Source organism: Ostrea edulis, chromosome 1 (assembly GCF_947568905.1).
Source record: "Ostrea edulis chromosome 1, xbOstEdul1.1, whole genome shotgun sequence".
Classification (NCBI taxonomy): Eukaryota; Metazoa; Mollusca; class Bivalvia; order Ostreida; family Ostreidae; genus Ostrea; species Ostrea edulis.
In genome coordinates this window covers 77,934,535-78,006,623 of record NC_079164.1, presented here as the reverse complement: position 1 = coordinate 78,006,623, position 72,089 = coordinate 77,934,535, and the positions used below count along the sequence as shown (strand labels likewise).

The 72,089-nt window shown below is 36.7% G+C and overlaps 1 protein-coding gene and 1 long non-coding RNA gene across 5 annotated transcripts; one reads left to right on the top strand and one right to left on the bottom strand.

Moving 5' to 3' along the window:
• Positions 1 to 12,772: 12,772 nt before the first annotated feature.
• Positions 12,773 to 45,773, bottom strand: LOC125680379 (lysozyme D-like). Of its 2 annotated transcripts, XM_048919916.2 has the most exons (5): positions 45,541 to 45,773; positions 44,065 to 44,193; positions 42,939 to 43,064; positions 13,300 to 13,365; positions 12,773 to 13,176 (listed from the first exon to the last, which is right to left on the bottom strand). In XM_048919916.2, the coding sequence occupies exons 1-5, from the start codon at positions 45,686 to 45,688 to the stop codon at positions 12,992 to 12,994; spliced, it is 654 nt and encodes a 217-aa protein (XP_048775873.2). In that variant the 5' UTR covers positions 45,689 to 45,773; the 3' UTR covers positions 12,773 to 12,991. The 2 variants fall into 2 exon arrangements, with proteins under 2 accessions (XP_048775873.2, XP_048775884.2); XM_048919927.2 differs by lacking the exons at positions 12,773 to 13,176; positions 13,300 to 13,365 and adding an exon at positions 41,178 to 42,746.
• Positions 45,774 to 45,783: 10 nt separating this feature from the next.
• On the top strand, positions 45,784 to 57,496 carry LOC130053857 (uncharacterized). 3 transcript variants are annotated; one of them, XR_008802120.1, is made up of 5 exons: positions 45,784 to 45,926; positions 53,970 to 54,025; positions 56,742 to 56,803; positions 57,070 to 57,143; positions 57,338 to 57,496. It is a non-coding gene; the product is annotated as an uncharacterized LOC130053857 (long non-coding RNA). The 3 variants fall into 3 exon arrangements; XR_008802121.1 differs by lacking the exon at positions 45,784 to 45,926 and adding an exon at positions 52,283 to 52,766; XR_008802119.1 differs by lacking the exon at positions 45,784 to 45,926 and having other exon boundaries at positions 53,746 to 54,025.
• The last annotated feature ends 14,593 nt before the right edge of the window (positions 57,497 to 72,089 follow it).

The window sequence follows — 72,089 nt, the reverse complement described above, 5'->3', positions numbered from 1 at the left end:
AAATTACCCGGTCTATGGCAGAACAAAGAAGAACCTCAAAAAGTACTTTTAAACAACACGGCTACAATTTTGTCAAATCCATATGGAAATATACCCATGTAGAGCATATTCACTTTATTCGAAATAGTGGGACCGATAGGTAAGTTGGGGGCCACGGTTATCGATACTTCAAATCAAACACCAGGACAGGACCACATTAAGAAATTAATTAAATAATTTTTTACAGGAGTTATGAGATTGATCACTCTTCATTTATCTTTACCTTTTTACTTGGGAAGATACATATAAATTTGTAGATTTTCAAAAACGGAAAAAAAATCCTATACCTGACAACGGATCAGTATTAGTCCGTGGTACTGAACAAGACGTGAAGTTAGAACACGTCTGGTGCTCCAGGTACTGTGTGGTACTTAGATTGCAGTATCTCACACATCCATAAAAATCAAGACTGTTGTCTTCACAACACGATCCTCGCCATCTGAATTGTTTACCCGACCCGCAGGTTGCATTGCAGGTGGACCAGTCATGCCAAGATGTCCACTGGCAGAGATGACTTCTGTCACAGCTAGACTGCACCAAAACCAAGCACTGCTCTAATACACAGACGTAGAACAGGAAACGGATAAAGAAGCACCGCGACATGGCTATTATAGGTGATGTATAAGGCTATTATCCTGCCTGGCGTTTTGTAATATTTTCAATGAAGTCAAATATATTTTAAAAACTTTATTCTTAAGGATTCTTTTATCATAATCTTTATATTTGTACAGATTTCCAATAAATTCACGGAAAGATCGGACAGAAAATTTCCTATTGCTGTTAGATTACTTTTGATCCGTGAATTAAATTACACTTGCCTGTTATCGATAATATGAATTGACGTTTATGTAGTAAACTTCCGGGAATACAAACTGAGAAAGTTGCAAGATCTTCTTTTTTCAAATATGATTACATCGACACAACATTTAATTTTTAAAACCGCGGGAATACTTGAAGATGATGCAGGCAAAATAAAACGATTTCTTTGAATGTTGTTTTCCGTGCCATTTCAAAATTTGTCACTCGTTTTAGAGACCCAAAGTACAATAACATTTACTTACAAGGTCTGATGCACATATTCTGAATTCTGATCAGATTAGTTTGGACAGCAGATTATCTTGTAGTTATGGTAAACAATGACGTAGCAGAATACATGTGATCAAATTGTACATTAGTGATTCATTGTCTACAATGCATCGCTACGCTAATATGGAAGGCCAGGGTTCGAATCCCGGCTGCGACATACCTAAGTCGTTAAAACAGGTAGTGACAGTTCCATCGCCAAACGCTCGGCATCAGGTGTGAATGTTACGAGTTCTCGGAGATGACCATAAAAACGGATGTCCCGTGTCACAATAGGTGTGGCACACTAAAGAACCCTAACTGCTCAATGGCCGTGAGCGCCGAGCGAAGGCCTAAATTTGAAGCCCTTCACCGGTCTTGGTGACGTCTCCATATGAGTGAAAAATTCTCGAGCGAGACGTTCAGCAATATACAATCAATCAATCAATACAACAATGTTTCGAAATTGACTACATATTGAAAACATGTTTTCATTGGCAACTTGGTGTTGGAAATAACATTTTGATTTGGTTTTCCTTTTCCATCATTTCAACGGTAGGACGACTAGAACTCATTCAAAGAACGAACATAAAACATTAAACGACGATAGCTGCTAGAACGCCAGCTGATCATGAAACGGTAATTTTCCTTAATTTTACTAGACATAGCTTCCTTAAATTACCCGGTACATGTATATGTCAGAACAAGGAAGTGCAAGGGCCTTAAAGGTACTTTTAAAGAACACAGCTACAATTTTGTGACATCAGTTTGGAACTAAACTCCTGTACAGCGGATTCAGTTTTAATCGAAGCAATGAGACCGACAGGGACGATGTTGTCGCGGTTTAAAGGTTTACACAGGAATACACGGTGGTTACATGCAGGCTTACAGTAATATAAGTCATACACCAAAATAGAACCACACTATTTAAGACAATTTCACTCATAATTTTGTATTCTTTATAGGCGTTACGAGATTGATCACTCTTCGTTATCTTCACCATTTCATGTAGGAAGATGCATATAAATTTGTAGAATTTTAAAACATTGAAAAAAAGATCCTATACCTGTCAACGGATTGGTCTTCGTCCGTGGTACTGAACAAGACGTGAAGTTAGAACACGTCTGGTGCTCCAGGTACTGTGTGGTACTTAGATTGCAGTATTTCAGGCATCCAAAAAAATCAAGATTGTTGTTATCTTCACAACACGATCCTCGCCATCTGAATTGTTTACCCGACCCGCAGGTTGCATTGCAGGTGGACCAGTCATGCCAAGATGTCCACTGGCAGAGCTGACTTCTGTCACAGCTAGACTGCACCAAAACCAAGCACTGCTCTAATACACAGACGTAGAACAGGAAACGGATAAAGAAGCACCGCGACATGGCTATTATAGGTGATGGACATTTACAAAAATTATTTCATTAGTTGAAGAATGAAGAGTTTCCCTGGTTAAACCTCTTATATTTTTTGGAGGGCATCATAAAGAATGTGGTTCTATTTCCAGTAAAGTTAAGATATTAAAACATTTTTGTTTCGTAAGGTTTTCTTTTTATTGTCTTCAAAGTAAAAGATTAGTCCGGTTTTATCATCTTGAACTCACGACATTGGATTAATATGATTTCTATTGAACAGAAATAAAAATGTTTACTACTCTATGGAAGAAGTTATTTATAAAATAAGAAATGAAATCTGGCTTGGCGATGGCGGTTTTATTTTGGTTACTTTTTATTGATAAACAATCACTACCAGGCATGAAAGCGTTTCCCAAAGCGATTACTAATATTTGGTATCAAGATTTTATCAATATTCGACCTTTTTGAGGAAAAGTCCCAAGCCTGAAAGATATCTCAATTTGGAGACTTTAAATATCATTCATAATTGAATTAATGATTATAAGAAGATAACGAACAGAGATCAATCTCATTAACCCTATAAATAACAAATACAAAATTGAAAACAAGGCAAACACAGATCCCTGGAAACACTAGAGGTGGGATCAGGTGTTTAGGACGAGGAACCATTCTTTGTTGTTCGGTTATATACACCCTGTATCTTGGTTGTTCTGTTATATACACCCTGTATCTTGGTTGTTCTGTTATATACACCCTGTATCTTGGTTGTTCTGTTATATACACCCTGTATCTTGGTTGTTCTGTTATATACACCCTGTATCTTGGTTGGGTAAACGAGGTAAACCGTAATCAAATTCAGTATGTAAAGGACGGCCTAGCATTCCGTATGTAAAGGACGGCCTAGCATTCCGTATGTAAAGGACGGCCTAGCATTCCGTATGTAAAGGACGGCCTAGCATTCAGTATGTAAAGGACGGCCTAGCATTCCGTATGAAACACGTCAGGCAACATTCGACCTACCGACAGGGTGTATTTACAAACATCATCCTTATACATATAACGATCATAGAATTGGCGATTCACTGACTATATATTGATTGATTGAATATTGGTTAACGTCCCTCTCGAGAATATTTCACTCATATAGAGACGTCACCACTGCCGGTGAAGGGCTGCCAAATTTAGGCCTATGCTCGGCGCTTATGGCTATTTAACAGGGAGAGATCTTTATCGTGCCACACCTGCTGTGACACGGGACCTCGGTTATTGCGGTCTCATCCGAAGTACCGCCCCATTTAGTCGCCTTCTACGACAAGCAAGGGGACTGAGAATCTATTAAAACCCGGGTCCCCACGGTATATTGACTATATAAACGACTGTTGCAACCCCATCTTCACAAGTCAAGGGTTATTGATTCGTTACCTTGCACTAACCCCTGACATCAGTGACTATCAAAAGTTGGGTTCGTTCGGAGAGTGGGAACCAATGAGAATGTGGTTCTATTTATAACAACGATAAGCGAGAGAATCAAATAAAACACGCGTATTGATACATACAGTTATGGTTATTTCAATCGTTTAAGCAATATTACCTAAAGCAAAAAAGGTTTCCAACTTGATCTACTATCAACGTAATTAGTGGTGTAAATATTACAATTGCGCGTGTTTATCAATACAGCAGTATGAAATCCATGTACACCATAACAAGATGCAGTGATTTCATTGGATGTTTTATTTATAGTGGATTGCGTAATGGTCTAATGAGCCCAACTTTTATATACCGTAGCTATGTTAAATTAAGAGTTAGCGCGAAGTAACGAATCAATAACCTTTGACTTGTGAAGATACTGAAACCCTTGTAATGTCACCTTATTTGTCTGTAACCTGCCCCGGTTTAGTATAATATTGTAATTCTGATATGAAAAATACATAAATTTTAATTGATTTCAGAGCACAAGATTGAAGTTTTGCGTTGTAACGTTTACTCAGAATTGGGAAGGTTTTAAAAATTTTGATATATGTTCCTGAGACATATTGAGGGGGATACGATTTTCATTTGTTCCTGAGACAGTTTGAGGGTGATACGATTTTCATTTGTTCCTGAGACAGATTGAGGGTGATACGATTTTCATTTGTTCCTGAGACAGATTGAGGGTGATACGATTTTCATTTGTTCCTGAGACAGATTGAGGGTGATACAATTTTTATATAATGTTTAGAAATAGAATTCATTTCTTAATGATAACGAACAGTGATCAATCTCATAACTCCTGTAAGCAATACAAAATAGATACATATAGTTGGGTAAACACGGATCCCTGGACACACCAGAGGTGTCTAGGAGGAGTAAGCATCCCATGTCGACCGGTCACACCCGCCGCGACCCCTATTTCCTGATCAGGTAAACGGAGTTATCCTTAGTCAAAATCAGTGTGCCAAGAACGGCCTAACAATCGGTATGAAACACTTCAGACAGCATTTGACCCTATGATAGATTGTATTGACAACTAGATAGTTATAACGACCATAGAATTTGCGAAATGATGACTTCAATCGAGACTGTTGAAACGATACGAAATCAAACACTTTATATATTTGAAAAAGAAAATAATCTTTGTACAAATATTTTCTAGTAAAAGAGCTCCATCCATGTTATCGTTGCCCTATCCTTAATGTAAATACATAATAGGAGCGTAAAACCAGCCAGTCGTGTGCTACAGGTAAAACATGTACAGATGTACAATGTCATGTATATTCCTATGAAAACTATTTAGTCGATAAATTAAAATGTTTCCTACAAATTAATGACGATTTTCCACCTAAACACCAAAATTACTGATCATCTAAGTACATGTATTTCAATTATAGATAATATGTTTGAAAGTTGTCTGATTATTGTAATTTATATATGAAATAGTTTTGAAAATGGATATTACTTGTTTTAAATAATGACTTGTGAAAATGAAAGTATCGCGTAATTTTGATTTACTGTAAATGTGGGATATTTTGGCGGATAAGTAAAATTTACTAAAGAAAAAAAGCACCAAAATGAAAGGTGAAGATAACGAACAGTGATCAATCTCATAACTAATAACTAATGAATGAGCTAAATGAAATGGAAATCCACCAATAAAAGCCTCCCACTATTCAAAATAAGAAAAAGCAGCCATTTAATCCCAACACAAAAATTGCGCAATAGACTTTCATAAGTCATGGTAAAACACATGTACATTATACTAATAGTATATCTTACAGACATCTGACTTCCGGTATACACTTATGTATTTTCTCCCCCGTGTGGAACTCTTGAAATTAGGCCACGCCCCTTACCGGGGAAAAAAGTTGGACTTTTAACATGAAAGGTTATATACATGTAGAAAAAAATTGTGTGCTTAGGGGAAAACTCAGAAAATCGCGGAATTTTGGAGCATTCGATCACGAGGAAATCTTGGTATCACTGTATGAAATCAATAATCAACAATATACACATAGGAAAGTAATGAAAAAGTAAGAATAACAAAAGGGAATGTTCCTAGTTCAAATATCAATTCTAGTCAATCAATACGTCGAATCGTACAGCTGTACGAGATTTGCTTATCTAATCAAGTAAGCCCCCTAGCCTGTGTTTAATAATACAAATCATTTCATTTTCTGGACAGGAGGTCTCGTTATGCATTATATGCTACGATATATTCCACCTGATCTAGGTCTTCTGTAGACTTCACCATATCAAACATTTCGTAAAGATTGTATGAGATGTCAATATACCAAGTCTCGTAACTTTACATTACCTATATATGGTATAAGGGCAGTAAGATTAATATTAAGCAATATCAGGATTTCATTAACGCATTGTTCAGGAACTCATAAGTTATGTACCCTGATTAAAAATCGAAACAGTTGGTAAATATACAACAAGGTACGTGTATTTGATATGGATGAAAAGTGGAGGATCTGTGCCGCAATATTTTGATATTGAAAACTTTCAAATTTACTTCATTTAGCCAAAAAATGCAGTTTTAGCAGAAAGTAATATGAAAAAGAATTTAAAACCCCTTCTGGTTTCGAACGCTCAATCGGTGTCCTAACCTACTGAGCTACTCGGCTAGGCAATTTTATTGGAAACTGCTAATATTGATATTTTCATCCATGTTTTAAACGGAAGTCGGCCATTATGACGATGTAGAGCACCTCCTTGAATTAACATAACACGATAATCGTCGAGGATAGGGTATTAGACCGTTTGTGTAAGATTTTGTGTGCATCCTATTACAAAATTTATAAACAAATTCATTTAATTTTTTTTTTCATCTGTCAGTCCTGTCTTTCAATAAACAATTTTGAGCAAATTTGGTTTTATTAGCCCATAATACACATGGAACGAATGGTTATGAGTTACTGTACCTATACTGAATTCCTTAACTTTACAAAAAACCCTTAAACATAGATGCATTTGATCCAGTAAATGTTCCACCAAGCCCCTAGCTGTTTTACTCGCGAAAGTATTAACAGCTATGAAGGAGATACTTCAAAGTATTGTGCCACGACATATGTCATAAGTGGTGTAAATCAAATGCGGATTCTACAAAATCACAAAACTTGTCTCAAACAAGAGGTACTGTGAGCAATGCTCACTAAGAATACCCCCCGCTTACCCCAATCTCCCAAAGGGTGTTGGTAATAGGTATAAACTACCTCTTTTCTGAGTGTAAAAAACAAATGGCATGACAAACCGAACCATATTGCTACTTCGATGTCCAGTGCGCTTGACCTTTGACCTTTTGACCCCAAAATCAATAGGGAACATCTTCATCCCATGGGTAGTCCATATGTATGATATGGTGACTGTAGGTGGAAAGGATAATGCTTTAGAGCCCGGAAACCATATTGCTACTTCGATGTCCAGTGCACTTGACCTTTGACCTTTTGACCCCAAAATCGATAGGGAACATCTTCATCCCATGGGTAGTCCATATGTATGATATGGTGACTGCAGGTGGAAAGGATAAGGCTTTAGAGCCCGGAAACCATATTGCTACTTCGATGTCCAGTGCACTTGACCTTTGACCTTTTGACCCCAAAATCGATAGGGAACATCTTCATCCCATGGGTAGTCCATATGTATGATATGGTGACTGTAGGTGGAAAGGATAAGGCTTTAGAGCCCGGAAACCATATTGCTACTTCGATGTCCAGTGCGCTTGACCTTTGACCTTTTGACCCCAAAATCGATAGGGAACATCTTCATCCCATGGGTAGTCCATATGTATGATATGGTGACTGTAGGTGGAAAGGATAACGCTTTAGAGCCCGGAAACCATATTGCTTCTTCGATGTCCAGTGCACTTGACCTTTGACCTTTTGACCCCAAAATCGATAGGGAACATCTTCATCCCATGGGTAGTCCATATGTATGATATGGTGACGGTAGGTGGAAAGGATAATGCTTTAGAGTCCGGAAACCATTGCGTCTACAGACGGACGGACGGACAGACGGACAACCCGATTCCAGTATACCCCCCCACAACTTGTTGCGGGGGGTATAATTAACAATAGCAAAACGTACGACTTTTCAACATTTTACACGACCATTCCTCACGATGAATTAAAGACTAGACTTTTTTGCATCATAGAAAGTTGCTTCCTCAATAAAAAAAAGAAAAGAAAAAAGAAACGATCATTTATTTTAAAAAGTGTTAAAAGTCACTCTGATTCCACGCACTAGTAGTCAGAAGTTCATATTCTAAAGATGCCGGAGTTCCATATTGACATTATCTTCATAGTCTTTGATGATCAGGTCTTACAATAGTCTGATGGAATTCCCAAGGGCACAAATTGTATCAATTGCATTTCTTTATTAGTTGACCTGTTTGTATATTCTTAGGAGGTACAATTTATTCAAAAAGAAAAAAATCTCTTTGTGGTCTTCAGCTCGATATTTTGACATATCGACGACGCTTTATTTATTTACAATAATCATTTTCATTCATGAAAGGTGAAGATAACGAATAGTGATCAATCTGATAACTCCTATAAGCAATACAAAATAGATAGTTGGGCAAACACGGACCCCTGGACACACCAGAGATGGGATCAGATCCCTACAAGGAGTAAGCATCCTCTGTCGTATGTTGTCATATGTTGATTCGATATATCTCAGTAAACTCGAAATGAAAGACACCACGAAGTCTTCCACACCTGCTTCATGCTTAGATTTTTTTTATTGAACATAGATGTCGACGGCAAACTAATAACTCTAAGTTATGACAAACGGGATGACTTCAGTTTCTCCATCGTCAATTTCTCATATTTCTTTAGCAATATTCCATTATCTCCTGTACATGGTTTTTAAGTCCCTCAACTGATTTGATACACAAGACATTGCTCTGTGTATAATCAGTTTTTACATCGAAGCAGCTACTGACTAATACGTTGATGTTACAGGGGTTCCAACGGTCTCGTTTAAGGTCAGCATTTCGCAATTTTTTGCTCGTTATGACGATTTAATTTACATGTACCAATACTACCTGTCATTGGGTAAAATGCTGTCTAACATGTATCATACCATTTGAAGCCACTCTTTACACACTGAGTTTGACTACGTATTGCTCCATTGACCCGATCGAACTTTAGGGCTCACAGCGGGTTTGACCGGTCGACAGGGGATGTTTACTCCATCTAGGCATCTGATCCCACCATCCTACCTCCGGTACAAAACTGTATATTTTTTTATGGGGTTTTCGGATTTGATATTGAACGGAGTTCGCGAAAGGCGTTAACAGTTTAATAAACCTCACTGAAGTCTCAATATGAGTGAAAAATTCTCGAAAGGAAAACAAGCAATGAAATCAATTACCGATCAACGTAATCGACTGACGTAAAATCCATCACTCACGGACTGTAGAATTCAATGGACTTACCATATAGAAGAGTCAATTCATAAAACGACTTACATTGGTATGACTAAAACCAAATTATTGATGTACTGGTTCATTATTTCTGTCTGTTCCTAACATTTGTCGTCGTTTCAAAATGTAGTAGAAAAGAAAAGTCGATTAAAAATTGTACACAATCCATTTGGTACACGTTTCGAAGTCTACAATACTTTAAGAAATTATTCGTCGCATGTCCTTTTGTAAAATGGGCATATGGAATGTCCTTACCTGAAGGAGTGGTTACTGGAGGTAGTAGTGATATTGTTGAATGAGACGTAGAAGTTACGGTGGACATAGCCGTGGCGGATTTTACCGATGTTGTTAATATTTGTGGTGTGGTAGAGGTTAACTCCGATAATTCTGTGATCGTTGTTGACATAACCTGTGTGGATTTTACCGATGGCGAAGTTGATCGTTTCGTCGTCTCTAACTCTTTCGTACTAGTTGTGGTTTGTGGTGATGGACGCGAAGTTAAGTTATAACACAGCCGGTGTTGCATGTACTCCGATATACTAAGATTACAGTACTTAATACAGCCCCAAAAATCAACATTAATGTCACCATCGCAGCATGGTCCACGCCATCTCGACTGCGTACCCGACTCACTAGTAGCATTGCAGGTTGACCAGTCATGCCAAGATGCCCACTGACACATCTGATCGTTGAAACATTTCGATTGAACATGAATATTCAGTAAAATGCATTGAGCAAGCACACAAATACAGAAAATGTAATTGACGAAGTAATTGCTCATGTCTGTTGCATAAATAAACCATTCACAAATTCATATCAATTTCTAGAAGCCTTTCCTTTTATATCTGGAAAGTTTTCTATATCCTCTAAGATTACTTTCATCGGCAATTTTGGAAAATCTTTCTTAATTTTTGCTTATACTCACATAGCGACCAAAGCAGAGGATCATACTGAATTTACCGCGTTGATCCTTCGGCCCAAAGTGTCAAAGATTTAACATTTTGTTTCAATATTACAGGAAAATGCTTGTATCACTACAATTTGTATTGTGTTTGAGATAATGAACGACACTTGCTTTAACATAAGCATATTTTGGATTAACAGTTACTGAAATTATTCTATTCACCAGTCTAAAAATAGCATCCATGGCGTTGACAACTTGTATTTCATTTCCATGTGAAAATGTATTTAATACTTTTTTTTGCTACTGACCATCAATTTTTAAATACCCAATTTTAATAATCCCAAATTATGTCTCATATCACGTTCATCGATAGAGGGTATATTCGATGATATCTTCAACAAAACTTGTCCTTGCCATATATTTGAAAGATAGTTTTCGCTACAGGGAAAGGCAAAATTGTTTAGACCAATAGGACAGTACATGTTTAATTATTATATGAAAGGTGGAGATAACGAACAGTGATCAATCTCACAACTCCTATAAGCAATACAAAATAGGGAGTTGTGCAAACACAGACCCTGGATACACCAGAGGTGGGATCAGGTGTATATGAGTAATAAGCATCCGCTGTGGACCGGTCACACTCGCCATGAGCCCTATATCTCTATCAGGTAAACGAACTTATCCATAGTAAAAATCCTTGTGCCAGGAATGGTCTAACAATCGGCATGAAACAATTATAGATCGTATGGCAAACTAAATCGTTATAACGACCATATAATTTGCGAAATTCTGACTTTGAACGAGACTGTTGGAACCCCTGCACCATCAACTTGTTTGGCCGTAGCCTGCTTCGATTTAAAAACTGACCATACGCAGAACAAGCTCTTACGTTTCGAATCAGTTGAGAGATATAAACACCATATGAAGGTGATAATGGAATATTGCTACATAAATATGGAAAGTTGACGATGGAGAAGCTGAAATAATTCCGTTTGTCATAAAGTTGAGTTGTTAGTTTGCCGTTAATATCTACTTTCAAAAAAATATCTGAGTATGAAGCAGAAGTGGACGACTCTGTGGTGTCTTTTATTTCGAGTTCACTGGGATATATCGAATCGACATATGAATGAAAAACATTATTGTTAATAGATAATACATCGTCACCATATCTAAATGTCGAATTGAAGGCCACAACAAGAAATGTTTTCTTCTCACGTAGAAGTTTTTGAATAAATTCTGCTTTATAGGAATATAGAAATAGGTCAGCTAACAAAGGAGCACAATTCTTGTCCATGTATTTTTATTTCAACTTCAGGGTACTTGTGCGTGGAATCAGAGTGGCCTTTAACAAAGTAATTTTTTTGGATGACTGATCACTAGATAGGAATATTTGCGTTTTGCATTTTTGTTGAAGGAGCAGCTGTCTATGATGTCAAAGAGTCTAGTCTTTAATTTATCGTGAGGAATGGTCGTGTATAGTGTTGAAAAGTCATACGTTTTAATGTTGTTGATTTGAGAAAAGTTTTGCGATTTCAAGTTTAATGAAAGTTCTTTAGATTTTTTAGAATCCACATTTGATTTACACCACTTCTGGCATATGTAGTCGCACAGTGCGTTTGAAGTTTCTCCTTCACAGCTGTTGATATTTTCGTGAGGAGCAAAGATAGGGGCTTGGTAGAACATTAACTGGATCCAGCAATGTATCTTTGTAAGGGTTTTTATTAAGTTTAGGAATCCAGTATAGGTACGGTAACTAAGAGGAAAGGTGTAATTTCCGGGCAGTCTGTACGCTCCCTTTTTGGTAATACAGATTTCTGTTTTCTTTTCTGACAACTAACATCTATTTTGTTTGCCACGAGTGAATCGTTATGAAAACTTTGAGGTTAAAAACGTCAAACATTAAAGCGTTGACATAAGCAGTTTTATTCAAAGTTGAAGATTCACCTTTCATGCACCTACACGTTAGCAAAACTATGTAAAACATGTGTCAAAATATTTGTGCTGTATTGCAATTGTTAACGATACAATGTTTCTTGATCACAAAAATACTCCATTAAGCGTAACGGAAAATGATGCATAACCATAACTGCGACGTTTGTCCGTCAGAACCTGGTTTCCGAATGATGTCACAAATACTGTAAAAGCTTTAGCAATGACACTGCACGTGAAGAATCTCAATGTCATAGAATGACCACAGTTGTTTAAGGTTCCAGGCCAGCATACCAGGTTTCATGTGATGAAAGATATTTTCAATACCGCTTGACCTTTAGCAATGAAATTTGACATGATGAATTCCCATTGCTTCTGGATGATCAAAAGGTCCAAAGCCAAGATCTCATGACGGAAAAGTCGCATTTATATAAATTTTATGAATTATATCCTCTCTCTGTAAAAGCACAAATCGGTTAAATAAAACGTAAAGCGGCGACCCGTATTCATTAGAAATATACGAGAGGATACAGAATCTTAATTCAAAGATGTTATATATATACACATGTAGGATACAGATTTAATATCATTTTATTGAATGATACACGCACAATATTTTGATATGATTGAATGCACAGACCTTTGAAAGACGCCATAGTTATCACAGAGATTGTAGAAGAATGAAACCAAATCAATTACCAAAAATAATACAGTAAAATATCGTTACAAAAACACACCAGTACATTATAATACTCTAATTGGGGGGACTATTCCTCGACAACTATCGTTGGTCTAAGCGGGCTGTGGAACGCTTTTCTGTGTGTTAGGATTTGCTTCGACATTTTCACTTCCATTTTCGTCTGGTCTGACTTTGGACTCTTCCTTCTTTTTCCATCGCCGATAAAGGAAAAATGCCAGAAATCCCGAGAGACCGGCAAGGGCGAGTACCCCGATAACTGCACCAGCAATCACTCCAACTACAGAGACAGTGATATTTCAAAGTAAACAATGGCGATAAGACGTAAATGCAATATATTTTACACTATATAATAAATATATACCAGTATTTGAAAATTAGTTCACACAAAACCCCTACCTACCATTTGCACCCCCTTCTGCCTGTTCCACAGCCGTGTTGTTCCCAGACAAATGTGATGGTCCATTTGCTGTAAGTGGTAAAAACAATTCCATTTAAAATTTCTTATTTTAAGTAACATAGTCCCGAATGTGACAATGTGCTGATTTCCGTGATTCAATTAGGTGATGTTTTAAAGATGAACAGTCACACCAAGTTCTCGTGTGTAATAATATTCAAAGAGTCATACTAGAATAGCAGGGGTTTGCAATCTCAGTGTCCCGAAAATAAAATGTATGCTCCCAAGTATGAGCGGAAGTTCGATTTTATACAGCAGATGAATAAAACAAAAGACAATTTATGTTTGAAAATGTTATCATTTTTAAATAGTATATGACGAAAACTTGCATATTACACATGTAAATATGGGGGTCTATGATGACTAGAGGCAATGCTAACTTAGGCGAAACATCACACAAGAGTTATGCAACCTGATAACCCACCCATCCCCTTTCTCCAAACAACCCTGAAAGGTAAAAATGATGGGGGAATGGAAAATGTATACGATGCTTCAACTTTTATTTCAATTAGGAAACTTGTCAAATGGATAACCAAAATGAAAATGAAAAAAAAAAAAATTCTGGAAATCCGTCCACGCAGTTGTACATGTCAGTTTTACAGAAAATAAATAATGTATGTACCTATCTTCCAAACTGCATAATTTAATAGATGACATGTTTTGAAAACACGAGGTTCCAGACAATTTGAACCCACAAATACAAGTACTCGTATACAACCAAAATCAATCGTAAACTTATTAAGATATCGACCCATTCACTCCCTTAAATTTGAAGTTCATGTGGAAACAATGTTTTATTTTACTGCAGAGCTCTGTGAATGATAAATTTCTTATCTGAGGAGGTATTTCGTTATTGATATATGTATAGGCATAGATATGTGTAGAGGAATTCCAGGCTGCTCAATTCAATCCTCTTCTCAGATCGTGGTATTTAAAATTAAAATCGCAGTACCGGTTTATGTCCATACAGAAATCTTTGAGATTCATAAAGCATATTAATATCAATATTGATTATCAATACCGTAGATATTGAATACGTCAATTAATTTGATTAATTGATAATCAAGATTAGCTTAACCGTCAACAGAACGATATTTTAGCTAGTGATTGGCTGAAACAAACTACGGCACTGAAATTTTTTTTATATTAAAAATCAAATACTTTTCCTGTGTTACCTAAAGCAAATCATTATATGAATCTTTATAGTCCAATATCCTCATCGCTTTTAATCAAATGCAACTGAATACAGAATCTTAGAAAAGTCTTTTTTCCACTTAGTACCTGAGGAATGTTTTACTTCTAGCTACTATTTATAAAAACGTCTGCCTTCCTGCGCAGCTGAACACGCAAACAGACGACGTTTTTCATTGGACAGAAAATGATACGAACACATTCACGTACATCTGGAAATCCCGTATTCGCTATTTTTTAGTTTCATTGGAAAAATCAAATCGTTGATTGATTTTGCCTTCGAAATTTAGTAAATTTTGTATAACTGATAGGTATCGCCATATAAACAAGAATCCCACAGACCTTATCGCTCACCTGGGTAGTAGTTAAAAGCATCACTAGGCCCAAGAGCTACGAAATAATATAATAACATTAACCTTCTGCATATCTAAGCTAAATTCTAATATTCAGCAGCAATATAAAACAAGATTTGTTCTTTTAAAAACACAAATACCCCGAATGTGTTCTTACTGATGAAAGACTAAATACATAATATAATATACTATATGTTGGGACTGGTTCACGATTTTTGAAGAAAATATTTTTCATTTTTGATGTTAAACATTAAAATTATACATGTAAATCATTTAATGTTGACAGCAAAAATTTTGACCTTCGGAATGCAAGAATAAAAGTAATATTTAGCCTTAAATTTGTGTTATGTAAACAAAGACTCGAGTCTTTTAATGCATACAAACAAACTAGTAAAATATTAATTTTGTAATATAAAGCATCCTAATTTTGCATAGTCACAAATTTTAACATTTAGATGACACATTTCACCCAAAGAATGCTTGAAATGTGAAAGATATAATAAACTTAGATCAACATCCATTTCTTTTGAAAATTTTGTAAACAATAACATACCACAATCTTTGTTTACAAAAGAAATAATAAACTCACTGAAATAAGCTTCTGTTATAATGTATAACCTTAATTTTTATGTGAAATCTTTTAAACACATTAGACAGTAGATTTTAATCATTAGAAGTGAAAAACAAAATTTGGGGGAAAATCGTGAATTAGTCCCTTTAAGTACAAACAAAATATCAATAATGATTCCTGCTTGTCTCTGTCATTTAGTGTTTGCTTTACCTTAAAGGTAAGGAAGATCTGGGAGATACGCCTATGAAACTGAAGCAAAATAAAATGAGCGTGTCATACTGAGAAACAGCGCCCTCTACCCTCCAGCCCACTTTCGTATGCATGGAACATGACAGGATATTGATCTAGATAAATTGAATGTCATATTTAAATTGTACATCCTTATTTTTTTTTTAAACGGAAGTATAAAATATACTTGCCCGTCATATGTTCCTTTTCCTTTTAAACTCTAAAATAGCATACATGTATATCAACGTTTTATTGTCCCGGGGGGATCCGGGTTAGAATAGGTCCTCAGTACCCCTTGCTTGTCGTAAGAGGCGACTAGATGTGGCGGTCCTTCGGATGAGACCGCAAAAACCGAGGTCCCGTGGCACGATAAATATAACTTCTAATGTTAAGAGTTCCCGTGTAATGAGGCGGTCCTTCGGACGAGACCGGAAAAACCGAGGTCCCCTGTCACAGGAGGTGTGGCACGATAAAGACCTCTCCCTACTCAAACGCCGTAAGCGCCTAGCATAGGCCTAAATTCACCGGCAATGGTGATGCTTCCATGTGAGTGAAATATTCTCGCGAGAGATGTTAAACAATATACATACAATCTAATTTTAGAATTCATGTTGAGGAATAAAGCAACTATAGTATTTTCGAACCTTTCACCGTTACGTCGGCAGTGGTCATATTGCAGCGATTTTTACAATGGTTCAAGTTTTCATTAAGATCACAACAGATGCCCGCTTTCTTAATCCGCTCCCCTTGGACACAGTTATAGCCATCCTCACATGATGTCCATTCGGTCCATGATACTATTTGACAACCATCCACTGAGACATTACAAGCAAATCCAGAACTTAGAAGCGCAAAAACAACCATGCCTGGCAAATACATTGTTAGGGGATATTTGTCGTTTGCCTCTTTGTCGAGCAGAAAATTTTAATGTACATATGAAATCGAAAGTTTGAGATTATATTTACTTCTGGGGATGAATTATTGTTTTAAAGAAATTGATAAAATTTGATAAATTCTAAACTTTCAACTTTATGTAAAATTAATTACGGATATATTTCCCCGTTGCCGAGTAAGTTTGGAAGTTTAATAAGTATTTCGCAATATTTTATTGATTATTGTATGACGAACTGGACATGGAGAATCCAACTATTTTAAGCATTCATCATTGCAGCTCTAAAAATAATTACGCGCAATTATTATACGTTGTGCATTGATTTACACAAGCTAAATGTTCTTTAATAAATAGTAACTCAATGGACAGAATGTTAAGCATCGCTTTGCGGGAATTTGTTTTCTATGAGTGTTATAGACGGATCCTCAAAATAATTAAGAACCAAGGTGAAAGTTCTTGTTGCCGAGAATCCTATAAAATTACAAAGTTCGTGAAAAATAATTTCAAATAAATTCATATATTTACATTAATTATTCTGTTGTAGAGTTTAAAGTTCATAAATCAATGATGAGTAAGAAAGTTGGCTGTCACACCATGATCCGTGTAGGTCATATGTCGACTCATTAAAATGACAGATATCAGTTCTTCTTGATCTAAATTATTCGTCGATTTAAGCATAACAGTAACAAAAAGAAAAGCTAATTTATCATACGAACTCAAAAGAAACAAACTTTCAGGCTTTCCCGCTAATCACAATATCATGTGACCACTTGTCTTCGCTGACGCATTCAGTGTTCTCATATTACGTAACGTGGTTCTAAATCTATATATTACAGATATAAATACGCGTTCTACAGTGGGCTTAATTGGTATTATAATAAATATCAAAATTGTAGGAAATATTGCTATATACATGTATTATAATTTTTTTGCAATGTTGAAGAACATCACATTCTAATAATGACAAGAAAACCGCATTTCAGGATTTGACCTGTATGTTCTACAATTTCCTTTATATAACTCAGTATTCCCTAGTCTCTGATCCCGCGGGGATCCGGGTTAGAATAGGTCCTTAGTACCCCTTCCTTGTCGTAAGAGGCGACTTGGGGCGGTCTTTCGGATTAGACAAAAACCGAGGTCCCGTGTCACAGTAGGTTTGGCACGATAAAGATCCCTTCCTGCTCAAAGGCAATAAGCGCCGAGCATAGGCCTAAATTTTGCAGCCCTTCATCGGCAATAATGACGTCTCCATAAGAGTGAAAAATTCGAGAGAGGGATGTTAAACAATATAAAACCAATCAATCTTAATCTCTGTTCCATTGAAAAAGTGTGAACCTTGGTTTTTTTAAATTATAGTTTGTATTTTTCCACATATAATTACATTCGCTGAATCTTTTCTATTATATTTCTTTTGAAATCGACATTGCTTTCATCTGCGACAATGAATACGTTTGTTGCAAACTAGTTAGATCTGTTGCGTTTTTAGTACCACCTGTCTGCGTAATTTAATTAAAGTAACGAATGGGTCACGGTATGATATTTTAGTACTTCAATCTAGTTTACATAAATTTTCTTTAGCAATCATTGCAGAGAAAATTTGCATAAACCGCCAACGCAGTTTCTGATTTTTTCTGCAATGCTTGCTACCCTTGTCAACCAATAAAACAACGACAGAATAATACGCACTGGCGTTCCTTACTAAACTAAACCAAAACTATTACTAAAAGAAAATAGCATGCGCGTCAGATTCTGCCTCTAGAACGTGGAGAATGACAATTGATTATTTGTAGAAAAGTGGGGGAAATAGACATACAGACAGTTTTATCTCAGAACATGTCACCCTTCATTTATAGTTTACGACAACACAAAGTTCAGAAAAGAAAGCAAAGTGGATGGCTGAACTATGTTCATGTGTAAAGGTTTTAAATATGTTTCAGCTATTGGAATTCTGCAATTTGATTTACGCCTATGGGAAATTCCAAGGGAGATAACGTTTCAGTGAACTAGCATGGCTGCTGAGAGCACGTTTTGTTCAACGACTCTAATTCTGTGTTAACTTTACGCTTTAAAAGGAAATTGCATGCTTTCCAAAATTATGTTTATGCCTTTTAGTTTACTTGTAAAGGGGCCGATGGCAAAGTAGGTGAATACACAAAACTCCATTCATGATTGAAAATGTACTTCAAAAGGTAAATTACGAAAGATTATACACCAACATGAATGAGGTTCAGTAATGGCTCTATCACATATATGTGCAATTTAACCCCCTCCCCCCTCTCAAATAGCACTTCAATTTTTAACAATCCTATCTGCCATAAGATAAAATAGGCAAAAAAAAAAAAAAAAAAAAAAAAAAAAAAAAAAGCTAAACATAAATGAAAGATTCAAAATACAAAGAGGTACCCTGGATGACAGGAAGGTGAAAGAAACTTGCTACAACTAGCAATCGTGGCTTCGCTCCTCAATCTACATGTAAATATAAACAATGGCTATGTAGTGAAAAACAGTACGATGATCGGGTAAACACAGAGAATAGTAAGCACAGACTAAATGTAGAGACTCCTTCACTTCATAATCCGTATGCAAAACGACGATGGAAAGATGTATCACAATTAGTATTTAGAAGCGTAGTTTTCTTGCTTTCATGAAAGTTTGGTTTAGATACCTCCTTGAGTGAAAAGCTTTACCGCGTTTGTTATATACCACATGATGGTGGGTTTTTTTCAAAACATTTTTGAATTGCGAAATCGTTATATCATTTGATGAAAGTCTTGCAAAATGTAGTTGAACTTTTTGAGAAGTGAAGAAATAAATTTCATTTGTATATTCCAATTTTCGCTAACATCGTAAATGTGATATTGCAATAACTGAAATATCCTTCCCTTAATTCTGCGTTAAAATAGGATTTCGCGAATCTGCTACGCTACGAAACTATGATGATCAGAAAAAACCACTATCCCCGTTCTCTTTCAAACACTAAACCATTATATCACGAGGAACAAAGAGCAATGGAAAATAGAGAAGTGTATGGAACGCTAAATAACTCAATGTTACACATACCCGTCGGAGGTACATACGGAGAATGATCCTTGAAATCATTTTCAGTCAAATTGCACGAATTCATACACCTCTGCTTTATGACCTGCGTCGTTTCATTCTTAGACCTACGCTCACAGCAAATGCTTTTGAATCTTTGACGCTGGCCATTTGGACAATTCACTCCATTACAGACAGTCCACTGGGTCCAGAACATTAAGTCACACACAGAGTACGATACATTGTGCAGTATGCAATCCGGAGCACACTCTGTGTGTAAAACGAAACACAAAACTACGCACAATGTGAGCAGGGCTGGGAGAGCGGTTGTCATTCTTCATGGCCGAGGAAAACTATATATATTGAAAACTTTTCATTTGGAGAACCTTATATCTGGAGAATGTTTATTCTATATATGACCGACTCTCGAAGTATAAAACAAGTCAACCTGGTGTTTTTTCATGACAAATGATTTGCTTTATGAAGTCGAGAGTACTTCTTCTAATTCCAAACAAGGGAGGGTAAACCAAATTTTCTAATTCGTATTTGCTTAAGATTAGGGAAATAACTATTTATCTTCCACTGGTATTCCTGTCACTGTCTCAGATAGATGTCTGATTTGAGATTAATGTGCTACCAAAATCAAATAAGAAGTAAATCTAAAAATAATTCTGTGATTCGAGCATCACAAGTAATACATTGTCAAAACTGATTGCTTGGTCACGACCTCGGCTAAATTGGATTTTTGTAGAACTGTCACAAATTCTTCCACGCCGATTCCTTTACTTCAATCATGGTGTTCAATGGACTTTTTCTAATTTTCTGTGACGGATAATTACGTAAAGCTACATGGTGACTCACCATCCGTGTGGACTCATACGGACTGTAGAAATAAAATTAAACAGGTTGGGAACACTTCCCTTACAGCACAACGGAGAAAACACCCGTGGAGTTAATCTCTTCGTGTTTCACGTGAAAAGAAGAAAAAGTGCTAAAATGTCTGATACTTCTGCAAATATATAAATCAAAACAAAAACACTCATGCTGTGCATTGGATTTCAGCCTCCTTCTCTCTTAAGCAGCAACTTTGATATGAAATTTCTTGACTGTGTTATCAATTTTATAGAGACAATTCGCGTCATGTTGAGTGTATGTCGTACTTATTCACCACTGCACGGAGTTTGCCATTATTTTCATTAAGACGCCAAAACACCTGTTTATAGCCATGTTTACTTTCTCTCTAAAGAGAGATAATCGCATTTTAGCGAGAGGATCTCTCTCTAGGGGAAGTGTTCCCAAACTAGCTGTTAAATACGTTGCATTTTTATCATCACGTGATCATCTACTGTATATAACATCACTCGTTCTTGTTCGATTATCGAGTCTCGCTATAGCCTACGCGTATATTTAAGACATACATGGATAAACACACTATGAATGCTGAAAAAACTTAACAAACTTTGTTTTCTATCACATGTTGCAACTATTACGATATGCCATGATGCACATGTTTACATAGAATTATAAAGTTATAGTGAGCAACATTTCTAACAAACGAGTTTGTCATTTTTACGTAGAATATAATTTCGGACGAACGCAGTGAGGGAGAATATAAAATGGGTTACTCAAAATGTTAGTAGTGTACATTATTTTGCTACATGTAGCAATACTTGTAATTCATGCCACAGTAATTTCATTAAACTTCTGTCAAAAGGAACCATTGCAGTTTTGTTGCGAGGTTGAGATTAAACATGGAATAGTTCGTGGACAGCAAATTAATCTTTGGTATTTACATGTGGGTGCAATATTCATATAGAGAAACATGACTTTTATATTAATTGAAACCTTACTAGACATTTTTGACATCACGGTCTTTGACACGTTACAGTGTGAAAAGCACATTTCTTTGGTCACATTCATTATCGTTCCAATATTAGGTGGACAACAGACGATGATGTTTCGAATAAGGCCATCACTTCGACATGAGGATGAGCAAGCGGTCCACTCAGTCCATCCGACCTGGCAATAACTGTACATTGCTCCGTTGATTTTGCAATTTCCCTGACCATCAGCGACAGAACCCCAAAAAATAACAGTACTGACAAAGAGGGGAAAACGCAGTGCCATTTTTATGTTATACGAGCGTAATTTGAGTGAAATAAAGACGGTCGCATTAAAGAGAATGACAGGTTAGACGAAAAATACACAAAGATTACCAGCTCTTGACATTGCATATGGGTTAGTAGATGACAGTGGGTTATTTGCAATAACGTAATCCACTTGGAGTAAATATCGAAAATGAACCTTTTACAGAATTAGATTAAAATATGCATGCATGTCATTACATGCTGTGGTAATAAAAGGAAATGAAAACTAATGAATTTAGCGGAAACCACTACCAAATTAAAGAAACATCACTTCATTTTGCGCAAAATCATGAAATGACAATTTTCCTACAGCTTTCTCAAATTTTGTTGCATAGTTGGATGTATGAACTCTGCGAAAATAATTATCTAAAGAATTCTCATTTTAATGCAAGAATTAAAACTTTTTGATGGCCTATACAAAATAAATGAGTCTCCTCTCGGTATTCAGACGTATGCGCATAGACGGTAAATAGTGCGGTATGTCCAGTGAGAGAAAGTGTAGTGGGTAGAACCAGAATTTTGAGAGATTCTGCGAGAAAAGAGACAAAAATAGAATGAGATAAAACTCAAACAGGAACTTTTACGTTGTGATCAGTATGACCGTTGGAAAACCAAGAGCTAGGAGAAACACACACAGGACTCAGTGGCGGATCCAGGATTTCCGAAGGAGGCATGTGAAAGTCAAGTATTGTCAGCATCGATATGATGTTTATCATTTTATCAATGCATGTTTTAAAAACCGCTTTTCTAAAAGTAAATCAATTGCAAAAGGGGCATGGACACGATTTGATCTGATAATTTTCAAATTTTATTTTTCCATTTTGATTGTTTACAATGCTTACCTAAAGTATTTCTAATGGTCAACCAAAATATCAATATCAGTTGTTGAGTTACAAGTTAGATACAGTACTTATAGATACGGTTAGGTTCACGGGCTCCGTGAGAGCACCGCAGGCCAAACGTTTTAATGACTAACGATTCCGTGTGCTACAGGTCTAACTGTATTAGGAATAATTAATTAGGTTTTAGGAATGGCTGACTAACCTGGATGGGTGCATGCCTGAGAAGCCGGATTTTCGCGCGTTATAGAGCAGTTTTTGAGACACTGGTCAATATCAGTTATTCCCTGTGGACAGCAGTACGATTTCTCCCGAGATTTAGTTCCACTCAAAGAACAGTTCGACCATGGACCCCAGCCTGTCACGCTACAAGACGGGGAACAAGTTCCACAACATAGAGTTACAAGTTCCAAGAAGCAGAAGATAAATTGGATTAGGAGAAACATGTTTAGATCGTCTGATTCCGTGAAATGAAAGAGTCACCTAAACTACAAGTATGACACTTTTACATGAAGATAAATTATCATGATTCATATACTTGTATTATTTGACCAATTGGCTACAATTTAATTTATTAGCAGTTCCTTACGAATAGTTATGCTGCTTGCTTTTGTTATGCTTATTAAGAATAATATTTGTTTTTCAATTCCATCGATGTTTTCAACCCGGCAATAAATACTGGACGAGATAAATGATTTGACAAGACCATTGAGTGTGTTCGTGTCATATTGTCATTTTAAACGAGGTACATTGGTTTCTGAAGAGATCCTTATTTGTCACCACACTGTGGTTAAGCCGAGGTATTTCATAAATCAGTTATGGAGAAAGAAAGGTGTCCTGTAGGACAGGTTTTTATAGACCTCAATTAAGAGTCACTTCAACTCTTAAAAGGAATCAGTTTGTGAAAGCTGCAACTTCCAAATTACGTTTTTCAGAGCTTGAAGATTGATAACTCGAATGTGTGTAAAAATTACAATGTAATAGAGATATACCATGTATATTATGTTTTAACATCAAAATTAGACAATGAAAAATTATTCGTTACATTTAATTAAGAAAAATGAACACAAAATAACGATTCCTTTTCACTGAGATTAACAATTATCAAATAAGACCAACATGCTTTCAAAAGATTGCATACATTACTAGAATCATAGGTACCACTGGCTCTTAAGAATGTTGTTTTCATTGCTCACTTGGACAGTACACTTGTACTTAGATCGACTTGAGTCGATCTGTTAGGTTCCAGCTGAGGCCGTGGTACTGGTTCAATACGCTGTAGTGTTTTGTTCAGTAATGCAATTTCACTTAGATTTAACTAAAATCAACAGACATTTTGAACTAGTATTTTATATGCTTCAATCGATTCCGAGAACCAGACAAAACACTAAGTCTTGGAATGTTATGGTAGGTTAGAGAGAACCAGACAAAACACTAAGTCTTGGAATGTTATGGTAGGTTAGAGAGAACCAGACAAAACACTAAGTCTTGGAATGTTATGGTAGGTTAGAGAGAACCAGACAAAACACTAAGTCTTGGAATGTTATGGTAGGTTAGAGAGAACCAGACAAAACACTAAGTCTTGGAATGTTATGGTAGGTTAGAGAGAACCAGACAAAACACTAAGTCTTGGAATGTTATGGTAGGCTAGAGTCTCCATCATGACTTTATTGTAGTTTGATTCACAGGTCTAAGCACGTTTTAAACTAACAGAACAATGTAGGATAAACTAGTGAAAACTGTGGATTTTCGCTAATTTAATACATACAGAGAAGTGTCTTGCACGATTTTCATATACAATACTAGCTGCAGAACTGTAGCTCTCTGAAAAAATATTTTGACATAACAGAGAGCTACAGAGCCACCCCTTATAAAAACCTTCGATTTACGGCGCACAAAAAGCTGCGCACGGTTGAGACCTTATATTGTTGTATTCTTGAGTTACTGTCTCATAAATTTAATATCAAAAAATTCTTAACATATTTTCCTACTATACTTGTGTCTAAACATACCTTCAAATATTCATTAAAGCCCCTAACGACCTGAAAACTCCCAGCTTCAAATGATTTCGTTTGTTGACGTAGCCATGCTAGGTAGCCGGGTCAATTCGTACCCTGTTGTTGTTGGTATATATTCATAAAATTCGTTATATGTTATGTATTCGCTCTTCATTTATTATCAATACGAATAAATTATAGAAATTAAAAAAATAAAGTTTTTCTAAAGGTAAAATAAGCTCTTGATTCATGAAAATGCTACTAAAGTCCTGAACACTCGTGTGGCAGGGATGGAGACCGTACCAGAATAATAAAAGCCGCATTGCCGTGAGTTTAGCTATTTGAATAATTATTATTTAAAGGCACTGGGATGATATATTATTTAAAATATTTAGCTAAAATATTTGTGGGGATATTAGTTCACATCTAGACGTTATTGTGCAAGTATGGAAATTAACCAGGATTCGAATTGACTGGCTACCTAACATGGCTACGTCAACAAACGAAATCATTTGAAGCTGGGAGATTTCAGGTCGTGTGGGACTTTAATGAATATTTGAAGGTATGTTTAGACACAAGTATAGTAGGAAAATATGTTAAGAATTTTTTGATATTATATTTATGAGACAGCAACTCAAGAATACAACGATATAAGGTCTCAACCGTGCGCAGCTTTTTGTGCGCCGTAAATCGAAGGTTTTTATAAGGGGTGGCTCTGTAGCTCTCTGTCATGTCAAAATATTTTTTCAGAGAGCTACAGTTCTGCAGCTAATACAATACATGTATATAAAATTCGAATTTCGTGTGAATTTTTCGTTTGAGAACAAGAAGAAATGTACCTCCGTTTTAAGGTCAAATCCAGAAGACCCGTAATCATCACTTCTACCTGTAAATGCAAGGTGAAGATAACGAACAGTGATCAATCTCATAACTCCTATAAGCAATACAAAATAGATAGTTGGGCAAACACGGACCCCTGGACACACCAGAGGTGGGATCAGCAACTGTCGTTCGTGGTAGCGTAGTGGTTAAGGCGCATGTGTAACAACCGAGAGGTGCCGAGTTAGATTCTCAATCTTGGCGCCGCGTCGTTTAACATAGGTAGTGATCGTTTCTTCGACAAGCGCCCGGCGTTAGAAGTGAAAACCACGCATATAGTTTTAAAAACGTAGGTTTTGTGTCACGTTAGGCGTTGGCACGATAAAGAACCTTCACTGCTACAGCCAAAGTGATGATTGGATTTGTGGCAATTCGCGTACAGGTGGTGACGCCTCCGTATGTGTAATATTATTATGATGAGACGTAAAACAATATACAGCCACATGACAGGAACTAGGATTTTTTGAAAACATACTTAATATTTTTCTAATTTTCGGTAATTTTGAGTAATTAGACTCTCATTATCAAAATATTTATAGGTCATTTGACATGTTTATGTCTCCATTCACTGAACGTAATTGTCATAGAAGTTAAATGCCATTAATTTATCTTATTGCTGTTTTCCTTTACGAAATACGAAACATCCACTTTCTCGGAAGTTTCTTTTTCACGATACAAAACTGTAATCAATCTAAGTGATCTACCTTTAATGTCGGTTGTCAGAAAACGGAGCTTTGGTGTTGTTTTAATAGTTTCCGTTGAAGAAGTCGTAAATGTGTATGCATCAGAGCTGGACTTCGTAGTCAACGTTGTTAACGGAGGATTGTAAGTTGCGGTCTCAAGTAAGTCAGCATCTGTTAAATTGCAGTTCATTTTGCAATTATCTTTAATTTCTTCGTTTGTTTGATTTCCATCTTTTGGACAGCAAATGCCTATGCCACGTGTTTGTAGTCCAAGTTGACAATCCGTGCCATTGCAAGGTTTCCATTTTGTATATAACATGATCTCACAAGCTGTGTAATTTTTTTGATTATAAACGCATCCCACTGATGCATTCACATACATTTTTTCTACAGGTAGACAAGCATACACAAAAAACAACCATCGTGATATGTTTGAAATGTACATGCTACTTGTTTGAAATTATACTAAATGAAAAACTCCAGACAACATGTTCTATATATAATAGTTTTGATCACGTGTGTAAAACTAGAACTGGTTTGAAGTAAGGAGACAAAACTTAAAGGATATTTATCAAGATGGATTTGACATTTCTTCAACAGGGAAAATGAATTTGATATACTATACATGGATATGTAAAACTGGTGTGTGGCAATTGCATTGAATGAAATGAAGGTTTACAAACGCTTAACACTGAGTACAAAGTGCTTAATCTTAATCCATGAATATCTGATATTCCAATTTCATTTGAAATCGTGTTTGAAATGCGTGAAATAAAATCTTATCTTTATTTTCTGCACCTACTGAAATATGCATTATATGATCAGCTAAACAAAGTGTGCGTGCACATTTCCAGCCTTGGTATATATGATAACTTGTATGAGAGTGCGTTGAAAATAATGTTTCAATTTTATAGATATGAATGTTACTTGCGAGTAACATGTCATGAATTCATTACACACATAACGAATGTAGAGGGAAAATATACAATGCGACTTTCGTAGTAAGGTACATATATTACAGTTTTCCAGTCTACTGTCTTAAGTCGGTTGAGATACACTGCTAAAATTAATTTAACAAGTATTCTTGTTTATAACCGCTGCAGTTTTATTTCAATCCAGCAGATTCCGCTAGTATTTCTTGAATATCTTCAACCAATCGTATTGCATATCTACCAGCAGTTCCATCATCGAGGGTAACAGAACATACATAACTGAAGAATGTCACGTCTTACGACCACGCAAAAGTATCCTACAGGATCTTACGGTAATCGATAACCATTGTTTTTAAATGAATATAGTACAAATACCTTACTTTTGCTAACAGTTTGACGTATCTGACTTTGAACAAGCATTCTGAGAGTATTGCATGGCAATACATAGTCCCCTACCGGTTGCAAAAATCACTGTACCACAACAATATTCAAAGTTCATTATGCAGGTTATGGTAAAAGGAAAAATTGGGGAACCAGGATAGGAATGATTGGAAATCAACTACTATTCGAGTAGAGACTAGACCAAGAAAAAAGACAAATTTATAATTAGGTTTAGGTCTTTAGCCAAGTCAATAAACTGTGACATGTAGATAATCATGAATAATTTAGCTATATTGTAGTATTACTATGCTCGAAGTTTTAATGAGTGTAGTATTCTTATGTGTACAGAAATAAGAAACTTGGATATAAACTAACAATTCATGCTATTTTTCTACGGCCAAGGACCATAACTTAATGGAAAATCAACGGACCGAGACGAAATTCGAACTTGATCTGTAACTTGTTATGACAAAGCAATGTACCAAATATCAAATGAATATCTACAAGCACAACCAAAAAAGTCTGGAAAACTGATTATTCATGCTATTTTTCTAAATCCAAGGGCCATAACTAAGTGAAAAATCAACGGACCGAAACGAAATTCGAACTTGATCTGTAACTTGTTATGGAAAAGCCACATACTAAATATAAAATAAATATTTGCAAGAACAGAGAAAAAAAGTGCGAAAAACTGGAAAGACGGACAAACGAAGCGCAAACCTAAAGTCCCCTCGACTTCGTCGGTAGGGGACTAAAAATGAATTATATATTGGATGGGACTCAAACAAACTAATATTTTGTAAATTTCCTGAACATTTTGAAAACAGATAGCTACCTTTAGGACTACTCAAAGAAACTTTCATTTTGGCAGTTGTGCGGGATAAAAGGGTCGAAGTGGAGGAGGTGGCAGTACTGGATTCCCTTAATGGTGTAGTAGGAGGAATAGTAGTAGTAGTAGTAGTAGTAGTGGTGGTGGTAGGAGTAGTGGTGGTGGTGGTAGTACTTGGAGGAAAGTAGGGCGCCAGCTCATAGAAATCGGCGTCAGTCAGGTTACAGTTCTTTTTACATGCCTCTTTCACTGCTGCTGTTGTCTGGTTCCCAGCGCCCGGACAGCACACTCCTTTGTCGCGTTTTTTTTGGCCAAGAGAACAGAGTTTGCCATCACACGGCTTCCATTTTGTCCATAACATGAATTCACATTCCGTGAAGTTTTTGTGATTATATTCACAAGATCCGTTTCCGTCAACAGTATTTATCACTATGTACGAAATCGCACAAGTGACTAGTAATACATGGAATGAAACGATACTGTTCATAATTTCGAACTTGTGTTGTGAATCTGGGATATTTTCTTTTTAAAATATACTTTAATAGCTGTTCTGTGGTCACGTGCTTTCAGCTTATAGGCAAGATAAACTAATGCATGTATAAATTTCGATAATCCTTTAAAGATATGAGCAAATAAAATATGGACTTGGCTGAACAATAAATTGTTGTAGTGACCACGTGATTGGCATCATGTGACATTCGTTTTGAAAGTAATAACAGACATTGAATTTTAGGAGATGTGCTGTGTCACTCCTGTCTTATATAAAACATTTTGGGGGACAGGATGTGACGAACCAACACAATAGAAATATTCCTTATCTATTCCAACAATTTACTAATCCCGTACCTCAATTCTCTATTTCTCGTTATCTGTATCTTTGACTCACCGTAAATCTTCTATATAATTCAAAGTAGAGTCTTTTCGACAAACAATCGCTTTCACTTCATTTTTCATTCGAAACGTAACAATATCAAACGATAAGTATCATCATACGTTAGATGGCTATAACATTTTATTAGAACACACACATGAAGTTGTCTGTCGCCAGTAAAACAGAAACGCACGAGACGGAATTTTAAGAGAATTGCGTATTATGTATACAAGTTTTGTTTGGTGTAGATTTTAAGCCAAAGATGCAATATTTCAGCCCTATATCGGCTTTGTAGATAGATAAGTATCCGGTTTTGAAGTGTGTTTTTATTTAAGATCGTCGTTGCAGCTCAGAATCAGCTTACATATTGTAACGTGTTAATGGGTTCTTTACAAGAGATGGGGTCATATATTTATAATTTTCCTCTTACTCTACTTGAGCTATTGATTTATCATTAAAACAATTTTCTCTATTTCTCTGTCCGAGCTTTGATTGGTACCGAGTTACTTATCTCGGGTTTTTAATCATACACAGAGAGTAGTTTGCTGGCTGGGCTACTTGCACTGTGTTCCTGAGCCAAGTTCCTATTGCTTAGTGAAAGTACAGGGTGCCTCACCCTTATTCAGGATAATTGCACCCAGTACCCCACTGCAATTCCTTAAGCTCTTTTCACTTATACTTATTCCTTTTCTCCCTAGCCTATTTCTATTTTTAGCTTACATGTACCTACTATTGCTCCTTCTTGCTCTTGAGCTGTTCAAATCAGACTGACTGACTTCTCGACTGCAGGCTCTTTTATACTACTGGACCATGTCTATCCAAAAGGGGCGATCAGGTCCTTGGATTATTCCAAATTTTAAATCTCTTCTGCGTTTGGAAGACATGAACATAATACACTATAACTATTAATCATTACACTATTCTTTTATCGAGTACCATGACGACAGTCTTTCGCTTGCAGGAGGGGTTGTGATCCCAGACCCCTGGATACACCAGAGATGGGATCAGGTGCCTAGGAGTAATAAGCATCCGCTGTCGACCGGTTACACCCGCCGTGAGCCCCATATTTTGATCAGGCAAACGGAGCCATCCGTAGTCAAAACCAGCGTGCCAAGAACGACCCAACAATCGGAATGAAACACATCAGACAGCATTTGACTTAATGACAGGTTGTTTAATTGTTACTAGACAGTCACAGGATTTTCATTCTGGTTTAAGTTCGCGTTTTACCATTTGAATGTGTTACCTCAGAATGGCCAATGCGTGATACAATTATCTTATCGATTCAAAATCAGATTGTTTGTTTCACAAAAATCGCATTCAGCCTGTCGAAGAGAGAAATCATGCTATATGATCGTAGCTTCAATGTCCGCGTAGGGATTTCAAAGTTAGCAATATCGAATTGAGGTGGTGCTTTTGTACTACAGTCATTATTCAGTTTTAAAAGCACTATGAAAACATCGCCAACTTTTCTTTAAATCCGAATTTCCCCTATTTTTCTTTCATACATGTAGTAATTAAGTAGTATGTGTTATAATGAAAATTCTCCATTTAATCAACTTCAGCGTAATTAGGTAAGGATTATACATAATTTCATACAGACAAAATATATCTTGAGTGGAAATACATCTTTGAAAATCAAATAAAATCTAGTTTCCTATTATCATCATTATTGCGTCATGTATATTTAAAGAAGGATTAAATTTCATTTTATTTTGCAGAAGAAGTCTAATCTTTTTTAGTTACAGGATTTTTTACGTTACACTTTGCAGTTTGATCACATTTATTAATACAATGTCAATGCTGTGTTGTTGACTAAGTTAGAGTTCATGTTGTCACATTTGTTTAACCATTTATATAACGAACAGTGATCAATCTCAGAACTTCTATAACCAATACAAAATAGAGTTGGACAAACACGGACCCCTGGATATACCAGAGGTGGGATCAGGTGCCTAGGAGGAGTAAGCATCCCCTGTCGACCGGTCACACCTGCCGTGAACCTAATGTCCCGATCAAGTAAACGGAGGTATTCGTATTCAAAATCCGTGTGCCAAGAACGGCCTAACAATCGGCATGAAACATTTTTCAATTTTATTTTTCCCAATTCCATTAAATTGTCGATTAAGTTTTCCCAATTCCTAAAAAGTGTCGTTTTCCAAAATAGGCTGATACATCCCAGCATTTACTATTGCAGCAGCAGCCACCCTCACGCTATCTTCTGAACCATCGGCAAATATCAACAGTAAAGATTTGAGATTGTTTAATTTCAATGTTTCTGACTTCACATTGTTTAATTTCAATTAATGTTTCTGACTTTAGATTGTTTAATTTCAATGTTTCTGACTTCACATTGTTTAATTTCAATGTTTCTGACTTCAGATTGTTTAATTTCAATGTTTTTGACTTCCTGTGTCTCCCCTGCTGGTTTGTAGGATGTTTACGGCGGTTTAACGGAACGAGAAAGGGGTTTAGCAGAGTCGAAAGGTAAATTCGAATTCGTTAGATGTTTACAGACTCGGAGATTTACTGCATTTCAGATTGTCTTAAAGTCTGCATGTACAATGGAATATCAGGCTTTATACTGGTTATCAGTATTCTATTAAAGCGTCATTACGATTTAGTAAGTCGTTATTGTAAGATTAAATGGACATGTTACCATAAATAGGTCCGAGGAAAGAAAATAAAAATTGATATATTTAGGACATTCCAGATTTAAATAATACAACACTATGATCTTATTCACACGTAAGATTGCAATAACTACAGGTGGTAAAAACATAAAATGGAGAAAATATTTCAAACCAATTTTCATCCACATGTAAATTACCATATGGAAGATGAATGGGGGATGGAAAATGGAGGAATGAAAGAATTAGAGTGGGACATTGGGAGCCGTCTCCTGAAAATCTGTGTCCGTTATACTGCAATCCATTTTACAGTTTTCGTTGATTATGTATATTGAAACGCTCCCAACAGCACATACCCTTTAAGCTTTGCTGTTTCCGACAGGACAGTCAGAAACATCACACACACAGACCATTACATAAATTATGTCACACTCAAACAAAAGTACATTTAAAGTCTATGGAGGACACTGAAGAACAAATTGTATAAAAAGAGTTATGAGATTGATCGCTATCCTCAGCTATTCATATAAATGATTGTGTTCACCTGTGCTGATTCATTTGATGATTTGGTCAAAGTAAGATCTACATTTCTCGGTATATCGTATCAAAGACAAAATTGTCACAACACAAAGCAAAAATCCATCGAAATGCCCTTATATTTAGGCCTACTTTATATCTACTAGAAAGGTACGTCAATCCTGAGATAGCGCACGTGGTCACTTGATTTTATTTATAATTTGATTATGTCCTCAAAAGATTATTTTGTTTTCTATTAGTTTATCTGAACTATAAGTTGATTAAATAAAATCCCTAAAGAATTTGAAACAGACTTCACAGTAAATCCGAAGTGTGAGCAGTATCATTCCATCACGTCTGTTTTTGGTTACTTGTACAATATCGACTGTAGTGCTTAGCACTTTGAATATAAGAATAAAACAATCTGAATGCCAATGCATGTTCTAGACGTCATGAAAGCCATGTGATGACAAACTCTCATATTTCTTGGTTAACAAAAAACACGGTAAAGGAATGGACTGTCCAAGCACCTTACCTAACCAGGCAAAATCGTCAAAGAGACGTGTGAATAGAACTGTATTCTTCTATGAGATGACACCCCACATTCCTCCCCTACTGTACATTTACCAACAAGGCAAAACATCTTTGAACATTTCTTGTTTTCGACTCATTTGTATTGCACATTTGTCAAAAGGTACTTCTAATGATAAATGTGTCTAGTTTACAAATACCGATTTTGATATATTCATTGCCGAATCATAGCCAACTAATTACCAATTTTTGCAGCGAAAGTTCAACAGGAAATCCAGGGAACTGGGTTTTTTTTGTTTGGAAGAAATATATAAATGCATATTCTATCAAATTTGCTTTTATTATTTCTTGTTGACGAGATTATTATTATTTTCTAAATCTTGTTTACTAGCTATGTTTCATAGGTTTTTGCATTTATCGTATAAATTTTAGCGAGAACGCCGAGAAAACACCTTAAATTGTTTCCTATCGCTTCGAATTAATGTTGGATTGTATCAAATTTTTGTTTTGAAAATTCCTGGATCCGCCCTAAATTCACTACGCTAATTCATATGGATTTGATAAAAACTCACATTTTAAAACACCGCCAATAAGGACAATATATTGTAGATAGCAAAGTTAATGACAAAAATTAACTGACTATAATTTTCAGTGAAAAGTTGCATGTACATGTATATAACTGTGCCGAAACCGATTTTCCTTTAGTTTCAATTAGTACCTGTACTCAAATGAAATTCACTGTGATAAACCGACCAAAGGTTTTATGAAACTTAAACTTACCGCAAAATATAGATCAAATATTCATTGGTTATGCAATAAAATGAAATTTTTGCGTTTTTAAGCTGTTTTATCGCTAAGCCTGTATTCAGTTTTAGAAGTGGAAGTCGGGGGTCTTTCGGATATGGCCTTAAAACGGAGGTCCCGTGTTTCGGTAGCCGTTGACATGGTAAATAATCCTCACTGCCAGTTTCGTAAGCGCCATGTGTATACATGTGGTGTAAGTCAAATTTTGTAGCATTTTACCTAACGTTAGTGACGTATTTATACGAGTGAAAACTTTACGAATAGGACGTAAAATAATCAACAGAAAAAAGTTGTAAAAATTACGTTTGAATTTCGTTTTAGTTGAGTTATTTTCAGTATAATTATCACTAATAACCATTTTATGGGTTATGAGTGATATATGTAGCTATGCTGAAAATAACAACGTATGTTAAACGTCTTCGGTTTGGTTGATTGGTTGTATATGTACATGTATATTGTTTAATATCCCACTCGAGAATTTTCACTCATATGGCACCCACACTGCCGGTGAAGGGCCGCAGAATTTAAGTCTATGCTCTTAAAATTCTATTGTAATGTGGCTCTGGTCCTGGGGTCTTAGTTTAAACGAACTGAATCTATGCTATATGAAAGTGATTGTATATAAATATGCTCCCTTTTGGGCTTACAGAAGATTTTATAAAAAGTTCGGTGTATTAATTTGACAAAGTGTACATTGTATCATTGAGGATTATTCAAACCCTATTTGTGGCACTAGTCTGATCACAGGGTGGTGGTTTCTAGTCTTTTTACAAGCTTAAACGTTGAGTATGAGGAATATTTCTTGTAAGTGTCGAAATCTCTTGTGAAGAGGTTTAAGAAAAAACGTATTTCAAATACAAAACTTGTCAACTTTAAGGTGAAGATAACGAGCAGTGATCAATCTCATAACTCCTATCAGCAATACAAAATAGAGAGTTGGGCAAACACGGATCCCTGGTTATACTAGAGGTGGGATCAGGTGCCTAGGAGGATTGAGCATCCCCTGTCGACCGGTCACACCCGCCGTGAGCCCCATACCTTGATCAGATAAACGGAGTTGTCCGTAGTCAAATCATTGTGCCAAGAACGGCCTAAAAATCGGTATGAAACACTTCAGACAGCATTTGACGCAATGATAGGTTGTATTTGGCAAACTAAATCGTTATAATGACCATATGATTTGCGAAATTCTGACTTTAATCGAGACTGTTGGAACCCCTGCACCATCAACTTGTTTGTCAGTAGCCTGACCATACTTAGAACAAGCTCTTGCGTATCGAATCAGTTGAGAGATATAAACACCATATAAAATACTTCCCTCTAGAAAGAACTGTTAAGTTTGGTTAAATTGTTGTGAAAATTAACAGACAAATGGCATATTTTTAAAGCTCGTTTGGGCTTTTAGTTCAGAAGAGGTAAATCAAAAACTACATAAATTTCACTGAAAGGACATGAGTTACCTTTATCCCCTTCTTCACAGATTAGGACATAATTTTATGTTCAGATGTAGATATAATTGCATACCTGAAGGAGGTGCCGTGGATTGTGCAGATGTTGATTGAATAACTACGGAAGACGTAGAGGAAGGAATGGACGATGTGGAGGGAGGATGTGGAGGCGTCGAAGGAGAATCGGAGGATGTGAACTTAGGGATGGAAGGTGTGGACGAAGGGACAGACGACGTGGTTGGAAGAGTGGAGGAAGTAGAAGGAGGAACATAAGGAGCCGTCTCCTGGAAATCGGTGTCCGTCATATTGCAATCCTGTTTGCACATCTCTTTGATTACGTCTGTTGTGACATTCCCTGGGTCCGGACAACACACGGCTTTATGACGTTGTTGTTTCCCAATAGGACAGGCAGAATCGTCACAAACGGACCAAGATGTCCAAAACATTAAGTCACACTCCGTATAATTTACATTTTTATACGTGCAACCTTTCAAACAGAAAACTTGTGAATTTTCATTTTCCAGAAATATGAAAACACATGCCAACAGCTGCAACACAAGGTATCGGAACATTTTACCTTTGTACATTAAGAATGGAGGCAAAAACTACTGATGATATTTACCAATGGTCATGTGATCTGGTATTTAGGGGACAACTTATCAATTAAGAAATAAAGTTTGAGTGGCAAGAGCTTAGGGGTCAATTGTGAATGATTTGGCTGAACGTGTAGACCACAATGAGTTGAATTCATTTTGATCTTTTAATATCTATAGAGTCATATATCTTAGAGAAATAGTTTAATATCAAACGTGCTGGAGGTCCAAAATTAATAAGCGTTACAAATGTAAACTTACTAAATCATAACGGAAATGCTAGTTCTATTAAGAAATAGGTGTAAAATGTTTTGTTCATCGATTAGTTTTGATACAAAGAAGAGTTTCAATTTCATATTTTAAAACCTCAAGTTCTCTCTCCGTAGTACTGTTTATTAATGATTAATTTTATTAATGAACAATTACTATTTAAAACAATACAAAAGAAGTATCACTGTCTGCTACGATTACATCGATTTAAAAAAGTCTGAGCTCTGAAAATAATGGTTTGGAATCACTCTTAATTAAAAAAAATAATAATAATGAAACCGCTCTCTTTGGCGTGTGGATGAGGTCAGTTTTAAAAACGGAAGTGGTGGATGGAAAACACCAATTGGTGTTAGTATATACATTGGAGACTCTAATTAACTGTATATCAATTATTTGAGCGGTAAATCACAATTGCATCATCGCATATCAGATGTTTGATGTGCTCATAAAGCATGTTATCATATTGTGCATTATGTACCTTACTTCGTAAAAATACATGTTAGAGATTATCAATAGATGACACAGTACTGATCTAAAACATGCATGGTATTCCTTTATAAACTGACCTATTTTTATCTCAAACTATGAACTATTGAAGATAACGTACAATGATTGATCTCATAAATACCATATAGAATACCGAATCAAGAGCAGGACAAACATGGAAACACCAAAGGAGGGGTCAAGCACCTAGGAGGAGTGCAATGTAAGCATCGCTTGTTGACTGGTCACACCCGCCGTGAGACTTATACGGTGTATCTTGATCAGGTAAATGGAATAATCCGTAGTTAAAATCAGTATGTAAACAGTCTAACAATTGTTATGAAACACATCAGACAGAGATATTTTAAATATTTGCATTTTGATTGGCTGATACTGTAGAATGCGACAGCTCAATGAGCACCAAAAAAGTGCAAAACATTCAGCTGAAAGGCGACGATAACGAACAGTGATCAATCTCATAACTCCTATAAGCAATATAATATAGATAGTTGGGCAAACACGAACCCCTGGACACACCAAAGGTGGGATCAGCTGCCTAGGAGGAGTAAGCACCCCTTGTCGACCGGTCACATCCGCCGTGAGCACTATATCCTGATTAGGTAAACGGAGTTATCCGTAGTCAAAATCAGTGTGCCAAGAACGGCCTAACAATCGGTATGAAACACCTCAGACAGCATTTAACCCAATGATAAGTTGTATTGACGAACTAGATCGTTATAACAACCATAGAATTTGCGAAATGCTGACTTCAACCGAAACTGTTGAAATCACTGTATCATCAACTTGTTTGTCAGTAGCTTGCGTCCATTTAAGAACTGACTATACGCAGAACAAGCTATCAAGCTGCGATGTCATCAAATAAATTTCTTTTTAATGAAGCGCGTACAACTAGCGCTTCGTGAAAGGTATACTGACGTGAAACGTTGCTGTTCATAACTTCATGTTAGAAATGAAATTTCATTTTTATATTTACGTTTTACTTTCATTTCTGTCGGAATATTCTCAGCTGTAAAAAATAGTCGTACTGTATTTATCAAGATTCATACGCACATTGTTTACAAATTATGAGGAAATGGCTATCATTTCAAATGGTAAAGATATCGAAAGTAAGAATATTGAAAATATAAATATAATAGAATGATGCAATAACAGGTTTACCCAAATAATGAAATCAACAAAGTGAAAATAAATATTACTCTGATTCATATTTAAGGTTGTGTGAGTGAAGTTTATTTGGCGGCGAGACTGAAAAAGCTAAAAATCGTATAGTTATCCCTGGAATAAAACTCACATCCCTCAGTGATAAACCTCTATCGTATTTGCCTTCTCATTCGGTTTAATAAACAATTCATTACATTAATTTCAGAGCACATAAAGGAGCTCGGTTTATTCTCCTTTGAAAATTGCGTATTTATCATTCATCAATGTAAATAAAACTTTCATGCAATAGACTTCATGCATCAAATATGTAAACGACAAGCAGAACATTGAAAGGTGTATTAGAATGAAAATAACTATAATATGAATTTTTACAGTCGCGAATCGAGTTTATTTGTTACGTCATAGAAAGATGCACAAAACAAACGTCTAAATAGACAATTTTTGTGACATGTTTTATAAAATATAAACGAAATATATAACGGGGGGAAATGTCAAGCAAAATACTGATACACCTGTACACGTACACTAGAATGAGAATATCCACTTTTATATACCTGTCCTTGCTGCAGTAAATGTCAGTAGCGTCTGACCATTAAATTGGCATATTCAAGACCGAGACTAATATTTATTTTCTTTCTAAAATGGAATAGTATATTCTATAATTCAACAGCGATACTAAACAATTAGGAGGTAAAGAAGGTCTGTGGAATTTCCTTGTACTCAAAATCCGACATTTAAAAAAAAAATCACAATGACTGTGTTGTTTATGTTTAGTAAGTAGTTACCCCCCTTACAAAAGACTTATCTAAGATATGCTCAGACTTTCTAAATTCTATCAAATATAACCTATCTATTGTATATTTATACGTCTTACACGAAATATAATGAGGAAATTCATTTAATAGGATTGAAAAATGATAAATTGAAGGAACATTTAATTTCCGTTCAAAATTTTAAATACTCCGTCGTATGGCACAACAAATGTTAAGTTCCTCATATTTCCACAACTTAGCAACGGCAGAGTGTTTTTAGATAGCCAGCACCTGGTTGGGTGTATTTCTATGTCCGGATTATGAAGTTCAGATTATTCTTGATCTGTTATGAGAAATCCTCAGATTTACTCCGAATTATCGTTTCTTTAGTAGTATAACAGAGCAATTATTCACAAAATTCTGCAGTTTATCTTCAAAGAAGTGCATTTACTCTCTAGGGAGATAAAAAGACTTTTCGTTAAAAGAAGTATGTGTCTCTATGTCAATCAATTCTTGGTAATGCAGATGTAGAAAAACAAATACCGAGGTTTAAAAAAATAACGAATCGGGGTTTATTTACACGAATGGAATATGCCATATAAGTGATATTTAAAAGAGAAAGTGCTTTGATGGGATTAAACACTCATGAAAACTTAAAATTGGTTTATGAAGGGAAACTGGAGAATTTATGTAGCCATTTTTTACTGACCAACCCTCTATAAGCAAAGAACATACTTACATGTAACCTTCATGTAAGTTAAAGTTAATTCTTCATTTTCAAGAGCCCTACTCATGATTAAAATGTTTGATATATACATGTAAAATAATTCAAATTTCATATAGCTTGGATTGGATTAGGTTTCGTTTTTTTATATGAATTTTGAAATATATTCGAATTAACGTTCAAATGTTGATTCTAAATTCATCATATATTAGACGGATTACAATTCTGAGGTCATTCAGCTTTCTTCTTCTGGGTCACTTTCACTGTATGGTCTTTAATATACGCGTACCTCACGTTCTACGATGATATTGTAATTACCTTATCAGTACACTCGCTAAGGAGTCCAGGATTTGACAGACATTACACAGTGGTCATGACGTGTTTCAGTACAACAACATACCGTACAAATATGACAAGCACATGCAGTTTTATTAGCTCGCCAGAGCTGAAAGCTCAAGTCAGCTTTTCTGATCACCTGTTGTCCGTCCATCTGTCTGTCTGTTCGTTTGTCTGTAACTTTTTACATTTTCGACTTCTTATCCAGAACTACTGGGCCATTTTTAACCAATCTTGGCGAAATGCATCTTTGGGTAAAGGACTTTCCAATTTAATCAAATGAAGGGTCATGTCCGCTTCAAACGGGAAACAATCACAAAAATTGCAAAAATACGGTGGGGGTCATTTAGAAATCTTCTTCTGAAGAACCACTGAACCAGAAGAGCTGAAATTTCCATGAAAGCTTCCTAAAAAAGTGCAGATTCAAGTTTGTTAAAACCATAGGTTGGGGCCACAATAGGGGATCAAAGCTTTACATGCGAATATATAGGGAAAATCTTTTAAAATCTTCTCGAGAAATATTGGACCAGGAAAGTACAAATTTACATAAAAGCTTCCTGACATAGTGCAAATTCAAGGTTCTTAAAATCATTGCCCCGGGGGTAGGATGGGGCCACAATAGGGGATCAAAGTTTTACATACATATATATAGGGGAAATCTTTTAAAATGTCTAAGGTGAGCAATGTGGCCCATGGGCCTCTTGTTTTTTAAATTGATCACCAGAAGTATTGCTAAAAAATAAATCATTCTTCAATGTATTGTCATATATATTTCAGATTAGTCTCTTTTTTTAATTACGACATTTACATCGAAATGACAGTCTTTCCAGGCATCACATTCCACCCTTTTAAAACTAGAGGCCTAAATTTTCAACTGATATCAGATCACTTTGGTATATAAAATATTTCAGAATATGCATGCATTTTTCATCTTTATTAATAGTTTTTAGTATAATGACTTTCATGACATATAACAAACAACATTAACTTGAGTTAAGAAAAAACCACCAAAAAACAAAATAACAGTGCACTAAATAAGAATTAAAAGCAGATCCCTTAAATTCGACATGCTAACTCCTGGCAGCACACTGGCCTGCAGATTTTTGGTTGGTTTTTCTCACTTTATGTTACGTCCCTTTAACAATTGTCCACTCATACTGGACGTCACTACCTGTGGGTGAAGTGCTACATATCTAGAACTATGCAAGGTGCTCAGAGTCGTAGCAGTAATGGTTCTTTATTGTCTCAACGTCTGTCGTGACAGATCTCCGTTTTTAAGGTTTCATTAAAGGGACCGATTCACGATTTCTCCAAAAGTTTGTTTTTCACTTCGAATGATCAAAATCTACTGTCTACTGTGTTTAAAAGGTTTCATGAAAAATATGAAGGTTATACATTATCACAGAAGCTCATTTTAGAGAGTTTATTATTTGTTTTGTAAACAAAGATTGCGGTATGTTATTATTTACGACATTTTCATAAGAAATCGATATCGATCAAAGTTTATTATATCTATCACATTTCAAGTATTCATTTAGTAAAATGTGTCATCTAAAAGTTAAATTTATGACGGTGCAAAATTAAGATGCTTTATATTATAAAATTAACATTTCACTGGTTTGTTTGTTTTAACAAGACGCGAGTCTTTGTTTACATAACACATAGTTAAGGCTAAAATATTGCTTTTATCATTGCATTCAGAAGGTCAAACGTTTGGCTATCAGCATTTAATGAGTTGTACTTTTAATGTTTAACATCACAAATGAAAAACATCTTTTGCAAATATCGTGAACCAGTCCCTTATTAATTTCTCTCTCTACTAATCAGTAAATAAAACAACTCTTTTAAAAGGACATGGACACAATTTGGTTCAAAACATTATTTAGATATTTGATTAAAATTTCATAATATGATAGTATTTGATTCGTGTAATACATATCAACAAACCTCACTTTAAAAAAACTGACGCAGATATGCACGAGGCATGGGGCCTGTTTATGTTTACTTGCCACATGACTTAATTCTCAGTTGACGGCTTCGGTGAAAAACACTCTTTACAACAAAAACTTTCTGTTCTTTCATATTTGTGCTTACTCCCTAAATTGATTTATCGTTAACGTATGTCGACAGGTTGATATACTGTTTAGAAATATTGGTTTCTCATCTCCGCACGTGGTTTCCTGACTACGATAAGCATGTTGATTTTATAAAAATACAAAGCATATCCTGTGGGGAAAATATTTTTAATCCACTTATTTAAAAAAGTATTTAAATCTGTCAATTTCAATCGATAAAAAATCGTCCATATGCCCCTTCAAGGATGTTTATGTAAAAGGTGAAGATAACGACCAATAATCAATTTTATAAATCCTATAAACAATATAAAACCGCGATCAGGGATCACACTCCCTGCGAGTCCCTTTTCTTGATCAGATAAACAGAGAAATCCATTTAATCAGTATGAAAAGAATGGCGTAACAATATGTATGATAACACGTCAGGCATCATTCAACCCAACGATAGAATCTGACGTATATGTAAGCAAGATCATTTTAATGATCATAGGCATTTGCGAATTGCTGACTTTAAACGAAACTGTTGAAACCACAGTATCATCAACTTCTTAGTCTGTTGCCTCGGTTTATAAATTGATCGTACGCTGAACAAGCTCTTGCGTATCCAATCAGTTGGGAAACATAAACACCATGTGCAGGTGATAATGGAATATTGCTACATAAATATGGGAAGTTGACGATGGAGAGATTGAAATCATCCTGTTTGTCATAAAGTTGAGTTGTCAGTTTGCCGTTAATGTCTACTTTCAATAAAATATCTAGGTATGAAGCAGAAGTCGACGACTCTAGATTTTAGTTTGTCGTAAACGTCAACGTTCAAGGTGAAGATAACAAACAGTGATCAATTGCATAACTCCTATAAAGGTGATTGATTGATTGATTGTATCTTGCTTAACGTCTCGCTCGAGAATTTTTCACTCATATGGAGACATTCTATAAAGGTGAAGATAACGAACAGCGATCAATCTTATAACTCTTATAAAGGTGAAGATAACGAACAGTGATCAATCTCATAACTCCTATAAAGGTGAAGATAACGAACAGTGATCAATCTCATAACTCCTATAAAGGTGAAGATAACGAACAGTGATCAATCTCATAACTCCTGTCAGATACAAAACGAAGAGTTTGGCAAACACGGGCCCCTGGACATACCAGAGGTGGGATAAGGTACCCAGGAGTAAGCATCTCCTGTCGACCGGTCACACCCGCCGTGAGCCCTATATGAATATGAAAAGGGGGTGTAATTTGTGGTGTCTTTATTTTGAGTTCACAAGATACATCTAATAGACATATATTCATTTTTGTTATAAGAAGTTGTCGATGTGTCTAAATGCCGAGTGGAAGGTCAAAGTAAGAGTTTCTTCTTATGTACAAGTTTAAGAAAAAGAATAAGTTACTTGAGTACTTACCACTAGTTCCATCGCCATTTTGACCGCTTGCACTACTTCCGGTCCCTCCGCTGCCGTTTGCACTACTTCCAGTCCCCCCGCTGCCACTACCACGTCCATCACTGCTGCTGGCAGACGGGGCGTGTCCTTTGATTAAAACAGAATGTGTCATACAGTATTTATACTAAAGAATGCTTCCAATATCAAATTGAATTTGGGAGATTCTCCAGAATTCAAAACAATATGACGAACAAAAAATTCATCTGACATTTTAGACAGATTTCATGTTTGTCCTAATGAAGATTTATGTAAACAAAAATCTTTAGAATTTGGTTTTGTTCCTGATTATTTCATACAGTTATAAAATTATCGATAGATGTCAATTTTACCCTTTGTTTGGTCTGTCATTTTATCCGGAAATATGGGAGCAAAAATGGGTTATTTTGTGATATACAAACCCCAGAACGTGGATTTTGCTGGAATGTTTAGGGGGGGAAATTCCAAAGAGCATGCTCCCACACTCCTTTAGAAAATCCGTGTTTTCAATTCTCATTACACCTCTCTCCTTTTTTTATTTCTGAATTCACGTTTGCTATTTAGAAGGGTTTCCTATGTATTCCTATTCAAAATCTACAGCCTTAGCCAATAGTAGCTCTATTCTGACACTGGAGATCAGGATCTAAAGAAATTTGTTCACAAATTGTAACTTGTGGTTCTTCAGAATATTTTCAAAGACGTTTCCTATGTCAAACTATATACCCATCCCTACCCCAGGGATCATAGTTGGAACAAAGGTTATTCTACGCTTAACAAGGAGACTTGGACATTCCTCTAATGACTTGTACTTCTTGAGATTATTTGCTCTTATTCATGTGTATAACTTTGAACTTGTAACTGTGGTCATTTCCGGTCTTTGCTTTAATTTGCCTATATTCATTCACTTAAATAAAGGACCAGAAATGTTATCGATGAGTGTTCAAGTAATTAGCAATGTTTTAATTTGTTATATATTACAATGTACATTGTATCTTAATGTTTAGCAGTATATGTATGTTTATTTATACAGTGTATTGTCTGATTTCGCTATAAGAGTTGCTGCTATGACACAATGAAATCCCCGTTTAAGAATTGTAATGCGTATTCATACCACCAATTCCAGTGCCATGAAGACCGACTGTACTACTTCCGGTTCCACCACCTCCATGATGAACACCACTGGTTACACTCCCTCCGCCATTGCCACTTCCGCCACTGCCGCTTAAAGGTACTGTTGATCCTATAAAACATTATTTTCAAATGAAAGATTAAATTGCGAATCAGCCACCGGTTTGTTTGTTTATATATATATATATATATATATATATATATATATATATATATATATATATATATATATATATATATATATCCAAATTGTGTTTTTAAAAAAATCACAGTGTCCGGTATAAAATATTAAAAGAAATAGAATAAACAGTACACAAAGTTAAAAATTTAACGCAAGCGCTTTCATTTTATAATCCTCAGGCGTTACATTTTAAAGAGCTGATCCAAAAACCACTCTTTGGACCAATAAGGCATGTCCTAATTCGCTCCACTTTTAACATTGATTGGCAAGCCTAAAGACCAAAAAACATGTAGTCTGCGTTGTAAATACGTTTGTAGATTAGTGTAGTTGTAGTGCTAGATGTATTTATATGTAGTTTTTGTTATTATTCTCTGTTGATATTGGCCACATTATGTAATTCTTTTCGTTTGTCCTGAAGAAGGGACGGGTCGTCCCGAAAATTTGACGATCTGGTTGTTCGTGTCGTTGGTCATTTTAGTGCTTTGTATATTTTTTTGTATTTGACCTTGTATCCATGTTGTGGATCCGACACTTTGAGGTATCGGGTGTTGTTGGAACTTTAGTGCTTTTATATATATATATATATATATGCAATTTTACTATCATGTAAGAATTGTGTTACACACAGGCAAAGCACACGTAATATATTGAAAACCGATGTCCTAAGTTCATTAGGTATCACGACTTGTTAATACGGGATATCGGAACTAGAAAATTTTGGAACTCTTCAGAAAAAGACGTTATGAAAATTATGCGTCACTTGGGCAACTCTTGTATGCAAATGAATGAATCATTGCTAAAGATGATCTATTTCTGATACAAAAATATCTGCCTGGTTTGAAAGTTATTTTTCAGAATGTTGCAAGTGAATACCCTATTACCAAAAACATGAGTTATTAGATTAAATTTCTGATGTTACGTAACGAAGATAAAACAAAAATAATTAATCCATAGAACCTTTCCCTCGCACAAAACCTTATCTAGGAGCCATGGATTCAACAATTAAGATAGAGGCCTGTACATGTTCACTACTATCCACTCAAGGTGCTTGTTTGATGTTTGGGAGTAAAGATTTTAAAAAACCCCACACACATTGCATTTCTTACAATACGAGCTCTAGAGCCCCGTCCGGGCTCGTTTGTTATTCACTCAATATGTTGCTGCAGTTTTACGAGTCCTAGTTGACGTATGCTAATAAACTGTCCATCTGCTCTAGTTAGCCTTGGTCTCTTTTTGAATCATTATAATAGTGCACTGTGTGTTGTACGTGAGTATTACCTGTGTCACATGGTTTCTCTTCTCGTCTGTCACTGTCCGTAAAATTACAAAATACAATACAAGCAGTCGTATTATGTGAATCTGGACAACACGCGGAACTGAAGCGAACCCGGACAGAGCTAGAAACATTGCACTTTGACCATTCCATCCAAGATGTAGTACAGATTTGTCTGCATTGCGAACTGACAACGGGCACCTGCCACACAGCCACCGAAGTCACCAGACACAAATAAAGATAGGGCAGGGTCTATAAGCCCGTGAACTGATACAATCGGAAGTTCCGTGAACTCAAACACACACAAATTGCATACGTCATACAATTTACTTTCGTTTTTACTAAAGGCCTAGTATTAACTCGTACCCGAGATGCATATTAAAAATCTTTTGTAAGTGGAGGTACAGAATCAACACTAATAAGGATTTGATTGAGTTCACAGGGTTCTAATTAGGATGTGATTGAGTTCATGGGCTTCTAATTAGGGTATGGTCCACTTCACGGGCCTGTCTCTAACACTAAATAGGATGTGATTGAGTTCACGGGCCTGACTCGAACACTAATTAGGATATGATCCAGTTCACGGGCCTGATTCTAACATTAATTAGGATGTGATTGAGTTCACGGGCCTGATTCTAACACTAATCAGGATATGATGCAGTTTACGGGCCTGATTCTAACACTAATTAAAATGTGATCCAGTTCACGGGCCTGAGTCTAACACTAATTAGCATGTGATTGAGTTCAGGGGCCTGATTCTAACACTAATTAGCATGTGATTGAGTTCACGGGCCTGATTCTAATACTAATTAGCATGTGATTGAGTTCACGGACCTGCTTCTAACACTAATTAGGATATGATCCAGTTCACGGGCCTGATTCTATCATTAATTAAAATGTGATCCAGTTCACGGTCCCGATTCTAACACTAATTAGCATGTGATTGAGTTCACGGGCCTGATTCTAACACTAATTAGGATATGATCCAGTTCACGGGTCTGATTCTAACATTAATTAAAATGTGATCCAGTTCACGGTCCCGATTCTAACGCTGATTAGCATGTGATTGAGTTCACGGGCCTGCTTCTAACACTAATTAGGATATGATCCAGTTCACGGGCTTGATTCTAACACTAACTAGCATGTGGTTGACTTCACGGGCCTGATTCTAACACTAATTAAATGTGATTGAGTTCACGGGCCTAATTCTAACATTAAGTAAAATGTGATTGAGTTCACGGGCCTGATTCTAAAACTAATCAGGATATGATCCAGTTCACGGGCTTGATTCTAACACTAATTAAAATGTGATCCAGTTCACGGGCCTGATTCTAACACTAACTAGCATGTGATTGAGTTCACGGGCCTGATTCTAACACTAATTAGCATGTGATTGAGTTCACGGGCCTGATTCTAATACTAATTAGGATATGATCCAGTTCACGGGCCTGATTCTAACACTAATCAAAATGTGATCCAGTTCACGGGCCTGCTTCTAACACTAACTAGCATGTGATTGAGTTCACGGGCCTGATTCTAATACTAATTAGGATATGATCCAGTTCACGGGCCTGATTCTAACACTAATCAAAATGTGATCCAGTTCACGGGCCTGATTCTAACACTAATTAAAATGTGATTGAGTTCACGGGCCTGATTCTAATACTAATTAGGATATGATCCAGTTCACGGGCCTGATTCTAACACTAATCAAAATGTGATCCAGTTCACGGGCCTGATTCTAACACTAACTAGCATGTGATTGAGTTCACGGGCCTGATTCTAACACTAATTAGGATATGATCCAGTTCACGGGCCTGATTCTAACACTAATCAAAATGTGATCCAGTTCACGGGCCTGATTCTAACACTAATTAAAATGTGATTGAGTTCACGGGCCTGATTCTAACACTAATTAGCATGTGATTGAGTTCACGGGCCTGATTCTAACACTAATTAGCATGTGATCCAGTTCACGGGCCTGATTCAACACTAATCAAAATGTGATCCAGTTCACGGGCCTGATTCTAACCCTAACTAGGATGTGATTGAGTTCACGGGCCTGATTCTAACACTAATTAGCATGTGATTGAGTTCACGGGCCTGATTCTAATACTAATTAGGATATGAACCAGTTCACGGGCCTGATTCTAACACTAATCAAAATGTGATCCAGTTCACGGGCCTGATTCTAACACTAACTAGGATGTGATTGAGTTCACGGGCCTGATTCTAACACTAATTAGCATGTGATCCAGTTCACGGGCCTGATTCAACACTAATCAAAATGTGATCCAGTTCACGGGCCTGATTCTAACACTAACTAGGATGTGATTGAGTTCACGGGCCTGATTCTAACACTAATTAGCATGTGATTGAGTTCACGGGCCTGATTCTAATACTAATTAGGATATGAACCAGTTCACGGGCCTGATTCTAACACTAATCAAAATGTGATCCAGTTCACGGGCCTGATTCTAACACTAACTAGGATGTGATTGAGTTCACGGGCCTGATTCTAACACTAATTAGCATGTGATTGAGTTCACGGGCCTGATTCTAATACTAATTAGGATATGATCCAGTTCACGGGCCTGATTCTAACACTAATCAAAATGTGATCCAGTTCACAGGCCTGATTCTAACACTAACTAGCATGTGGTTGACTTCACGGGCCTGATTCTAACACTAATTAAATGTGATTGAGTTCACGGGCCTAATTCTAACATTAAGTAAAATGTGATTGAGTTCACGGGCCTGATTCTAAAACTAATCAGGATATGATCCAGTTCACGGGCTTGATTCTAACACTAATTAAAATGTGATCCAGTTCACGGGCCTGATTCTAACACTAACTAGCATGTGATTGAGTTCACGGGCCTGATTCTAACACTAATTAGCATGTGATTGAGTTCATGGGCCTGCTTCTAACACTAATTAGCATGTGATCCAGTTCACGGGCCTGATTCAACACTAATCAAAATGTGATCCAGTTCACGGGCCTGATTCTAACACTAACTAGGATGTGATTGAGTTCACGGGCCTGATTCTAACACTAATTAGCATGTGATTGAGTTCACGGGCCTGATTCTAATACTAATTAGGATATGATCCAGTTCACGGGCCTGATTCTAACACTAATCAAAATGTGATCCAGTTCACAGGCCTGATTCTAACACTAACTAGCATGTGATTGAGTTCACGGGCCTGATTCTAACACTAATTAGGATATGATCCAGTTCACGGGCCTGATTCTAACACTAATCAAAATGTGATCCAGTTCAGGGGCCTGATTCTAACACTAACTAGCATGTGATTGAGTTCACGGGCCTGATTCTAACACTAATTAGGATATGATCCAGTTCACGGGCCTGATTCTAACACTAATCAAAATGTGATCCAGTTCACGGGCCTGATTCTAACACTAATTAAAATGTGATTGAGTTCACGGGCCTGATTCTAACACTAATTAGCATGTGATTGAGTTCACGGGCCTGATTCTAACACTAATTAGCATGTGATCCAGTTCACGGGCCTGATTCAACACTAATCAAAATGTGATCCAGTTCACGGGCCTGATTCTAACCCTAGCTAGGATGTGATTGAGTTCACGGGCCTGATTCTAACACTAATTAGCATGTGATTGAGTTCACGGGCCTGATTCTAATACTAATTAGGATATGAACCAGTTCACGGGCCTGATTCTAACACTAATCAAAATGTGATCCAGTTCACGGGCCTGATTCTAACACTAACTAGGATGTGATTGAGTTCACGGGCCTGATTCTAACACTAATTAGCATGTGATCCAGTTCACGGGCCTGATTCAACACTAATCAAAATGTGATCCAGTTCACGGGCCTGATTCTAACACTAACTAGGATGTGATTGAGTTCACGGGCCTGATTCTAACACTAATTAGCATGTGATTGAGTTCACGGGCCTGATTCTAATACTAATTAGGATATGAACCAGTTCACGGGCCTGATTCTAACACTAATCAAAATGTGATCCAGTTCACGGGCCTGATTCTAACACTAACTAGGATGTGATTGAGTTCACGGGCCTGATTCTAACACTAATTAGCATGTGATTGAGTTCACGGGCCTGATTCTAATACTAATTAGGATATGATCCAGTTCACGGGCCTGATTCTAACACTAATCAAAATGTGATCCAGTTCACAGGCCTGATTCTAACACTAACTAGCATGTGGTTGACTTCACGGGCCTGATTCTAACACTAATTAAATGTGATTGAGTTCACGGGCCTAATTCTAACATTAAGTAAAATGTGATTGAGTTCACGGGCCTGATTCTAAAACTAATCAGGATATGATCCAGTTCACGGGCTTGATTCTAACACTAATTAAAATGTGATCCAGTTCACGGGCCTGATTCTAACACTAACTAGCATGTGATTGAGTTCACGGGCCTGATTCTAACACTAATTAGCATGTGATTGAGTTCACGGGCCTGCTTCTAACACTAATTAGCATGTGATCCAGTTCACGGGCCTGATTCAACACTAATCAAAATGTGATCCAGTTCACGGGCCTGATTCTAACACTAACTAGGATGTGATTGAGTTCACGGGCCTGATTCTAACACTAATTAGCATGTGATTGAGTTCACGGGCCTGATTCTAATACTAATTAGGATATGATCCAGTTCACGGGCCTGATTCTAACACTAATCAAAATGTGATCCAGTTCACAGGCCTGATTCTAACACTAACTAGCATGTGATTGAGTTCACGGGCCTGATTCTAACACTAATTAGGATATGATCCAGTTCACGGGCCTGATTCTAACACTAATCAAAATGTGATCCAGTTCACGGGCCTGATTCTAACACTAACTAGCATGTGATTGAGTTCACGGGCCTGATTCTAACACTAATTAGGATATGATCCAGTTCACGGGCCTGATTCTAACACTAATCAAAATGTGATCCAGTTCACGGGCCTGATTCTAACACTAATTAAAATGTGATTGAGTTCACGGGCCTGATTCTAACACTAATTAGCATGTGATCCAGTTCACGGGCCTGATTCAACACTAATCAAAATGTGATCCAGTTCACGGGCCTGATTCTAACACTAACTAGCATGTGATTGAGTTCACGGGCCTGATTCTAACACTAATTAGCATGTGATTGAGTTCACGGGCCTGATTCTAATACTAATTAGGATATGATCCAGTTCACGGGCCTGATTCTAACACTAATCAAAATGTGATCCAGTTCACGGGCCTGATTTTAACACTAACTAGCATGTGGTTGACTTCACGGGCCTGATTCTAACATTAAGTAAAATGTGATTGAGTTCACGGGCCTGATTCTAAAACTAATCAGGATATGATCCAGTTCACGGGCTTGATTCTAACACTAATTAAAATGTGATCCAGTTCACAGGCCTGATTCTAACACTAACTAGCATGTGATTGAGTTCACGGGCCTGCTTCTAACACTAATTAGGATATGATCCAGTTCACAGGCCTGATTCTAACACTAATCAAAATGTGATCCAGTTCACGGGCCTGATTCTAACACTAACTAGCATGTGATTGAGTTCACGGGCCTGATTCTAACACTAATTAGGATATGATCCAGTTCACGGGCCTGATTCTAACACTAATCAAAATGTGATCCAGTTCACAGGCCTGATTCTAACACTAACTAGCATGTGATTGAGTTCACGGGCCTGATTCTAACACTAATTAAGATATGATCCAGTTCACGGGCCTGATTCTAACACTAATCAAAATGTGATCCAGTTCACGGGCCTGATTCTAACACTAATTAAAATGTGATTGAGTTCACGGGCCTGATTCTAACACTAATTAGCATGTGATCCAGTTCACGGGCCTGATTCAACACTAATCAAAATGTGATCCAGTTCACGGGCCTGAGTCTAACACTAACTAGCATGTTATTGAGTTCACGGGCCTGATTCTAACACTAATTAGCATGTGATTGAGTTCACGGGCCTGATTCTAATACTAATTAGGATATGATCCAGTTCACGGGCCTGATTCTAACACTAATCAAAATGTGATCCAGTTCACGGGCCTGATTATAACACTAACTAGCATGTGGTTGACTTCACGGGCTTGATTCTAACACTAATTAAATTTGATTGAGTTCACGGGCCTAATTCTAACACTAAGTAAAATGTGATTGAGTTCACGGGCCTGCTTCTAACACTAATTAGGATATGATCCAGTTCACGGGCTTGATTCTAACACTAATCAGGATATGATCCAGTTCACGGGCCTGATTCTAACACTAACTAGCATGTGGTTGACTTCACGGGCTTGATTCTAACACTAATTAAAATGTGATCCAGTTCACGGGCCTGATTCTAACACTAATCAAAATGTGATTGAGTTCACGGGCCTGATTCTAACACTAACTAGCATGTGATTGACTTCACGGGCCTGATTCTAACACAAATTTGGATATGATCCAGTTCAGGGGCCTGATTCTAACACTAATTAGGATATGATCCAATTCACGGGCCTGATTCTAACACTAATTGAAATGTGATTGAGTTCACGGGCCTGATTCTAACACTAGTTAGCATGTGATTGAGTTCACAGGCGTGATTCTAACACTAATTAGGATATGACCCAGTTCACGGGCCTGCTTCTAACACTAATTAGGATATGCTCCAGTTCAGGGGGCTGATTCTAACACTAATTAGCATGTGATTAAGATCACAGGCCTCTAATGAGAATTTTAGCATTATTATTTATTTCCACAAATCACATTTTCATACAACTCTTTATAGTGAAATGTTACACACATCTATTTTGATTTAAATCGTATCATTGATTATTCATCTATAACTTAGACTTTTGAAATAGTTTATTATACCCCCCGCAACAAGTTGTGTGTGTGTGGGGGGGGGGGTATACTGGAATCGGGTTGTCCGTCTGTCTGTTCGTCCGTCTGTAGACGCAATGGTTTCCGGGCTCTAAAGCATTATCCTTTCCACCTACCGTCACCATATCATATATATGGACTACCCATGGGATGAAGATGTTCCCTATCGATTTTGGGGTCAAAAGGTCAAAGGTCACGCGCACTGGACATCAAAGTAGCAATATGGTTTCCATTTAAATTCTTTAACGGCTTTTTTCATCGCATGGAGATGCTGTGTTCCTAGATACCTTTTGGATCATAATATTGAAGTTTTACCTATTTCCAACACCCTTTAGGAGATTGGGGTAAGCGAGGGGTATTCTTAGTGAGCATTGCTCACAGTACCTCTTGTTTTAACAGGTTGTTTTTTTTTACAATAACTATCGGAAAATACTAACAAAATTGATGTTCCTATCATGCATAAATCTAAATAAATCATTGATTTTGCAAAATCTGATGACATCATAGGAGGGTGGAATTACTTTAAGTTATGTTTAGTGCTGTGTGTATATAAACATGCACTCATATAATTATATCTTCCCTCTTCCAGGGGGAGACATATTGTATTTGTACTTTCTGTCCGTCCTTCCTTCTGTCACAAAATCTTGTGAACGCTTCTCCACCTATATGGCTTATCAGATAGATTTGAAACTTTGTACAATGCTTCATTGTCATTTGCAGATGTGAATATTGTTGGGACGGGAGGATCCAATTGTTTTCCTAAGAGTTATAGTGGATCTAAGAGGGGTGGAAGATGTAAAATAGCTTATGAACTCTTCTCCTCCCATATGGCTTATTGGATAGACTTGAAACTTTGTACAATGCTTAATTGTCATTTGTAGATGTGCATATTGTCGGAATGGGAGGATCCAAAGTTTTTCCTAAAAGATATAGTGGATCTAAAAGGGGTGGAGGATGTTAAAATACCTTGTGAACACTTCTCCTATATGGCTTATCTGATAGACTTGAGAATTTGTACAATGCTTCAATGTCATTTGTAGATGTGCAAGTTGTAGGGACAGGAGGATCCAATTGCTATCCTTAAAGTTAAAGTGGATCTGAGGGGTGTAGGGTATAAAATAGTGTGTGAACGCTTCTCCTCCTATATGGCTTATCAGAGTTCATGTCTATCTTCCTGCCCATGCTTTCTCCTTCATACTATTCAATACATTAAGGGGGATGTTTCCTATATTTTACGAATTAATTGGTTGATTGACAACAAACTTGGTACAGTTGTACAGCATATATAAGGAGTAGATGACCCCTATAGATTCTTAGGTCACATGGTCAGTCCACTCTTGACATAGGAAGGTATTGTCTGCTCAATATTTTGAATTGGTGTAACTACTATCAATTAAATGAGGCACGGGTATAACCCTTTCAATTTTGCAACTTGGGGGGCATATGTGTTTTAGAAACATCTCGTGTTGAATTATATGAATTACAGTTTTTAGTGTGCTCAGTTTAGAGAATAGCATAAAAGTATTTGATAATTAAATATCTTGCAGATTGGCAGTTTACTCCATGCACCGACAGGAATGATAAACTGTGATATTCGTAAATGGTGAGCATTTATATTTTTAGCTCACCTGAGCCAAAGGCTCAAGTGAGCTTTTCTGATCAAAATTTGCCCGTTGTCTGTCGTCGTCGGCGTCATAAACGTTTTACATTTTCGACTTCTTCTCAAGAACCGCTGGACCAATTTCAACCAAACTTCCCACAAAGCATCCTTGAGTGAAGGGCTTTCAAGTTTGTTCAAAAGAAGGGCCATGTCCCTTTCAAAGGGGAGATAATCACAAAAATGCAAAAATAGGGTGGGGTCATTAAAAAATCTTCTAATCAAGAGCCACTCGGCCAGAAAAGCTGAAATTTACATGACAGCTTACTGGCATAGTACAAATTCACGTTGATTAAAATCATGGCCCCTGGGGGTTGGATGGGGCCACAATAGGGGATCAAAGTTTTACATACAAATATATAAGGAAAATGTTTAAAAATCTTCTCAAGAACCACTGATCCAGAAAAACTGATATTTACATGAAAGCTTTCTGACATAATGCAGATTCAAGTTTGTTCAAATCATGGCCACCGGGTGTTGGATGGGGCCACAATAGGGGATCAAAGTTTTTACATACAAATATATAAGGAAAATGTTTAAAAATCTTTTTCTCAAGAACCACTGAGCCAGAAAAGCTGATATTGACATGAAAGCTTCCTGACATATTTCAGATTTCAGTTTGTGAAAATTATGGCTCCCAGGGGTAGGATGGGGTCACATGGGGGATCAAAGTTTTGCATACAAATATATAGGAAAAATCTTTAAATACATATGTATGAGCCAAAGTGACTCAGGTGAGCGATGTGGTCCTTGGGCCTCTTGTTTGTATGTGGCTGTGGTAGACAATTTTTAGTTCATCCTAGCTCCTAATTATTCAAATCCATTGGCCAGGGGTTGTGGGGAAAACATGATTTACATCTACATCCTTACTTCTGAAAACAATGTCCACTTCAAAACCATGTATTAACAAGACAACATTATTTTTCCAGTGAGGAAGAAGACCATGAAAGACACCACCAGTTTATAAAACAAGAGGCCCATGGGCCACATCGCTCACCTGTGTCACCTTGGTCCACATCAGAAGATTTTCCATATATATTTGCATGTAAAACCGTAGTCCCTATTATGGCCCCAAACCTACCCCTGGATGCCATGGTTTTTGCAAACTTGAATCTACACTATGTCAGAAAGCTTTCATGTAAATGTGAACTTCTTTGGTCCAACGGTTCTTGAGAAGAAGATTTTTAAAGATTTTCCCTATATATTTTTATGTAAAACTTTGATCCGCTATTGTGGCCCCATTCTACCCCAGGGGGACATGCTTTTAACAAACCTGAATCTGCACTATACCAGAAAGCTTTCATATAAATCTTAGCTTTTCTGCCTTAGTGGTTCTGGGAAGAAGATTTTTAAAGATTTTTCCTATAAATTTGTATGTAAAACTTTGATGCCCCCCTTGAGGCCCCATCCAATCCCCGGGGTCCATGATTTTAACAAACTTGAATCTGCACTATATAAAAAAAACAACAACAACAAAAAAAAAACGAGAAAAAAAAACAACAACAAAAAAACTTTGACCCCCTATTGTGGCCCCATCCTACCCCAGGGGGCCATGATTTTAACAATTTAGAACCTGCATTATATAAGGAAGCTTTCATATAAATCTCAGCTTTTCTGGCTCAGTGGTTCTTGAGAAAAAGATTTTTAAAGATTTTCCCTATATAATTGTATGTAAAACTTTGATCCCCTATTGTGGCCCCATCCGACCCCCGGGGGCCATGATTTTAACAATTTACAATCTGCACTATATCAGAAAGCTTTCATATAAATTTCAGCTTTTCTGGCTCAGTGGTTCTTGAGAAGAAGATTTTTCCTATATATTTGTATGTAAAACTTTGATCCCCTATTGTGGCCCCATCCGACCCCCGGGGGCCATGATTTTAACAATTTAGAATCTGCATTATATAAGGAAGCTTTCATATAAATCTCAGCTTTTCTGGCTCAGTGGTTCTTGAGAAGAATATTTTTAAATATTTTCCCTATATATTTGTATGTAAAACTTTGATCCCCTATTGTGGCCCCATCCAACCCCCGGGGGCCATGATTTTAACCATTTAGAATCTGCACTACCTAATAAAGCTTATCTATAAATTTCATCTTTTCTGGCCCAGTGGTTCTTGAGAAGAAGATTTTTTAATGACCCTACCCTATTTTTACCTTTTCTTGATTATCTCCCCTTGGAAGGTGGCCTGGCCCTTTATTTTAACAATTTAGAATTCCCTTTACCTAAGGATGCTTTGTGCCAACTTTGGTTGAAATTGGCCCAGTGGTTGTTGAGAAGAAGTTGAAAATGTGAAAAGTTTACAGACGGACGGACAGACGGACGGACAGACGGACGGAGGGACGCCGGAATACGGGTGATCAGAAAAGCTCACTTGAGCTTTCAGCTCAGGTGAGCTAAAAATCCGTTCAATAAATACATTAAACTTTACTGCTTTGGGGAAAGTATATTGATATATTGGTAAGAAAGTAATTTTCTAAAGAATCAGCAGCTCACATTTTGATTACTTTGATATGATAGGAATTAGTCAATATATATTTTGGGCATGGATCCAAAATACACATCTTTATGAAGTTGAATGAACATGTTTGCTCAATTTTTACACAAGTAGTGCATCACATAACATATTAAAGCTTTCTAATCCGACTCTTTTATTTTTAGGAACTGGGACACGTTCTAAATATACTCAGGGACAGAATGATGTGCAGCAAGGCTCGTCATGGGTAGAGATACTCCCATTTAATATTGATACTTTTCATATCCAAGCATGTATATGGCTAGGTTGTATAATGTTTGTTATAATTATCTAAATTATGTCCTTCCTTCCATCTATTGTTCTGTGTGTTGATTTCTCACCACTCTGCAAGAAAGGGTATTCATGTCTATTTCATAGACGATCCTACATGTAGTTGCAATTGAATCATAAATTATTCCCAAAGAGTTCATGATTTTATCATGTTTTGAATATAATATTTTTTCAATATTTCAGATTTTACCAAATACAGAACACTGCAAGGCTTGCAAAATGAAGACCTCAGTAAAAAAATTCCTAAATTATCCACTGTAAGGCTACTTACCAGTAATTCATATCTAGAACTTAAACATATCATCCTTGAAACAATAAAAACTAATTTAATATAGTATATCTATGTATGTTATGCTTTTTCAACCTTTAAATTTTTTAAAGACAGTATAGTTTATTATGATTGCACAATATTTAAAGTTTAAATTTTCATAGAATTTTGTTTGCTCTCCAGAATGGCAGCTCACTACCTGCCCCTTGTGATGTTAAAAGAGGCCGTTGTTCTCATTTGTTCCAAAACAGGAATGGCATATGAGGAGGCCAACAGAAGATGCACCTCCAATGACCTCCACGGAGTGTGCACTCACAAAACGAATAAATTATTATTTCTTTTGTTTGTAATTGTATATTGTCAACAAGGTCAAAGGCACTTGATCCGATGCCAAACTTTTGCATTTCTTTTGCTTTGTGGTAAATTTTCTTCAGCAACATTAACATTGTTTTCTTTGGAGAGTTTACATGTACACATGGATCATTTGTATATTAGAATTATAGCATTGTTTAATTCAACTCATTCTTATCATAGAGGTTATTATATACTGCAGGCAACGACTTGTAAAGGGTATACTGTTTTAACTTACATGCAAAGCAGTATTATGAAACTCTGTAGTTGATAAGGACATATATCACATATCGATATGCATATTTACAGGAAACTCTGATGTATTTTAAATCTGAACGTTAATTTAAAATTGGGGAGAAATAGCATTGGATGAAAAAAGACACATATGAAGAAAATTATTCCATACGTAAATACTTTTTAGCTCACCTGAGCTGAAAGCTCAAGTGAGCTTTTCTGATCGCCTGTTGTTCATTGTCTGTCCGTGATTAAACATTTTATATTTTCTCCAGAAGCACTGGGCCAATAATAACCAAACTTAGCCAAAAGTATCCTTGGGTAAAGGGCTTTCGAGTTTGTTCAAATGAAGGACCATGCCCTCTTCAAAGGGGAGATGACCACAAAAATAGGGTGGGTCATTTAATTTGTTTATCAAGAACCATTGGGCCAGAAGAGCTGAAATGTACATGAAAGCTTCCTGACATAGTACAGATCCAAGTTTATTGAAATCATGGCCTCCAGGGGTTGTATGGGGCCACAATAGAGAATCAAAGTTTTACATACAATTATTCAGGAAAACTCTTTCAATATGAGCCAAGGTGGCTCAGGTGAGCGATGTGGCCCATGGGCCTCTTGTTCAACATATAGAATAAATAGTTATGTTGTATTTCCCATGGAACATTGAAACGTTTAATGCGTTTACCAATTAATCACTGAAAGAAAGATAAAATTGTTGTTTCATATGTTTTATGAAAACTTAAAGACGTTTCATTTCTTTTCATGAAAGACCCCTTAATTACCCAGTAATAAATAATCAATTCTTAACAGATTATGTAAATTTGATTTATATTAAGGATGTTTGATCTGATTACCCATCATTAGCAATCTGTCTAATATGGCCATCATGTGTTACTATTAATTGCTACGCAATCTTGGAGCATGAGGTAGAATGCGAGCCAGCTCTTTCATAAGTACATGTATCTGGAAAATATTTCAATGTCAAAGGTTACAACAATGTGATAATTTAATCATTGTATGTCTAAGGTGTTGATAATAAAACTGTTATCTGTTCAACTTTTTCTTCTTAATTAAAATCAAGACTAAGTACCAGAGGAAATTGTGGAAAAAAATGTCTGTCAAATACGTCAAGCTCTTACATGTAGTAGTTGCAGATTCAACTATTTATAGAGATACTGAGTTATGATGCACACAAAAATGGGTCTGGCACAAAAATGTTGATTTAGCTCAAGATGACTGGAAAAGTCTATAACACAGAGAGACTGAGTATTTATTCAATTGTGATTGATTGATTGAATATTGTTAAACGTCCCTCTCGAGAATATTTCACTCACATTGAGACGTCACCACTGGCGGTGAAGGGCTGTAAAATTTAGGCCTATGCTCGGCGCTTATAGCCATTGAGCAGGGAGGAATCTTTATTGTCCCACACCTGCTGTGACACAGGACCTCTGTTTTTGCGGTCTCATCCGAAGGACCGCCCCATTTAATCGCCTCTTACGACAAACAAGGGGGTACTGAGGATCTATTCTAACCCGAATCCCCACGAGACTATTCAATTGTGCCTGATGATTAAACTAATAATAAACATGTATGGAAAATTTATTATCAGTGAAATACGATACTGTTGTACAGAGACAAAGTTGCATTTTATAGGCTAAGACAGTGTAAGGCTCTACAGGGACTAGGTTAGGCTCTACAGGGACTGGGTTATACTCTACAGGGACTAGGTTATACTCTACAGGGACTAGGTTATGCTCTACAGGGACTAGGCTATGCTCTACAGGGACTAGGTTATACTCTACAGGGACTAGGTTATGCTCTACAGGGACTAGGTTATGCTCTACAGGGACTATGTTATACTCTACAGGGAGTAGGTTATGCTCTACAGGGACTGGGTTATACTCTACAGGGACTAGGTTATACTCTACAGGGACTATGTTATGCTCTACAGGGACTAGATTATGCTCTACAGGGACTAGGTTATACTCTACAGGGACAGGGACTAAGTTATGCTCTACAGGGACTAGGTTATACTCTACAGGGACTAGGTTATACTCTACAGGGACTAGGTTATGCTCTACAGGGACTAGGTTATACTCTACAGGGATGGGGTTATACTCTACAGGGACTGGGTTATACTCTACAGGGACTAGGTTATACTCTACAGGGACTAGGTTATGCTCTACAGGGATTAGGTTATGCTCCACAGGGACTAGGTTATACTCTACAGGGACAGGGACTAGGTTATGCTCTACAGGGACGGGGTTATACTCTACAGGGACTGGGTTATACTCTACAGGGACTAGGTTATACTCTACAGGGACTATGTTATGCTCTACAGGGATTAGGTTATGCTCCACAGGGACTAGGTTATACTCTACAGGGACAGGGACTAGGTTATGCTCTACAGGGACGGGGTTATACTCTACAGGGACTGGGTTATACTCTACAGGGACTAGGTTATACTCTACAGGGACTAGGTTATGCTCTACAGGGATTAGGTTATGCTCTACAGGGACTAGGTTATACTCTACAGGGATGGGATTATACTCTACAGGGACTGGGTTATACTCTACAGGGACTAGGTTATACTCTACATGGGACTAGGTTATGCTCTACAGGGATTAGGTTATGCTCTACAGGGACTAGGTTATACTCTACAGGGACAGGGACTAGGTTATGCTCTACAGGGACGGGGTTATACTCTACAGGGACTGGGTTATACTCTACAGGGACTAGGTTATACTCTACAGGGACTAGGTTATGCTCTACAGGGACTAGGTTATACTCTACAGGGATGGGGTTATACTCTACAGGCACTGGGTTATACTCTACAGGGACTAGGTTATACTCTACAGGGACTAGGTTATGCTCTACAGGGATTAGGTTATGCTCTACAGGGACTAGGTTATACTCTACAGGGACAGGGACTAGGTTATGCTCTACAGGGACGGGGTTATACTCTACAGGGACTGGGTTATACTCTACAGGGACTAGGTTATACTCTACAGGGACTAGGTTAGGCTCTACAGGGACTAGGTTATACTCTACAGGGACTAGGTTATGCTCTACAGGGACTAGGTTATGCTCTACAGGGACTAAGCTATGCTCTACAAGGACTGGGTTAGGGTTTACAAGGATTGGATTAGATGCATGTGAACTGGATCATATCCTAATTAGTATTAGAGTCAGGCCCGTGAACTCAATCACATTTTTGATTAGTGTTAGAATCAGGCCCATGAACTGAATCATATCCTAATTAGTGTTAGAATCAGGCCCGTGAACTCAATCACATCCTAATTAGTGTTAGAAATAGGCCCGTGAACTGGATCATATCCTAATTAGTGTTAGAATCAGGCCCGTGAACTCAATCACATCCTAATTAGTGTTATAGTCAGGCCCGTGAAATGGATCATATCCTATTTAGAGGCCCGTGAACTGAATCACATCTTAATCAGTGTTAAAATTAGGCCCGTAAACTGGATCATCTCCTAATTAGTGTTAGAATTAGGCCCGTGAACTGGATCATATCCTAATTAGTGTTAGAATCAGGCCCGTGAAATGGATCATATCCTAATTAGTGTTAGAGTCAGGCCCGTGAACGGGATCATATCCTAATTAAAGGCCCGTGAACTGAATCACATCTTAATCAGTGTTAGAATTAGGCCCTTTAACTGGATCATATCCTAATTAGCGTTACAGTTAGGCCCATGAACTCAATCACATTTTATTTAGTGTTAGAATCAGGCCCGTGAACTGGATCACATCCTAATTAGTGTTAGAATCAGGCCCGTGAACTCAATCACATCCTAATCAGTGTTAAAGTCAGGCCCGTGAACTGAATCATATCCTAATTAGAGGCCCGTGAACTGAATCACATCTTAATTAGTGGTAGAATGAGGTCCGTGAACATGATCATATCCTAATTAGTGTTAGAATAAGGCCCGTGAACTCAATCACATCCTAATTAGTGTTAGAGTTGGGCCCGTGAACTGGATCACATCCTAATTAGTGGTAGAATGAGGTCCGTGAACATGATCATATCCTAATCAGTGTTAGAATAAGGCCCGTGAACTCAATCACATCCTAATTAGTGTTAGAGTCAGGCCCGTGAACTGGATCATATCCTAATTAGAGGCCCCTGAACTGAATCACATCTTAATCATGCAGTGTTAGAATTAGGTCCGTGAACTGGATCATATCCTACTTAGTGTTAGAATCAGGCCCGTAAACTGGATCATATCCTAATTAGTGTTAGAATCAGGCCCGTGAACTGGATCATATCCTAATTAGTGTTAGAATCAGGCCCGTGAACTCAATCACATCCTAATTAGTGTTAGAGTCAGGCCCATGAACTGGATCATATCCTAATTAGAGGCCCGTGAACTGAATCACATCTTAATCAGTGTTAGAATTAGGCCCGTGAACTGGATCATATCCTAATTAGTGTTAGAATCAGGCCCGTGAACTTGATCACATCCTAATTAGTGTTAGAGTCAGGCCCGTGAACTGTATCATATCGAATTAGAGGCCCGTGAACTGAATCACATCTTAACCAGTGTTAGAATTGGGCCCGTGAACTGAATGATATCCTAATTAGAGGCCCGTGAACTGAATCACATCTTAATTAGTGTTAGAATCAGGCCCGTGAACTGGATCATATCCTAATTAGTGTTAGAATCAGGCCCGTGAACTGGATCATATCCTAATTAGTGTTAGAATCAGGCCCTTTAACTGGATCATATCCTAATTAGCGTTACAGTTAGGCCCGTGAACTGGATCACATTTTATTTAGTGTTAGAATCAGGCCCGTGAACTGGATCACATCCTAATTAGTGTTAGAATCAGGCCCGTGAACTCAATCACATCCTAATTAGTGTTAAAGTCAGGCCCGTGAACTGGATCATATCCTAATTAGAGGTCCGTGAACTGAATCACATCTTAATCAGTGTTAGAATTAGGCCCGTAAACTGGATCATATCCTAATTAGTGTTAGAATCAGGCCCGTGAACTCAATCACATCCTAATTAGTGTTAGAGTCAGGCCCGTGAACTGGATCATATCCCAATTAGAGGCCCGTGAACTGAATCACATCTTAATCAGTGTTAAAATTAGGCCCGTGAACTGGATCATATCCTAATTAGTGTTAGAATCAGGCCCGTGAACTCAATCACATCCTAATAAGTGTTAGAATCAGGCCCGTGAATTGGATCATATCCTAATTAGTGTTAGAATCAGGCCCGTGAACTCAATCACATCCTAATTAGTGTTAGAGTCAGGCCCGTGAACTGAATCATATCCTAATTAGAGGCCCGTGAACTGAATCACATCTTAATTAGTGTTAGAATTAGGCCCGTGAACTGGATCATATCCTAATTAGTGTTAGAATTAGGCCCGTGAACTGGATCATATCCTAATTACTGTTAGAATCAGGCCCGTGAAATGGATCATATCCTAATTAGTGTTAGAATCAGGCCCGTGAACTGGATCATATCCTAATTAGTGTTAGAATCAGGCCCGTGAACTGGATCATATCCTAATTAGTGTTAGAATCAGGCCCTTTAACTGGATCATATCCTAATTAGCGTTACAGTTAGGCCCGTGAACTCAATCACATTTTATTTAGTGTTAGAATCAGGCCCGTGAACTGGATCACATTCTAATTAGTGTTAGAATCAGGCCCGTGAACTCAATCACATCCTAATTAGTGTTAAAGTCAGGCCCGTGAACTGGATCATATCCTAATTAGAGGTCCGTGAACTGAATCACATCTTAATCAGTGTTAGAATTAGGCCCATGAACTGGATCATATCCTAATTAGTGTTAGAATCAGGCCCGTGAACTCAATCACATCCTAATTAGTGTTAGAGTCAGGCCCGTGAACTGGATCACATCCTAATTAGTGTTAGAATCAGGCCCGTGAACTCAATCACATCCTAATTAGTGTTAGAGTCAGGCCCGTGTACTCAATCACATCCTAATTAGTGTTAGAAATGGGTCCGTGAACTGGGTCACATCCTAATTAGTGTTAGAGTCAGGCCCGTGAACTGGATCATATCCTAATTAGAAGCCCGTGAACTGAATCACATCTTAATTAGTGTTAGAATCAGGTCCGTGAACTGGATCATATTCTAATTAGTGTTAGAATGAGGTCCGTGAACTCAATCACATCCTAATTAGTGTTAGAGTCAGGCCCGTGAACTGGGTCATATCCTAATTAGAGGCCAGTGCACTGAATCACATCCTAATTAGTGTTAGAATCAGACCCGTGAACTCAATCACATCCTAATTAGTGTTAGAATTAGGCCCGTGAACTCAATCATATCCTAATTAGAGGCCAGTGAACTGAATCACATCTTAATTAGTGTCAGAATCAGGTCCGTGAACTGGATCAGATCCTAATTAGTGTTAGAATCAGGCCTGTGTACTCAATCACATCCTAATTAGTGTTAGATTGGGTCCGTGAACTGGGTCACATCCTAATTAGTGTTAGAGTCAGGCCCGTGAACTGGGTCATATCCTAATTAGAGGCCAGTGAACTGAATCACATCTTAATTAGTGTTAGAATCAGGTCTGTGAACTGGAGCATATCCTAATTAGTGTTAGAATCAGGCCCGTGTACTCAATCACATCCTAATTAGTGTTAGAATCGGGTCCGTGAACTGGATCACATCCTAATTAGTGTTAGAATCAGGCCCGTGTACTCAATCACATGCTAATTAGTGTTAGAATCAGGCCCGTGAACTCAATCACATCCTAATTAGTGTTAGAGTCAGGCCCGTGAACTGGATCACATCCTAATTAGAGGCCCGTGAACTGAATCACATCTTAATTGGTGTTAGAGTCAGGCCTGTGAACTGAATCACATCCTAATTAGTGTTAGAAGCAATCCCGTGAACTCAATCACATCCTAATTAGTGTTAGAGTCAGGCCCGTGAACTGGATCATATCCTAATTAGAGACCCGTGAACTGAATCTTATCCTAATTAGTATTAAAGTCAGGCCCGGAAACTGGATCACATTTTAATTCGTGTTAGAATCAGGCCCGTGAACAGAGTACAGCATCATATATAGGAAAACGAAAGTAGAAAGTATGACGTATGCAATTTGTGTGTGTTTGAGTGCACAGAGTTTCCGGTCGGATCAGTTCACGGGCTTATAGCCTTTCCCTAAAGATAGATCTTTGCATCATGAAAATCCATATTTGTCTTAATCCTATATTGAAATGGTTGTATTCTCTGTGTTGCACTCAGAGCCTAAAATCTTAATCAAATCAATCGACAACGCACCATCACGTGATTAGGCGTCAGCGGAGCTCATGCACTATTTGGCGTGAGCATGATTCAACGCTTCTTCCATGTTAATGGATAAATAAAGAATTTCCTATTGTTGCACAACTCTTTATTGCCGCTCTTGCTTCATGGCAAAAGCCACTAAAATTTGAATTCCGCTAAAATTAAGTACACCTATAGAACCGATCTTTGATTGCGGAGGACATAAAAAACCCATGGCAGGGATAATATCAACTTCGTAATTAATTGTGTCGACTTTTTCTTCAGATAATTGAAATAATTATTATAATCATGAAGAATAGCAAAAAGTCGGGACTTTGTCGTATCCGGGTTATGTGTTGCACTCTTTATACAAAGCAGTTTAAATTATAAAATTATATAAGTGCTTACGGTTGGGCTGTATTGTTTGACTAGAGTATGCATGTACATGTATACATCCCTTTGAGAAAGGGTCCCCCAGAAGTGCCGCAAAGCGATTTAGCAGCGAGTGATAGATAGTATGCTAGCAATTATGACCAGTGCTAGTCGCCTTGGGTCATTTAGCATTGAGGGTTCTTGAACGTGACAATGCCAGCCGTGAAATGGGGGATTGTTTGGTTGTATATTGTTTAACGTCCTACCGTTCGTGGCACACTGATTTTGACTACGTATAACTCCGTTTACCTGACCAAGATATAGGGCTCACAGCGGGTGTGACCGGTCGACAGGGGGTGCTTACTCCTCCTAGTCACCTGATCCCACCTCTGGTGTGTCCAGGGGTTCGTTTTTGCCCACCTATCTATTTTGTATTGCTTATGAGATTGATCACTGTCCGTTATCTTCAGCTTTCATTCATAATTTCAACAGATGAGAAGTTCTGGGGGAGAAAGGGGAGCGAGCGTTAATGTATGCAGGAAGGTGACTGCAGAGTAAAATATCCCGTACATGTACATAGCAACATTACGCGCTGACATGACAGTTTGTAAACTACTTTCAATTTTAAAATCTTTCATTATTTCATATTCTAAATAATATAACTAGGAATCAATATGCAGGTATAACGTCTTTCATTTCATATTCATGATCAAGGTAAAGAAAAAAACTTGGTTGGTACATAACAACAGTTCGGGTTGTAGTGTCTTGTTTGGTACTGTGTTCACTGGAAATCCCCTGTTGTTGTTTTTACAATTATCATATTGTTAGAAAAAGGGACCGATGAAAGTTACGTTATAATTGTTGCAAATTGCATCGAATTTCATTCAATTATCTGAATCCATAAAGGTGTATTTGATTGTCCTATTTATCAGCGCTGAACGTAAGCAGAAAATGCGCTCATGGCATCAATCAACTTCCAGATGCTCACTGTGTTACTAAAGTAACTTGGTCAAATTCAAGGAACCATTTGAAATAAGTTCATTACAGAGCTCTGATTCTCCTGACGAATATTGTAGTTTTAATTCAATACAAAGGAGCAAACTTTTCATAGAATACAGTAGCATTCCGCGTGTTATGCGAAAAACTGCTGTAAACAAATTACATTGAATATTTGTTTCATATCTTATAAATCGAATCTAGTTTTTCAAAGGAATAGATACCTTTACATCCGGTGCGCGAGGAGCATGTCTTCCTCTCTATGTATTCAGACAAGTTGTATTTACAGAGATGTTTTACGCACGTTAGAATAGTGGAGGCGTTATACGATGGCGGACAACAGATGAACCGCTCCCGCTGCTGGCTACCAGAACCACACTGGTTTGAGCATTGGGTCCAGTTTCCCCATCCGGCCCAGTCACAAAAGTTAAAGTGGGTACCCTTACATGTTCCATTCACAGCAGCTGAACCGTGAACAACCGAAACCGCAGTCACTAAAATTGTTACACAAAAAACACCCTTCATTTTCTGAATAGCCACTGCGGTCACACGCGGGGTTAAGTTTGATTGACAAGAAATATTCCTATTTGATAGAGCATTCGTTTAATTTAGTATTCTTATAGATAAGAAAATAACAGATAAGAGCAACTTTTAATAAATAAATAAAAAGCTGTCATTCGGATGTGATCTATCAGATGTAGCGGAAAGAGGGACCGGGATTAATCCTTCGGCTTTTACTGTCGTGTATTCACTATTGTCAATGAAAAATGAAGAGAACTTTTACGTGTAAAACGTTGCAATAGTAAACAAAATCTTGATTTTTATGCGAATATTTAAAAGATATTCGATAATGTTGATATCTATATGAGAAAATTTTAATATATATTCGATAATCTTGATATTTGTATGCGAAAAGTTTGACTTATATGCAATACATTTTGATTTATCATCGATAATTTTGTTATTTATATTCGATAAATTTTTTTAATTTATCGATAATCTTGTTATTCATATTCGATAATCTTGATATTTATATGCGAAAAGTTTGACTTATATGCAATATATTTTGATTTATATTCGATAATTTTGACATTTATATTTGATAATCTTGATATTTATGGACGAAAATTGACCATTGAAATGCAAATTTCTAAACCTTCTTAATGTTTTATTTTATTGATTTCTAATACTTTGCTTAGTGTGTGACATAAACACACACACACACACACACACACACACACACACACCATTAATCAAGATTATCGAAAATCCATAACAAAATTATCGAATATGAATAACAAGAGTATCGAATATAAATTAAGACGATTATCGCATATAAATAAAAAAAAATAGTGAATATGAATATCAAGACTATCGAATATAAATCAAGATTTATCCCATAAAAATTTCCTAATATATATCAAGGTTATCGAATATAAATCAAGATTTTCGCATATAAATCAAGATTTGTATAACACTGCATCTTTTTACACGCCATAGAGGACCAGCAAAATGATGGGCTAGCATATGATGATATTCCTAAATCCTCGGAAGGGAAGTATGGAGGGTGCTCAAAGACACTCTTTCAATATGAAATCCAATAAATCACCAGGATCAGGTTTTTTTTTCTACCGAGTGAAAATCAAATCTATTGTAAATCTATGGGGGAAGAGATAAATATCTCGCACCGTCAAGATAATAGTTATCAAAACATTAGTTTTACAATTACCAAGTCATATCCTGATGTCCACCCCTAAACCATCTTTTACTTATTCTAAAGAATTAGAAAAAAAACATTTTTCTTATTTGTGTGGAGTTGCTAAACTCACAGATTAAAGAAGGATGTACTTGTCAAGAAATATGAGAATGGCGACTTAAAAATGATAAATCTATCATTTATAGTTTTAATGAAATTGACTTGAGTAAGACATATTATCTCTACAAATAGGGGGGTGATTAAGTCCACATCAAATTTTAACCTAGATGAATGCACATAATGTGGGATTGAATGCACCAACATACTTTTAAAGTTTTTTGAAACGAATTTTGGATGTGTTCAAGGCATGGATTACAGAACACTTGTACAGAGTTTGATGTTACTGCAGATTCACTTTTAATTTACAATCCTATTTTCCATATTAGTGGGAAAATGTTCTTTATCATACATTAATTCGACGGTAACATCAGAAATATTCATGATATTGAGGAAGATGGTACCTGCTTCACTTATGAAAAATCCCAATGTGAATATATGCAAGGATTATTTATACTATAAATACATGGACACGCTTTAAAAGGTGACCAAATCCATTTATCAGAACAATCATGATAATATATTGAAGTGTAAACAAAAATCAAAGTCCTTTATATGAATTTTTAACCACAAACTCTTCAGTATGAACAGGAACAATACGGTGAGCTTTTAAGATATAGATAACAGAAAAGAGAAACTTTTCCTCATATAACGGTATGTACTACATTTCAAATTATTCAGAAACTGCAAACTTCAGTGGTTTCAATACAGAATAAATAAGCAAGAAATACGTTTCCTTTCAAAATTTAAAAAGATAAACTAAGCGGTGTACCTTTTGTCACAAAGAGGAGGAAACAAGAGAACATATTGTTATTTAATTATTTTCAATCATTTCTAGATGCGTTTGAATCTTGCTTAGAAGATAAAAAAAACTTCCATTTCTAATGCACATTTACAAAGGAGTGACATTCATGGTGGATGCGCGGGAAGCCCGCGGGGAAAATATGATTAGAAACATCACGGAAGAGGATTTCGTTTACAGGATGTAGTCGTATTAAAATCATTTTATCCTTCCGCTGCTCAAAGTAGTTCTCATGGAGTAAATGACATTATGCATGTTCATTTCGAGCACAGAATTTAGATATTTAAGAAATATTTCTCTGCTCTGGTACCAGTGCTATTTGATTCATTCTCGGTATCTGATTTAAACGGAAATTTAATTTTAAAATATCATGCTATCCAGGTTTTTTTTTTCAAATGTGTCAGAGTTTGAAGATCAGATAAAGTTAAATGTGGTCTGGAAGGAAAGATATTTGCTATATATACGGTCAATAGTACGAAATGTTTTTGTCGAGAGAGAAACCGGATACAGCACTGAAAGTTTAGTTACCATTTTTAAAAGACAATAACAAGGAAGAAAATATAATGATGATATGACTGAATAATTTTTGAAGTTTTGTGATAAATCTACGGAATTTTCGGACAACCTCATAAATGTATATGCAAACTGTTTTAAACTGCATTTAGAATCATATAGTTAAGGATGTATTCTCCTCATGGTCCCTGTTTTAGGGATCTAGTACTAGTTCTAGAACAAGGATCAGACTATTTCCCTTTAACATCAATCCGAATCAAAGAAAGCAAACACTCAAACTGATGATTGCATAGTGATAATAAGCATGGAGGCCCACGGGAAGGTATCCTGCAGTAATATATTACAAAACATAGAAACAGCCGTACACGGGTTACACGGGTAACTTGGATAGGCGTCCGATTTCATAGGTTCTACCACGTACATCGGGTTGCTCTTGAGCATGTCAATGACAAACGTACGTCAATTTCAACATAAAATCAATCATCTCTATTACTCGAGGTGACGATTTCGCCACTTGTTAAATGCAACACCAACAGTCTTGACATTTCATGGCTATCGCAACACTGTGAAGTTTTAACCATTCCTCATCTGCCTAGTAGCCATAATACGTGTCTTCAAAAGGTTTTTGCGAAAATCACATTGATGGACTCGCTTCAAGCGCAGTTTTTTCTCCACACACACACACACGCACATTATTTTCGATATTGATTATTTGAGACGATTCATTGATGATTCGTTTATTATTCAGGTTTTTCGGTTTATTTCATCAATACTGAATACATTTTGATGAATTTTATTACTATAAAAGACCTTCCCCTGAAACTGCCGCTTTTCGTTAAGCCAGCGTCAGAATATTGATCGTTCGGTAGACACGTTGTCGTCCATTTCACCTGTTAAGCGAGACTCGTCAGTTACCTATACGGGTATCCAATGAGATCGGTAAAGTTGGTTACTAGTAACCAGCTACTGGTAACTGGCTACTTAAAAAGAGAAAAGTTGGTTACTAGTAGCCAGCTACTTGAACCAGGAAAAGTTAGCTACTAGTAGCCAGCTACTAAAAGTAAGAAAAGTTAGCTACTCGTAGCCAGCTACTACAAAATATAAAAGTTATTATTACTGATAGCTCGCTACCAGATAAAGGTTAATGAGTTTGAAAATTATTATCAATCAGATTTATTTCTAAACAGGACGAGGAGTCGTATGATATTTCATGCCCAATTGTCCCCAGTTATATAACGTTGCAATGCAAAATACGAATAAACTTTTTCAACTGAGTGTTTACTTTAAAAGTGATACGGATTGAATTCAGACGTTCAATCATTTGATATACCATCCATTTTGAGATATCTGCTACTTTTACAATTTGATTCGAGTTACCCTGAAATTTCAACATAAGTGTGAATACCGTAAGAAACTTTATGTTTGTATTAGATATCTGACGAATTTAAGACTATACATACAAATGGCAAGAAGTGATAGATGGTGTTTTGGTACGCCACGAATTTTCAGATATCGCTCTTTAGGAAATCAGTTACTTATACATTTTGATTATCGGTACAATGAAATTTCAAGATCCGTGTGAATACCATAAGGAACTCCGTGTTTATATCATATATTTAACTAACTTACTACGATACGTATGGCGAGTAGTGATATTGGGTATCGTGATATGTCATCAATTTTCAGGTATCACGCTTAAGGAAGTCAGCTACATATACCTTTTGATGGCAGGTAAACTGAAATTTCAAGGTTTTCGCAAATATCTTAAAGAACTCTGAGGTTGTATTAGATATCTGACTAATTTACAATTATCAAAGTGAAGAAGAGTGATACTAGGTATCTTGACATGCCATAAGTTTCCAGATATCACGCTTAAGGAAGTCAGCTACTTATACCTTTTGATTCCTGGAAAGCTGAAATTTCAAGTTTTTCATAAATATCTTAAAGAACTCTGTGTTTGTATTAGATATCTGACTAATTTACAACTATCCATGTGAAGTGGAGTGGTACTAGGTATCTTGATATGCCATCAATTTTCAGATATCACCCTTAAGGAAGTCAGCTACTTATACCTTTTGATTGCAGGTAAACTGAAATTTCAAGTTTTTCATAAATATTTCAAGGAACTCTGTGTTTGTACTAAATATCTGACTAATTTACAATTATCCACATGAAGAAGACTGATATTTGCCATCAATTTTCAGATATCACCCTTAAGGAAGTCAGCTACATATACCTTTTGATGGCAGGTAAACTGAAATTTCAAGTTTTTCGCAAATATCTTAAAGAACTCTGAGTTTGTATTAGATATCTGACTAATTTACAATTATCAAAGTGAAGAAGAGTGATATTAGGTATCTTGACATACCATAAATTTCCAGATATCACGCTTAAGGAAGTCAGCTATTTATACCTTTTGATTACAGGTAACCTGAAATTTCAAGTTTTTCATAAATATCTTAAAGAACTTTGTGTTTGTATTAGATATCTGACTAGTTTACAACTATCCATGTGAAGTGGAGTGATATTAGGTATCTTGATATGCCATCAATTTTGAGATAGATTTGTTAGATATCT

What these genes read in the sequence shown, in the direction of transcription:
- LOC125680379 (XM_048919916.2), bottom strand. Translation starts at nt 45,688, where the DNA reads ATGGAATGGTCAAAGTGCAATGTTTCTAGCTCTGTCCGGGTTCGCTTC. An exon ending in TCATGGCACTGGAATTGGTG is followed by an intron (nt 43,065 to 44,064) that starts GTATGAATACGC and finishes TTTTAATCAAAG; the next exon opens with GACACGCCCCGTCTGCCAGC. An exon ending in GGCAGAAGGGGGTGCAAATG is followed by an intron (nt 13,177 to 13,299) that starts GTAGGTAGGGGT and finishes CTGTCTCTGTAG; the next exon opens with TTGGAGTGATTGCTGGTGCA.